Source organism: Carica papaya, chromosome 4 (assembly GCF_054855325.1).
Source record: "Carica papaya isolate Zhongbai chromosome 4, ASM5485532v1, whole genome shotgun sequence".
Classification (NCBI taxonomy): Eukaryota; Viridiplantae; Streptophyta; class Magnoliopsida; order Brassicales; family Caricaceae; genus Carica; species Carica papaya.
Genome location: NC_142312.1, coordinates 11,898,541 through 11,970,629, shown reverse-complemented (window position 1 = coordinate 11,970,629; position 72,089 = coordinate 11,898,541). Strand labels below are relative to the sequence as shown.

At 35.2% G+C, this 72,089-nt stretch overlaps 1 protein-coding gene and 1 long non-coding RNA gene across 3 annotated transcripts; both read right to left on the bottom strand.

The window, feature by feature from the left end:
- Window positions 1–42,669: 42,669 nt before the first annotated feature.
- On the bottom strand, window positions 42,670–44,963 carry LOC110809435 (uncharacterized). 2 transcript variants are annotated; one of them, XR_002538825.2, is made up of 3 exons: window positions 44,531–44,938; window positions 44,159–44,214; window positions 42,670–43,517 (listed from the first exon to the last, which is right to left on the bottom strand). It is a non-coding gene; the product is annotated as an uncharacterized LOC110809435 (long non-coding RNA). The 2 variants fall into 2 exon arrangements; XR_015818418.1 differs by having other exon boundaries at window positions 42,670–44,214; window positions 44,531–44,963.
- Window positions 44,964–70,003: 25,040 nt separating this feature from the next.
- On the bottom strand, window positions 70,004–70,887 carry LOC110809451 (late embryogenesis abundant protein At1g64065-like). The gene has a single exon (XM_022035295.2). It carries the CDS (start codon window positions 70,801–70,803, stop codon window positions 70,177–70,179), a length of 627 nt encoding a protein of 208 aa, XP_021890987.2. The 5' UTR covers window positions 70,804–70,887; the 3' UTR covers window positions 70,004–70,176.
- Window positions 70,888–72,089: the final 1,202 nt, after the last annotated feature.

Sequence of the window (72,089 nt, the reverse complement as noted above, 5' to 3'; positions counted from 1 at the left end):
CATAAAATAAACAACCGTCAGAACATGCTATAAATTCTCCTACAAGAACCAAGTATAACCACAATATAGATAAACTAGTTTTTGAAGATCGGTATACTCGTTCGCTTAGGATATATATCTAATGGTGACAACTAGATAACTAATAGGGAAATTACTAGAATTTACTTCTAGTAACCATTTGTATTCCCTAATTGCTAAAAGGCTTTCACCTTGATATAATTGACATTTAAATATCATATATTTAGATGTAAATACAACAAACTAGATTCAAAATACGATTAATCACATTTAACAGACTCAAATTATCTAAACAAAAATCATCATCAATCCAAATCGATCCAAATTATAAATGAAGTCACCCAAATTATTTTATTAGTCAAGTTCATTACTTGACCTAAACCACCAGTGATTGAAGTGAAAGATAAAAAAATTCTTTATTTTTCTCAATTTTTGTTTCAACTGATCATGACGCAATCCAAATCAAGTGCGAAAGCATAGTGATAAAAGATTAAAAGAGGCTCATCCAAGAGATAATAACCGAGATTATTTTGGTTAATTATTGATTTGACGAAAGGAGTTCATGATGCATGATTGTTCCTTCATCTTCATCGTCGTCGTCATCTTCTTTCTCTAACTGTTTCACAGTAGGTTTCACGACATTCATCTCTTTAGTAAGATTCTAAACAAACTTCTCTCGGTCTATTCCATAGCTCGGAAGAGACTCGCTGGATCCCTCTTGGTTAACGATGAATTTATAAGCCTTTTCTCTGAAAACACAAACAAGATGAATTTATACCTCTTGAAAAGAGCTTCAAAAAGGCCGACTCGTTCGTATCTCTTGTAAAATACCCAGATCCAATTGTTCTTCATTTGGGTTCAGTCCCTTGAACTAATACAAAGAACTGGATCATCAGCTTTTCATTGTAATTAAAGTGTTTGAGAAGTTTGATTTCCACTATTAATGTACAACTCCTTTGTGTTTGAGTATGTTTAAAATTAAATCTCAACAATAAAAAAAGAATTATTAAATAATAGAGCAAGTTTAATGCAAAAATTCTTTGTATTAACATAAAAAGATCTATTGTTATTTAAAAAGTGACTGAGTCTTAAATATCATCCACATTTAACTAAATCATGATTAAATTTGATAATAATTAAACTAAAATTAAAAAAAAAAAATGTAATCACAAAATTTTTTATGACCAATTAAAAAATTATCAACAAAAAAAAATCTTTTATTTATTTCTCTCTATTTATAGTAATTGAGTATTTTTATTACATTAGTTGACAAATCAACAATAAAAAATAAAGAGGGTGCTTAAATATTAAATAATTACCCGTATGAATAACGTCAAAAAAGTAAAAGGATACAAGAAAAAAAGACAATTTAAACATGAGAGTTGCCAAAATTAATACTGATAAATTAAAAATACAAAAATTAAACACTATCAGTTATATTTTCTTTTATATTACAAGATGTTTAATTTTAGTTATTGAACATTTTTTTTATTCTTATCCCAAACAACAACTAGCAATAAAAATTTTAGTCAAGCTAAAAGTTCCTCTTTCACATACCTGGTGATACTAATTCAATTTGCCCCCAAGAGCATAAGTTATTGATTGAAGTTAAAAAGAGAAGTGACGCAAATGTACATATACATATATATATATATATAATTTTACTAGATTTTTTCTATATTTAAACATAATCCTAATTAAGCAATTCTATTCTATTAACTTTATAAGAAATCTTATTCATCCACTATAAAAATAATCAGATCACAAGAAGATGATAAATTTGCATAGTGCAATTAAGAGAGATATGATTTAGATTCAATTCGACTAACATAACCATTGTAAGATTTACTAAAAGTAGAAAATAACAGTAGAAAAGTCCTTCATCAAAGAATCCTTTTAATTCCAGAAATTTTGATAATTTTATTACTCTACATCTAAAAATATTAACACAACAAAAAAAAAAAAAACTACATACATGTCCTTATAAAATGTACATATATATGTTTGATAAAATAACTATGGCTTTCATCAAAAGACTAAACTATTATTCATTCTAAGCTAATTAAGTTAGCTCTTTTTTTATTCTTGATTTTTTTTAAAATGATGTACTAACCTCGTTAATATAAATATCCAAAAATACAATAAAAAGAATTAAGCTGTTGTTTTGTCAATGTCAAACACCAATTATCTTTATTGTATAGACATGAATCGTTCATAGATTTATTGAATTTTCCTAGAACTAGGTAAACTGTAAAGATAAAATCAGTTGAAAATAAAACTGAAAGTTCAAAACTTGGAAAGAAAATATAAAATATAAATTGTGTAAAAAAATAATAGAAAACTAGTATTTTACTCAATTTTTTAGTTTAAAATATAATCAGCTTATTTAGTTCCAATTATTCTCACTTAATCGATTGATTCAATTAGTTAATGAGGTTCGATAAGTTTTATTAGTTTTGAAATTCTTTTAACCAAATTGAGTAAAATTAGTATGTACTTGATTTTTCAGTTTAAAATTAGTATTTTTAACCAATTTTTGAAAATTCTTATTTAATTGATTGATTTGATCAATTAATGAAAATAGGTAAGCTCTTTTGCTTTTGAAATTTTTTCAACCAAACCAACTTTTTCTACACCCATATTTAGAAGGCATCCATTGGCACCCCATGAGCGTAGCTCAAGCAGAATGTTTAGAAGGGCCATCTGAAAAGGAGGAGATTGGAAGGACTATTTGGAAACTGGGCATGGAAGAAGCTCTTAGGTCGGATGGATTTATATGTGCATTTTTCCAATCATGTTGTGATATTATAAGTTTTTGAGAAGTTTCACTTGAATGGGAGAATTTTTAGAAATATAAAATCAACATTGATCACCCTAATATCCAAGAAAAATATATCAAAAAGGGTATTGGATTACTATCCCTCATAGCTAATGATTGGTCCAAAAGGATTTGGATAGGAGGAGATAGATATAAGGTTGTTATCATTAGCCTCTTTTGTAATCATATTGAACAGTGAGTCTCTCAGTGATCTTATGATACTCGAGGTATAAGCCAAGAAGATCCTCTCTCTAATTTTGTTTACCCTTAGTAGACGATTTTAGCCAAATGCTAGACAAAAGTTTAATAAGAGGGACAACAAAAGGTTTTTGTTTCAAAAAAAAGGAGGGGCAATAGAAGGCTTTGTGGTTAACAATGAAAGAGCAGATGTAGTCTCATCTCGAATTTGCCGATGACACAGTTTTGTTCATATCACATGATAATAGATCACTTATTAATGCACTCACGTTGGTGAAGGTGTTTGACCATATTTCAGGACTTCATATTAATATGGCCAAAAATGGATTGGTAGGAACAAATATGCAGAGGGTACAGTAAGCAACCTAGTGCAGGTAATGGGCCATACAAAATTAGCTTGGAAAATCACCTATTTAGGTGTTCCCTTGGGCAGCAACCTAGCTACAAGTCTTTTTGGAATGGGGTAGTTAGTAAAGTTTATAGATGACTAGAACAATAGAAAGGAAGATTGTTTATAGATGACTAGAACGTTAGAAAGGGAGATTGTTTTCTTTGGAGGATAGAATCACACTCATGGAGGGCTGTCGATCTAGCATCTCATTATATTGTTTGTCACTGTTTAAAATAATAGCATGGTTGGCCCAGCGATGGCAATGAGTGATGAGGAAAGTCTTACGGGCAAGAACCATAGAAGAAAGGAGAGATCATTTACTGAGTTGGGAAGTGTGTAGTAAAGCTATTACTTTTGAAGGTTTGGGCAGTGTAATCCCACAATCCATAGAATTGTCATTATTGGTTAAGTATTTATTTCATTTTTCACAGGAACCAAATTCCTGCACAGAATGATTAGAAGTGTTAACAAGAGTCAATTGCAATGGACTATATGTAGTTGGCAAGTGCTCCACATAGCACGAAATCCCATGGAAGGACATCTCTCGTTTACTCCACTTCTTCACACCTCTCACCCATTCTCAAATGAGAGATGCCTTAAAGGTCCTACTTTGGGATGACCATGGGAGAGGTGCCCGCCACTTTGCTACACGATTATCTAGCTCATTTCATATTTTATCACACCACAAGGCATCAAGGGTATTGTGACTTGGAATTTTCACTTTTCTTTACAGCCTAAATGAAAGAGAAACTGATGAACTACTTAGTCTTTTATGATTATTGGAATCTTTCCACCCTCCCAAGAGCCAAATTGCAAGGTAAAGACACTAAAATCCTTGGGTACATACACTTGTAAATTCTTTCAGACATATTATCAAACACCAAGATTGTTACCGTGGCCATTTTATCAAGGCATTATGGAAAGTAAAGGCTCTTCCTAAGGTGAAGGAATTTACGTGGAACACTATTTTGAATATGCTAAAATTACAATCAACTGTTGAAAATTTGCAGGCCTGATCAATTTCGATTTTAAGACATTTGCATGATGTGTCAAAGAGGAGAGGAAAACATGAAATTACCTATTCCTTCATTGCGAGGTAGCTTGAAACTATGGACAAGGTTGTTTGATATATTCAACATTGGATAACACCTTTAGAGTGTTTTCCACTTCTAATATTATAGAGGTGGAGCTACAAAAGAAAGCAAAGCCCTTGTGGCAATGTGCGGTATTCACAAACTTATGGACACTCTGGATAGAAAGAAATCATCAAGATCTTTGATAATCGACACTTACTGAATAATACCCTATGGGAGAAGATGATTTTTTGGCTTCCCTATAGGCAAAGCCACATGGAAAGTTCCCAGATATTTCTCTTACTGTCCGCTACACAGATTGGAAGGGAGTAGTTTCGGTAATCATCTACATTTTCATTTAGTTTTTTTGTTATATTCTCTATTTTCTTTTTTTGGTTTTCCTAGCCCATGTTTCAGAGGGATATTTTATCCTTTGTCATTGTAGCTTTTCATCTTTAACCTCAATAAGATCTCTTTTTTTATCCCCAAAAAAATTAGTATAAATGTTATTACCTCTTTCAGCAACCAACTTTAAAGTGCACGTGCAATACTTGTGGTAATACCTTCTTCATAATCATAGACTTCTTTCCATCATCAGTTTCTGTACGATTTCAAAAAATAGAATACTCAACTTCACTAATGCTTTTGCATTCTCAAGGAAAACCATCACGGAGCAAAGATCAATTTCATGTCCAACAAACATGTTAATGCAAATATATTCCAGAAAATTTGGCATCCCAACAGTCTCAAGGTTTTCTGAACTCTATTCCAAAGTTGACAAATATGAAGGCTGCTCTTGTCCCTAGACATATTAATATAATTCAGAAAAGCAAAATGATAATAATAATAATAATAATAATAATAATTTGTATATGGGCGGTACCCATATAGAATAATAATGATTATATTTTATATATAGGTAGCACCCCCTTGGTGCCGTATATTTTTAATACATTCTTTTTATCTCATAATAATAATAATAATAATAATAATAAAACTACATTTGTAACAATTGAAGACCTACTATTCCCAAACAATAGCGCAAATAAGTACGCATTTAACATGAAGAAAAACTAAGTTTAAGAACTTACAAGCATGAGAAAGTAGGCATATTGTACCTTTGGTATTCTACTGAGGAGGATTATAATCATGTGGATGTGTTTATTGGGTGGCCAGACAAATAGATGGAAATGGATCAGGTTATGAAAAATAATTGCATTTGCATATGTCCATGAATCACTAGCCTTGAAGAGGAGAAATTGCAAAACCCAAAATTTAAGGAAAACTGAAGGAATATGCATTATCCATCAATCAAGAGCAAAAGAAAACTCCTATAAGTTTTTAGCAAAAAAAAAAAGAACAAAAATAAATAAAGAGAAACTAAGAAGTATAAGAAATGGGCAAAGCATATACTTTCTAAAGCAAATTATCCACACCAAGCATAGTAACATTACAGAGTTCACTTAGCAACTTACAAGCAGTGCACGTAAGAACATCTATACTCATCCAGTTTTTGTATGCTTCTCCAACTTGAATAACTTCTTAATGGATAGAAGACCTGTCCCTAATATGATAGTTTCTTCCAAGATAGAAATTCAATGCAAATGAGGTTAACTTTGGCCATGAAGATTGATCTCAATGGTTTTGAGCCCACAATAATAATCTAGACGAAGAAATTTAAGTATGAGAGCATAAATGTTTAGAACCTTTACATAAGAAAGATTGCAATGCCAAAAATGCATAGATTCCAGCACCAGACATGATGAGAATAAATCCTCTGTTGGATCACAATAATTGAAAATGACACCCTTAAGACGCAATTCTTTAAGATTAGAAAGACAAATGGATGTGAGCCATTTGCGAACGTAGCTGCTCATGGAAAAAGTAAATATGTTCAATGTTGTGAAAGAAAAGAAACAAGAGCCAAACCCTCCTAGCTTAATAACACATGCTTCAACCACAAGGTCCTTAACATTATGCTTCACAGCAAAATCAATCCATTTGATTAAAGTGGAGTGCGCTCTTTCTCCCTGTAATTTGAATTGGATGGTTCGTATATCTAAGTTATGATTCAAAAGTGTTTGATATATGAATTCTACAAAATGATCTGGTCTACTTTCAGCATTAGCAAATTGCAAGTAATCAAATACAAGATTGGAAAGAGACTGAAAAGTTTATCTCCATTTTTTTTAACGAACTGCATGTTTTTATTACATATTGCATAGGGAGCATATAGAGAATATGCTTGTTAAGATCTTCAGGTAAGCTGCTTAGTCTATCTTCAGGTTACATATTAACACTTTCATTATGAGGAGATGAGAGCATGACTCATTCCCTCGACATTTTTTAGAGAAATGAAATCTTTTGAAGTCCACTTTTTCTATGATTTAGAAACATGTCAAAAATAAATTTTCATTTGCGGGATAAACTATTCCAATATTATATTGACAAGTAATTTCATATCATACTGAAGTTATAGGATGAACTTTTCATGTCATTAGTAAAAAAATGACTATTTTAAATTAATATATTGATTAGTAAACAGGCGCCTGTTTGACCTTTTCTCCCATATTTCTAAATATTAGATAGAGAGAGGGAGAGAGATAAAGCATTAGACACAAATAATAGTATTCTAGTAAGTTGATTGTCAATTCCGCATCATTTCTTAACCAGCATGCTTATGCAAATAGAAGTAAAGAAAACTCGACACTAAGACATAATAGACTTGGGCTATATTTGGAACAACTGAACTATTTGTGGAATTCATTTGAAAATCCAAATAAAGTTTGACTTCAAGATGATGAAATATCATTGAAAGAAAGTAAAAGTTGACCTCTTGAGAAATTTCGAGAAATGTGAAAACAATGAACTCTAAACTCTATCCATTTTGATTTCTTTACTTCAATTTCGTAATAATTTTCTTGGATGTTAACTTTACCACAAATAAGATTTTGACTCTCTTAATGAAACAACATGTGGATTTCAAGATGAATTCCACAAATGAAGTTCTTTTCTTCAAAACAGTGTCCTAAAGATTACTTTTAACATGATAAAAAAAGTAACAGTGATTGCCAATCAAATAAAGCTTGAAGAAATTCAATTGCATCTCTCACAATGAAAAGGACATCAATTATTTTCCAATAAAGCTTCTAAGAAGAAACAATACTTTAGGTTGGAAGCCATTCAAGAGAAAAGCAATAGTCCTCAAACAAGCCTTATATAGATGAGCCATCAACATAATTTAGCATCAAACCCATGAAATTGAATGCCTAATAAACACCAAGAGAACTTTTGCTTGTATGCTCCTTTTCATTAATTAGGCAAGGAAAGGGCGTGTAAAACATTTTAGAAGAGTATCAAAGCAAAGCAATTCACAAGGCCAAATATAACAAATTTAATTGTCACATTGTGATTTATAAAGCCAACTAGTTAGCAACCCACTAGTTAGCAACAATGCAAGATTCTACTAGAATAATAGACTAAAAAGGTTATAAAATTGATGGTAACAATAGTAGAAAGAATAATATATAAGATCTCACTAAAAGATCTTGTAGAAGAGGGGGAGTCAATTAATTAAAACAATCCATAACACTAACCCTTAACCCGAAACAAAAAGGAGAAATGATACGAAATCTATTAAAAAAAGAAAACAATCATAACAAGAGAACAAAATTACAGCAAAACAACATTTATACCCTACCAGAAAGAAATCCTCAGTATTAAAACTAGCAAGTCCAGAAGTAGTAGATCTTTTTCAATAGAGATCAAATCTTCCAATGAATAAAAAAGTAGATCTTTTCTACCCTTTCTTAGTGATCAAGTTTCAGAACGCAGGAAATTTTTTTGCTGCTGCAAAGAAAAAGGAACAGTGGTTATTACGCATTACTATTTGAAAAGCTGGAAAGCTGCTGAGGATAATTTTTTTTAAATAAAAGTGTGAAGAATTATAAATGAGTATTATAATTTAGTAATTTTAGGATTTTATTCATATGAATATTAGTTTCCTATCTCATTAGAAAGTAGTATATCAAACCTTATATTAGTTTTAATATTTCCAGTTTATCCTATTTAGTAAAAGTTGCGTAGGAAACATTATAGATGCCTTTGAAATTTTACTTCTTCGATAATAATTTAATTATTCAATAAAATACTTCTGGAGTTTCTCAATTTTCTAATTTTATAATGCAATCAAACCTTTAAATGCAATGCTTAAAACTTATTCCTAATGATATTTAAGAAATCTCATATGTAATATCTAGATTTTTATCCCCAAACCTGTAAGTAGGTAAATTACCCTAATTTGTCCCACATTTTCTATAAGAAGAGATGTTGGATTCAAATCTTTTAAAAAATACCAATACTCATGTTAAATTTGTAACACCCAACTAAAATTTTATTTATTTATTTTATTTTTTTATTAATAAATATAATTTTTTTAATTATTTATTTTATTTTATTTTATTTTATAAAAAAATTGGGTAAATTGATGAATAATTAAATTGAAAATAATTTTGAAAAAAAGGGGTAAAAATTTAGATTGTGAGGGTATTTTTAAAAGAAAAATCAGAAACTAGAGGTCAAAATATAATTTAGAAAAATTGTGCCACGTCAAACGTCCGGTCAGCAGCCCCGACCAAGCAGGACGCGCCAAGTGGCAGAGGCGCTGATGCGGGAGGCCACGCGGGCGGGGGGAGCCACGTGGACGATCCACGTGCACGCGATCGAACGGTTGATGTCCATTCCCGCGCGCACGGATGGCCCAGATTGAATCGCACATTGACGGTCCAGATTGAATCGCGATAAACGGCCCAGATTCACTTCCTATTTGATCGCGATCGGATGGTCCAAATTAAAAGTGATGGACGGTCCAGATCAAAAGCGATAGGCGGTCCAGATTCACTCCCTATTTAATCGTGATCGGACGGTCCAAATCAAAAGTGATGGACGGTCCATATCAAAAGCGATAGACGGCCCAGATCAAAAGCGGATGGGTATAAATAACCCCATCCGCACCCAAACCCTAACCCTAGCTGTGAGAACCCCTCGCCAGAGAAGACAACCCAGTCACTGGGGAGCTGACCGCCGCCACTCGTCGCCGTACCAGAACCCTTTCCGATTGCTAAAAAAGGTAAAAAATTTTCTTTTTGCACGAAATCCAATTTTAAACCCACCCATGACAAAATCGAAGTGAAAGAACTAGCCAATTGGCCGAAAAACACCATCGAAGCCTAGCGCCGCCGCCACGGGGAATTTCATAAACCGCCTCTGATGAGCCCCTTCCCGATTCTCCTTTCTTGAAATTTTTTCACCATTGTGATAACCGTTTTCTTCTCTACAGGTTGACCGAAGTGAAACACCCAACTATAACGTGAGCCAGAGGAGCCGTCGCACCGGAGAGCCTCGCCGCCGGTGAGTTTCGATTTTTCATATTTTTTCGACCCACCAGGCCCTTCAACATGTGTGCTCGCAGGAATCAATGTAAAATCGATCAAATTCGGTCGAAAACGACTGACCTGAGGTGGACTGCCGTCGCGGGCGGCAGCACCGTCGCTGGAGCATGGCGGAGCCGTCGTGCCGGATTTTTGGGTTTATTTGGGACATTTGTAGGTACCATAAGTGGTTTTAGTTCTCGAAGAAAAATTCAGGGAACTTAGGGACTTCCCGTAGAGGCAGTAAACCATTTAGTTTTTTGGTGTCAAATCAAGTAAGGACCCCTCACCCTATTTCCTATCATAGAATTGAAGTTTGAATAAATAATAATATGATATTTTATAAAAATTAAATAGATGTGCATAATTAATTACGGATTGCTAATGAAGCCCGAACTGGACATTTTTCTCTGTTGATTTCTGTTGATTTATTTTATAGTCTAAAAGCATGATGGTATCTAGTTTATCTATTCTATGGTTTAAATGCATGTATTACTGCATTACTTGACCACTGTTTAATTTTGGGATTTAAGATATGATTGCATTACCGGATGCATGTTCATTTGTTTATGTGATTATATTTAATTTGGTAACGGGGACTAAGGAAAAACAGAAAAGAGGTGTAATCAAATAAACAGATAAGATGACAGCCTCACTAGATATCCTTGGAGATGGTAGACGGATCGGGTTTATAGGGAACCCTACCGTGAACATTGTCTCATACCGGACGGGGTATAAAGATTTGGTAATTTGGCATTCATACTGGATGGGGTTTAGGGATGGCCCGCTTCATCCTCATACCGGACGGGGTATTGAGGTTTAATGTCTTAGCACTCATTCCGGACGGGGTATGAGGACAGCCCTGTAATTGAGATTATTAAAGAAAATGGTTCACGTGTAGCGAGGACACCCCTATGGATCCCCATGGATACTAGTAGGCTGGCGAAACGAGAAACAGTTATGATTTAGTTTATTGTTAATGAATATGAATTTATGATATATTTTATGTTATTGATTGTGCATGAAATTATGATGTGTATGATATTATTGTCTCTATAGATCATTTTCATAAATTCCACAATGATAAATGAATGGTAAATAATTTTATGATTGATAAATGAATTTGCTAAATTTAGTGCTCCATTAGTTGTTTTAATTTTCTACCAACCTTTGCTTTTATGCTGGTAATATAATATGATATTATTACTGGGCTAATGTAGCTCCTCCCTTATCTAACCATTTTAGATCAAGAGAACCTGGTTACAGAGCTCGATCAGCAGGAAGATTGCGAGTAGATGTTAGATACTTTCTATTTTTTATTATTTTTTGTATTTCTCGTGTTTCTTTCAGGGAATTCATTATGTAATGTTCGTTGAGTACTTTTAAGTAATTGTGTAAGGGATGTAAACCTTAACTTTTTATTTTGCTTCCGCACTTAAATTATTATATATTTCCTTTTGGGTTTCCGAGGTCGTTACAATTGGTATCAGAGCCGCGTTACTCGGACCCGTCCCTTACACAATTATACTTAGAGAAACACCAAACCAATGAATTATCACTTAACCCTTCCTTGTGAAATGCAGGTACAGAGAGATGAGAAGAGGAAGACCCCTACTAAACCGAGCAGCCCGGGATGATTTGCTTAGGAAAGATGTTGACTGGATATTTGAGATGTTAGAGAGATTCATTGCTGCCCAGGAGGGCTGAGAGGAGATGAGGGAGCTACCTGACCCTCCCCTGCTGCTACAGGTTGAGCCACCACTGCAACGAGAGGATCTCGAGTAACCTCGGTACGACCCTGCTCCTCCACAGTACCTCCCAGTACCACCGCAGTACGATCTGGTGCCCCAGCCACAGTACCACCCGGCACCGCCACAGTATAATTCGGTGCCCCTACCGTATCAGTAAGTACCACCACAGGGCCCCATAGTCTATCCTTAGCCTAGCCCAGTCCCTCTTCCACGGGACCCAGTTCCTCCCACGATTGACCCAAGCTATATAGAGAGGTACAAAAAACTAATCCCATCTACTTTTGTAGGGGGATCCTCTTTTGAAGATGTCGAGTACTGGTTGGCAAAAACAGAGAAGACCTTTAAGACCCTAGGGGTGACTTCTGAGCAGAAGGTCACCCTTGCTACCTACGTGCTAGTGGGAGAAGCAGACCACTGGTGGGAACTCAAATAGACCACCCTGCCAGTTCCAGTTACTTGGGAACAATTCCTAGCAGCCTTTCATGCAGAGTACCTCCCATAGTATCTCCGACATCTGAAGGAGATGGAGTTTGTCCAATTGTTCTAAGGGAACATGACTGTATCAGAATATACTCGTAAGTTCTTAGAGTTGCACCAATACTCCCCTGAGACGTTGTTGGATGAAGGGAGGAAGGCTAAGAGGTTTGAGTGGGCCCTCTGCCCAGAGATTAGGCAGCATTTATTTGTGCTGGATCTCAGGACTTATTCGGCCATTCTGGCCAAGGCACAGCTGGTGGAGAGGAGCTTACGCACCTTCTCTCAGACAGCAGGGAACCTCAGACCCTCAGCTCCACCCCGTAGACTAGCACATATTGTGCCTATTCAACAGAATAAGAGGACCAGACCGGTGATCCAAGCTCCCTCTCAGGCTCCAGTGGTAGGACGTGGTAAGATATGTCAGTATTGTAGCAGGGATCATGGGGATCGACCCTGCTACCGCCTCAACGACACCTGTCTCATATGTGGTAGTGCTCAACATTATGCGAGAGAGTGCCCAAAGAACCAGAATCACGGCAGACCTCCTATCCAGTTCAGGGCTTACAATCTCACCCAATAGGATGCTGAAGCCAACCCAGACGTGGTATAGGGTATGTACACTATCTGCAACTATCTTGCTCATGTTTTGATTGACACTGGTGTATTGCATTCATTTGTTTCACCTGTTTTCGCATCAAAATTTAATGTATTACCTGATAAACTTGAGTCTATGTTGTTTGTGTCTACTACTGAGAGTATGACACTATTGGGAGAAGTTGTCTATAGGGCTTGTGTCATAGAGATAGTAGATAGAAAATTGAGTGTGGACATAATAGAATTAAACACGAGAAATTTTGATATAATTTTAAGAATGAATTGGCTAGCGGCATATCACGCCACTGTAGATTATTTTAGTAAGAAGGTTGTATTCAATCCTCATAATGAGGAGCCATTTATCAATTAATAAAGTCATTTAGTACTTATTCCTTGATAGCAAATTTTTTTATTCGTCGAGTACTTTAACTCTATTGTTTTCTCTAACTAAGCAAACCCAAGAAAGAGAATTGTATTCAAGAGATTACGGTATTCCGAGACTTTTCAGATGTGTTTACAGATGAACTACTCGGACTGCCAGTGGACAGGGAAGTCGAATTCACCATAGACTTACAGCGAGGCACCCAGCCTATTTCGGTTGTTCCTTACCGCATGAGCCGCGTTGAGATGGAGGAACTGAGAAAACAGATCACTAAATTGCAGGACAATGGCTTTATCAGACATAGTATGTCCCCTTGGGGTGCCGGAGTCACTTTTGCCAGAAAGGGAGATGGAACATTGAGGTTATGTATTGATTACAGAGGGTTGAACAGAGTCAAAATCAAGAACAAATATCCCCTTCCCAGGATTGATGACCTCTTCGATCAGTTGCAAGGTGCACAGGTCTTCTCTAAAATAGACATGCGTTCAGATTACCATCAAGTGAAAATCAGGACAGAAGACATCCCCAAGACAGCCTTTCGAACCAAGAACAGACACTATGAGTTCCTGGTCATGCCATTTGGGCTAACCAACGCCCCAACCATCTTCATGGATCTGATGAACAGGGTTTTCAGATAATTTTTGGATCAATTTGTTATCGTGTTCATCGATGACATCTTGATTTATTCAAAAAGTAGAGAGGAACATGCTCACCATTTAGCTCAGGTTTTACAGGTTCTTAGAGGAAAGAAGCTCCATGCAAAGTTAAGTAAGTGTAGATTTTGGCATGAGCAGACCACCTTCTTGGGACACATCATATCAAAGGATGGAGTATCAGTGAACCTTGAAAAGGTTGAAGCGGTGCTCGGCTGGGAGAAATTGACATTAGTTAAAAAGATCCGTAGCTTTCTGGGAATGGCGAGCTATTACCACAGTTTTTGAAGGATTTTCTAGTCTAGCTGCTCCCCTGACCTGACTCACAAAGAAGAATGTCAAGTTTGAGTGGAATGAGAATTGTGAAAGAAGTTTTTCAGAACTAAAGACGTGGCTAACTACTGTATCTGTGCTGGCCTTACTGAGCGGATCGGGGGAATATACAGTTTACAGTGATGCCTCCTATCTAGGCTTGGGTTGTGTTTTAATGTAGCATGGGAAGATCATAGCCTATGGGTCTAGACAGTTGAAGAGTCATGAGAAAAACTATCCCACCCATGACTTAGAGCTTGCCGCAATCATACACGCCTTGAAGACTTGGCGCCATTATTTATATGGAGAGACCTTTCAGATCTATACCGACCACAAGAGTTTGAAACACATATTCACTTAAAAGGATCTCAACATGCGTCAGAGAATGTGGATAGAACTTCTTAAGGACTATGATTGTGACATCTTGTATCATCCAGGGAAGGCCAACGTGGTAGCCGATGCACTCAGCAGAAAAAGTACAGGTACATTAGCCCATTTGATGGTTTCAAAATGCAGGCAAATTGGGGCCACACAACATGTTCGACTTCAGGACTTGAGCAGATTCACATGTTTGGGTCATTTGACCGTTCAGCCTGAGTTAATATAGAGAATAAGGGAAGCTCAGTCCGCCGATTCCGCCCTAGTAGCCCTCAAGAAATATGCAGAACTGGGACTTAGCTCAGAATTTCGAGTCTCCGTCAATGGGTTGCTCAGATTCCAGGACATGATGTGTGTTCCAGGTGACAGTAAGTTAAAGAAAGACATCATGACAGAGGCCCATAGCTCAAAGTTTACCATGCATCCTGAAAGCACTAAAATGTACCAAAGTATACGACCCTGATTTTGGTGGAACGAGATGAAAAGAGATATAACTGACTTTGTTTCTAAGTGTTTGGTATGTCAGCAGGTCAAAGCGGAGCATCAACACCCAGGCGGGCTACTTCAGCCATTACCGATCCCAGAATGGAAGTGGTAATATATCACAATGGACTTCATGACAGGGTTACCTAAGGCACGTTCAGGACATAATGCTATCTGGGTAATTATTGACCGACTTACCAAGTCTTCTCACTTCTTGGCCATTAGGATGACCGATCCCTTGGAAAAGTTAGCAAGAATGTATATCCAGAAAATAGTCAGATTGCATGGAGTCCTAGTGACAGTTGTGTCCGACAGGGACCCCAGGTTCACTTCTCGATTTTGAAGTAGCTTTCAGCAAGCCATGGGAATGAAGCTGTCCCTCAGTATTGTATTCCACCATCAGACCGATGGACAGTCAGAAAAGACAATCCGTACACTTGAGGATATGCTCCGAGCTTGTGTACTTGACTCCCAAGGCCATTGGGATGACCATGTACCCCTGATAGAGTTCGCCTACAACAGCAGCTACCAAACGAATATTGGCATGGCTCCATATGAGGCGTTATATGGGCGCCCATGTAGATCGTCGATTTGTTGGGAAGAAGTGGGTGATAGAAAACTATCCGGCCCGAATCTGGTAGAGGAGACTACATCCAAAATAGTTAAGATCAGGAAGAACATTCAGACGGCTCAATGCAAACAGAAGAGTTATGCGGACACCTGAAGGAGAGATTTAGAATTTGACGAAGGTGACCAGGTGTTTCTTAAGGTCACTCATTTCAAGGGAATCAGTAGGTTTAGCAGGAGGTTGAAACTGAACCCCTGATTTATTGGACCATTTGAAGTCTTAGACAGGATTGGTACCGCCGCCTACAGACTAGCACTACCTCCAGAACTTTTCAAGGTCCACAATGTGTTTTATGTGTCCATGTTACGCAAGTATAACCCGGACTCCTCTCATATCTTGGCCCGTGAGCCTCTTCCACTCTAGGAGGATCTATTCTACGAGGAAGTATCGGTCAGCATTATGGATTGAAAGAACAGATTACTCCACAATCGAAAAATTTCTTTTGTAAAAGTCATATGGCAGAACCACACACCGAGGGAGGCTATATGGGAGCTAGAATCAGACTTTAGAACCCAGTATCCTCAACTGTTCGATTGAGAGTGGAGACAAATTTGAGAGACCAAATTTCTTTTAAGGAGGAGAGAGTTGTAACACCCAACTAAAATTTTATTATTTTTATTTTTTATTAATAAATACAAATTTTTTTAATTATTTAATTTATTTTATTTAATAAAAAAATTGGATAAATTGACAAAGGATTAAATTGAAAATAATTTGAAAAAAAGGGGTAAAAATTTGGATTATAAGGGTATTTTTAAAAGAAAAATCGAAAAGTGGAAGGTCAAAACGCAATTTAAAATAATTGCACCACATCAGACGCCTAGTCAGCAGCCCCGATCAATCAGGACGCGCTAAGTGGCAGAGGCACTAATGCAGGAGGCCACGTGGGCGATCCGCGTGCGCTCGATCGAACGACTGAAGTCCGTTCCCGCACGCATGGACGACCCAGATAGAATCGCACATGGACGGCCCAGATTGAATCGCGATTAACGGTCCAGATTCACTCCCTATTTAATCGTGATTGGACGGTCAAGATCAAAAGCGATAGACGGCCCAGATAAAAAGTGGATGGGTATAAATAACCTCATCCGCATCCAAACCCTAACCCTAGCCGCCAGAACCCCTCACCGGAGAAGACAACCCAGCCGCCGGGAGCCGACTGCCGCCACCCGCTGCCGCACTGAAACCCTTTCCGACTGCCAAAAATGGTAAAAAAATTTCCTCTTGCACGAAATCCAATTTTAAACCCACCCATGGCCAAATCAGAGTGAAAGAATCGGTCAATTGGCTGAAAAATACTGACTAACCTGCCACAAAAAATTTCACAAACTGCCTCCGATGAGGCCTTTTCCGATTCCAGTTTTGTGTAATTTTTTCACTATTGTAATCACCGTTTTCTTCTCTACAGGTTGACCGAAGTGAAACACCCAACCGCAACATGAGCTGAAGGAGCCACAACATTGGAGAGCTCTCCGGCCAGTGAGTTTCGATTTTACATATTTTTTCGGTCCACCGAGGCCCTTTATAGTGTGTGCTTGCAGAAATCGATGTAAAATCGACCGAATTCAACCGAAAACGGCCGAACCAAAGCAGACCACTACCGCGGGAGGCGGCACCGTCACCGAAGCACAGCGGAGCCACCGTGCCGGATTTTTAAAATTTACCGAGTAGGCCCTAGAACTGATTTTTGGATTTATTTAGGACATTTGTAGGTACCACAAGCGCGTTTCAGTTCCTGAAGAAAACTTCAGATAACCTAGGGACCGTCCGTAGGGGTAGTAAACTATTTAGCTTTTCGGCATCAAATCAAGTAAGGACTCTTCACCTTATTTTCTATCATAGAATTGAAGTTTGAATAAATAATAATACAGTATTTTGTAAAAATTAAATAGATGTGCATAATTAATTACGGATTGCTAATGGAGTCCAAATCGGACATTGTTCTCTGTTGATTTCTGTCGATTTATTTTACAGTCTAAAAGCGTGATGGTATCTAGTTTATCTATTTTATGGTTTAAATGCATGTATTACTGCCTTACTTGACCACTGTTTGATTTTGGGATTTAAGATATGATTGCATTACCGGATGCATGTTCACTTGTTTATGTGATTATGTTTGATTTACTAACGAGGACTAAGGAAAAACAGGAAGAGGGTGTGATCAAATAAACAAATAAGATGACAGCCTCACTAGATATCCTGGGAGATGGTAGACGGACCGGGTTTATAGAAAACCCTACTGTGAATGTTGTCTCATACCTGACGGGGTATAAAGATTTGGTAATTTGGCGCTCATACCGGACGGGGTATGGGGATGACCCGCTTCACCCTCATACCGGACGGGGTATTGAGGTTTAATATATTGGTGCTCATACCGGACGGGGTATAGGGACGACCCTGTAATTGAGATTGTTAAGGAAAAGGGTTCACATGTAGTGGGGACACCCATATGGATCCCATGGATACTAGTAGGCTAGTGAAATGAGAAACGGTTATAATTTAGTTTATGTTAATGAATATGAATTTATGATATGTTCAATGTTGCTGATTGTGCATGAAGTTATTATCTGTATGATATTATTGTCTCTATAGGTCGTTTTCATAAATTCCATAATAATAAGTGAATGGTAAATGATTTTACGATTGATAAACGAATTTGTTAAATTTAGTGCTCCATTAGCTGTTTTGATTTTTTATAAACCTTTACTTTTGTGCTAATAATATAGTGTGATATCCTTACTGGGCTAGTGTAGCTGATCCCTTATCTAACTATTTCAGATCAAATGGATCTGGTTCTAGAGTCCGATCCGTAGGAAGATTGTGAGTAGATGCTAAATACTTTCTATTTTCTATTATTTTTGTATTTCTTGTGTTTCTTTCAGGAAATTCATTCTGTAATGTTCGTTTTGTATTTTTAAGTTATTGTGTATGAGATGTAAACCTTAATCTTTTATTTCACTTCCGCACTTAAATTATTATATATTTCCCTTTGGGTTCCGGGATCGTTACAAAATTCCTCAACAACTCCTTTTATTTATTACAAGTTTCTAAAGAAGATAGATAATAATATTTCAAGTTCTATAAAGAAAATATTATTTGATGAGCGCTTGTTATTTAGTTGGACACCTACATCATTTATTTTACTCGTAACTAAATCTCAATTTTAAAAAAAAATTTCTTAGAACATAAACTTTTCACTTTTTTCTTCCCATACATTTTTCCTTTTACTATATTTAGAGTCCTACTTACCAACTTGCCCCAATTCTTCTTAATTTAAGATCCCAACTTTTTAAAAAATCCAAATTGAGAACACAATGAATGCAAAAAAATCGATACCAACTAGTTCGAAAAATTCAGTACATAGACCAAGGGGGTTAAGTGATCCTGGTACCTATGCTCAAAACTATGACCTTTATCTTTAATTGCATCTTTTTAGAAAATAACTTTATATGCATCATAAATTAAGAGCTATTAACAAATTTTTTGATAAGACTTACAGGAAAATGCTCTCACAACCTGAAATTAATATTAAAAAATATATATCATCTATGGTTTTCATCCTTATATGACTCTCCCATCTATCTTCTCTCCTTAAAATTATCTCCCAAACCATCATCCATAACAAATCTATGAGGTCAAACATAAACACCAATAGAAAAAAATAGTCAAAATTTCTCATAGAAAATAAATCAAATTATTTGAAACAAAACAGAGATTTAAATATCTAAAAATTAGTCAAATAAGGGTTTCGAGAAAGTTTGCATTCACATCCCATCCTCGCTATCCCAAAAAAAGTGGCTTCAAAACCAGCAACAACCATATTTTTGTTAAGCTATGAGGTCATTTCTATACCAACACCCATATCAACTTGTGTAAAATCCCCCAGTTTCAATAAAGTGGACAAACAAACCCTTTGAGTCCCTTTCAACAATTAAACCACCTTTCTCTTCACTTCGTTATAGGACTCAACAACATAATTTCATTAAAACTCACTAATTTATTCATTGATATTTATCTTTTGATACTCTGTAAGTTTTGTACTTGGGTGGCAGCTGTTTACTACCTGTAAATGCTACTATATTTTATGTTTTTCTCTAAGAAAATAAAACTCATACCCGAAGTGATATGTGCATAATTAATGACAATCCTATGCAAAATTTAAAAATTGCACAGTTTCTATATACATGAATAGAATATATCAAGAAGTGTAGAATAAACTACTCATCAAAGGTTCACCATGAAGTTATGGTCTATCGTGAAGGATCTGTAAAGGGTGATTAGTTAGGTAGTGGGGACAGAATAACAAAAGAAGTAGAGAAGATAAATAATTTGCTAGAGAGAAAGTTAATTTTTCTATTAGAGAATATATGATACGGAACCCAATATCAACTAATGTGATCAAAAACTCACACAATTTTATTTAAAGGCATCAAAGGAATTGATCTTATAAAAACTTTCCCTATTTAACCTGCTATAAAAAATGATAGGAACTAAGGTCATTAGAAATACAAGAAATAGAATGGAAAAACGTCATAAGGTCGTCCCTTGATAAGTAAATCAACTCTTTGCTCAACAAGAAGGTAGAAGAACTTCTTTTGAAAAAAATACTCTTAATATTATTGAGTTAATTTTTAAGTACTTAAAATAAGACTTGATGACCTATTTATAGGATAGGTCACGTGAATAAAAAAGGAAATAAAAATTTCCTAATTTAAAATTGCAATTATGTATGAAATGAATTAAAACTAAATTATAAATCCTTAACTAGGTGTAATTATATAAAAAAATTAATCAAAATTAAAGTTTAAATTTTTAATTAGAATATATATGGTCTTCCCCCTTTTCTTGGCTGATTGCTTCATTTTCTTACCCTTCTCCATCATGTGCTTGAAGCAAGTTGATGAGATCATTATTCCCCTGGGTTAATTGGTTGGGCTTATTTTCCTCTTCCTTTGGATGAAGCCTTCTTTTTATGGCCCATGTCCATGCTCAAATCATCCCCTCCCCCCTCAAAAGTGATTCGTCCTCGAATCGAACACTTTTTATGTAAGAGTTTTATCAATCCTATTTTTTTTGAAAAAAAATATATTATGCAAAACAACACCATTAAAAAAAGAAGGTTTGAGGTGAGTTAATATTTTTTTTCTTGAAAGGGGCCTCCTTAGCTACTTCTTTCCCATATAGTAACATTCTCTCTTTATCTTGCTTAATCTTTCATTTTCTTTGGACTTTATGGAGTTTTAAGCTGCTACTGATCTTTGAATACCTTCTCACGTGATACCGGTGCAAGTATAAAATTTTAATTGTTCATGTTAAAGGAATAATGATTCCTATTGCCATCATAAGTTACATGTTTATCATATTGTCAAGGTCTTCTCAGTAGAATATGACTAGCATGCATGGGCACAACATCACAATGTACTTTATCAGTGTATCACCCAATAGAGAAGGAAACTAATACCTACTTAGTCACCTTCATCTCTCCACAATTAGTCAACTATTGCAACTTGTAAGGGTGAGGATGGTGCGTGCATCTTAACCTAAGTTTATCAATTAAGATCGTACTAGCAACATTAGTATAGCTACCCCTATCTATAATGAGACTACATACTTTCTCATTTATAAGGCAACAAATGTCAAAGATATTCTCTATCTGGTTACTTTTTTCCAGCTTGACTTGAACATTAAGAACTCTCTTGATAAACAAAGCTTCTCCCTGAGCTAGATATTCAACATTTTTCTCAACATTCTCTAATTGTGGCATACTATCATTATCTTCGCTCTTGCAATCACTAGCACTATCAATTCCACCATCATCTCTCAATAGCATAATCTTCTTGTTTGGGCATTGAGATGCGATATGTCTAGTTCCGAGATATCTAAAATATTTAATTGTATTATGCTTTTGAGATGACTTAGGTGTCATACGTTTTGTATCAAGTGGTGCAAACTTTTCTTTCTTATCATATGCTCCCTTATTTTCTTCTTTCTTGGGACATTCCGAGTTGTAGGTAGGAGTGACATATGAAGTGCCTCTCCTTTTGTGCTTGAGTTGTCTCTCGATGTTCATGACCATGTGCACCATGCCTTCCATCTCTATATAATGTTGTTATTCTACTATGTTGGCGATGTCTCTGTTGAGACCTCCGAGGAATCTAGCCATGGTTGCTTCGGGATCTTCTTCTATATTAACTATAATCATGGTCATTTCCATCTCTTTATGATAGTCCTCAACGGACTTTTTTCGCATGATAGCTTTCATCTCTCTCCAAGTGGAGACTGGTCATTCCCCATCACGTCATTTAGTGAGGATTAATTGATCCCACCACACTATGGCATAATCAGTGAATTCTATAACTGCCAACTTTATCTTTTTTTATTTGTTATAGTTATGGCAGTCGAAGATCAGCTCTACCTTTTTTTTCCACTCAAGGTAGGCTTCCGCATCATTTCTACCCTTGAAGGATGATATCGTCATTTTGATGGAGCTGATATTATTGTCCCTCCTATCTTCTCTCCTTCTAACCCGGTATTCCTCCTTATCATTACAGGACCTGACCTCATTTTCAAGGTGTTGAGTTCTAGATCACCTATGTATTAAGGGTCCCGTTTCACTTTGATCACTACTCAAGTTATCCACCTTATAACTAAGACGTACCAATTTTGTATGCATAGCTTCCATAAGGAGTATTATGCTGACGGGCATTTGATGCACACTTAACATTTTAAGAAGATTTCTTGCAAAAAAGTTAGTAAAAAAAAAAATTTCCTCACAAGTTCTTTCACATTTCACTCACTTGACTTTAATCCTCTAATAATCTTACACACTCATGTCTTTTACCTTTCTATCTCCCACCTTTGAGTTGAGTGTTAGATAGATCCTCTTGAATAAATATTCTCAAGTATTGTTTTAAAACACCGCAAGGAGTCCTATAGAATAAATACCGTACGAATACTAGAAGTAAGAGTGTAACACACGAATATGTAGGGATTCAATATTGCCCCAAGGGGAAATCCAAAAAATATTCCCACAAATCCATTATTGATATACATTGCGTTCTATATAAAAAACATATAGCCTTTAATGAACTATAAAAGTGTGAATGCACGTGGTTGTAAAAAAATTGTAGAATAAAAGGGACTTTTGCTTTATGAAGAGGTGGTTTTTGCATCGTTTCAAAGAATGATGGTTGAGTACTAAAAAGGTAAGTACTTTCCTGATGAGATTTCTTTCCTTTGTTTGCTTTTTTTTCAAAAAAAAATTGGAAAAAAAGTATATTAAAAAAATTGGTACTCAAAAATGATTTTATCAAGTTAAAAAAGTGTCAATGGATGTTATGTCTTGCTTAGATCGATGTAAGAGATATTTTTTTTTGAATAAATGAACAAATAAATAAAGAAATAAACAATGCAAGAATTTAAATGTGCAAAAGTAAAAGATAGTAGATTTAGATGGAACCAAAGTTCTCATACCGAATGATGCGGAATCCAAGATCAACCAGCGTTATCAAGAACTCACACATTTTCATTTAAAGGCATTAAAGGAATTGATCTTATAAAACCCTCCCTACTTAACCCCCTATAAAAAATAATAGGAATTAAGGTAACTGAAAATAAAAGAAATAGAATAGAAAAACGTTACATGGTCGTACTTTGATAAGTAGATCCACTCTTTACTCAATAAGAAAGTAGAAGAACCTCTCTTGAAAAGAATACTCTTAATATTATTGAGGTAATTTTTGAATGCTTACAATGAGACTTAATGACCTATTTATAGAGTAGGTCACGTGAATAAAAAAGGAAATAAATTTTTTTTAATATAAAATTATAATTACATAAAAAATTAATTAAAATTAAATTATAAATTTCTAACTAGATGCAATTATACACAAAATTAATTAAAATTAACTAGGTGCAATTACATAGAAAATTAATTAAAATTAAAATCTAAATTCCTAACTAAAATAGATATGGTCTTTCTCTTTTTCTTGGTTGATTGCTTCCTTTTCTTACCCCCTTTCCATCATGCACTTGAAGTAACTTGATAAGACCATTATGCCATTAGGTTAATTGGTTGTGCTTATTTTCCTATTCATTTTGATGGGGCCTTCTCTTTATGGTCTATGTCAATGCTCACATCAATATAAGTCAGATTAAGGAAGTGGATGGGGCTGGCATGGGAGAAAACAATAGAATAATGTTAAAGATATGATTTTTTGATTAAAATTGGTTTTGCATTGGGGTGGGTTTAGAGATAGTAGGAGTGGAGACATGATTTTTTGGGGCAATATTGAAGGTATGATTTGAGAGAAAAAAAAAAGTGTGTCAACTGTAGATGAGAGCACGAAATAATGAAACAAAGAGTTTGATTTTGTCGTTGACATTAATTTGACATTTTTAAAGCATGTGGAAGTATTTTCTAGTGAATTACACCTAATATTAAGTGGCATTCTACTTTTAGGTAATTAAAAGGTGTAGGATCTAAAAGATACATTGAAAATATCAGTTTAAGTTTGAGAAACATATTAAAGTACACGATTTTCTATGTAATAGATCTATCTTTATTAAATTCATTATTATTCTCAATAAAACTCCATTAATTTACTTTATAGTAAACTCATCCTATAAAGTACATGGTATTTAAGTAACTCATCCTCCACCATAGCAATTAATACTAAGAAAGTGGAATTTAGAGTTTTCACAAAAGTCACCACATCATGCAGTTCTTTAAAAAGTTCATCATGCCAAGCTCGTTTTCTTGTACAACAAACTGTTCTACAAAAATTATTTCTTAAAATTAAGAGTCTTAACAATTGTGATGTTTTTAAAATTGTTCTTAGACATTTTCATACAATCTTTAAAAAAATATAGTGGCCCACAAATAAAACAACAGCTAGGTATAAATCAGACATGAGTAAAATTGAAGTTCTAAAACTTACGAGCATGAGAAAGTATTCAACATATTTTGGTACTTCAAACTTCAATCTCCTGGATATATTTGTTGGTTGAGTTTTGTCCAAACAGATAGGCAGAGACACCTATTGTGGTGTAAAATATAATTCAATTTGCATTTGTCAAATGATTGTTATATTTATAGAAGAGAAACTACACCACAAGAGCATAATATGATAATATATAATTCCATAATGCAAAAAGAAAAAAAAAATATAGAGAATTTTATATGGAATGGGCAAAGATTATACTATCACAAACCATTGTCTACAGATAATTTAATGACATAAAAGATTCCCTAAGCAACATGATTATATGCTTCTCCAACTTGAACAACTGCATGATACACAGAGGTCAAGTTTCTAAACTTGTAGTAACCTGAAATTTTTTCCTAAAGACAAGTATTTAGGACTTGCAGTATGAAGATTGTTCTTAATTACTTAGCTAGTGATAATGATAAAAATAAAATTTTATTTTGAAGGTTGAAATATTTAGAGTTGTTGTTAAAGAAGATCATTTTTTCATACTGTTGTTTATTCAATGTCAACTGCTAATTTTCTTCATTCTGATGGACAGAAACTCTTCAGAGATTTATTGAATTTTTTTGCAAATAGGTAAACAGCAGAGATAAATCAGTTGACCATGAACCATTTTTTTTTTGGGGCAAAAATATTCCTTCCTCTTATCGAACCTTGAAATCAGAAGGGACCATGAAATAATTTGATGCATATCACAATTTAACTTGTTAAGTGCTAAGTGGAATTGCACCTAAACATTCCACGATGACAATAATAAAAAACATTAACAATATTACTAACCAATATCCAATACTAAGGAATTGATTGAAATACTGAAAATATATCCAACCATGTATTTTATTTTTCTTCCATAAACCACCAGCAGGAACCAAAAGTTGGCTGAAGACCATAATAATCAGATACTTTTTTTTTTTTAATATTTTAAGGCACGAATCAGTTAATGTTGCCTACAAAAACATGAGTATTTCAGTACTGAAACTCCCAAATTTTGGGATGATCATTCCCAACAATAAGCAGAAACTTTTACTTAATAGCTTTTACCCCAAAAAATATTTGTTTGCTTTATACGTTACCAAGAAAAGAATTTAACCTAACCATCTCTCAACCTAATAAGGGCAAGGGCATCTCATTAACCAAAACACAAACATAAGAAATTCAAGTACAAATATGGGAACTCCTTGGTTCTGTTGAAAATAAGTAGCACAAATGTTATTACCTCCTCCTAACAATGGAATTTAAATTAAAAGAGAAGTGCTTTCGTTGAAACTTTTGGAAATGCTAATAACTTCTCAATAATCTCAGAATTTTTTCCATCATCATCTTCAATATCATTCTAAAAGATAGAGATGGTCAACTTCACCAATGTTTTTGCATTCTCAAGGAAAACTTTCACCAGGCAGAGATTAAGCTCAGGCCCAACAAACTTGTTAATGTAAATATAGTCCAAAAGATTTGGCTTCCCAATAGTCTCAAGGTTTTCCACATTCCATTCCAAAGTGAATGCAGAAGAAGGTTGTCCTTGTGTCTACAAATTTTAACATAGTTCAGAAAAACAAACCATTAATAATAATAATAATAATAACAATAACAAGCTTCCATTGAAAACAATTAAAACCCGTTGTCCCCAAATGAGAATGGCTAATAAATATGTATTGAATACCAAGAGAATTGAAGTTTACAAACTAACAAGCATGAGAAAATGGGTTCTATTTCCATTCTGCATTCCACTAAAAAGGATTATAATCATCTAAATATGTTTATTGGATGGCCAGATAGACATTGCTCAGATTGCAAAAACTAATTACATGAGCATATGTCCATGAATTATTAGTTCACTTAGGATAAATAACTGAAAATGATAACCAAAAAACTGCTCGAGAACTTACTATAATCTAGTTTCAGTATTCACCCATTTCCCTTAATTACTAAAAAGTTTTTAACATGATATAATCAATAATTTCATCCACATATATTCATATTTAAACACAGAAAACTAGATTCAAAATCCAAACAATTAAATTTAAAAAAACTCAAAAGTATTTAAAAAAAATCACCACTAATCCAAATTGCCCCAGATTATAAATAAAGTCACACATATCATTTTTTAAGCAAGCTCATGGCTTAACCTAAACAACCATGAATGAAGTGAAAAATCAAAACTTTTCTTTGTTTTTCTAGATTTTCGTTTCAAACATTCACAACGCAATCCAAATGCAGCGCAGAAGTATAATGATAATATATATATATATATTACAAGGAGACTCACCCAACATACATGCTAAACAAGCAAGATTATTTTGGTTAATTACTAACTCGGCGGAAGGACTGCATCTTACTGTCTTCATTGTGCATGATGCTTCCTTCATCTTCTTCATTGTCGTCATTATCTTCTTTCTCTAGCTGTTTCGCAATAGGTTTTATAGCATCCATCTATCTAACAAGATTATATCCAACCACAGCTATATGTAAACTTCTCTCAGTGTACTCCATAGCTCGAAAGCGGCTCATTGGATCTCTCGTAGTTAACGATGAATTTAAAAACCCTTCCTCTCAAAACACAAACAAGATGAAGATATACCTTCTGATAGCTTCAAACATGCTAGCTTTGTCTCTCTGCAAGATTGTGTTTTCATTCGGGTTTGGCCCTTGAAGACTTGTTTATTGTTTTGAATATCTATCAAAGATCTTATAATTATTAAATCTTTTACTAATTTTTTTTAAAATATATTCTAACATTTACTATTTTTTTATAAATTATATTATCTTTTACGCAATAAATAAAGAATTATAAATATATTCTATTGAAGTAAATAAGTTAAAATAATTTTAAGCACATCATAAATAGGATGAAATTTGATTTTCATTTTTGTGTTGAAGTTAAGTTGATATTTTGGCATTTGTTGTACATTCAATATATTATTACCACTTTATTTATTTATTTTTTAGATATATTAAATCTCAATAACTCAATAAACATAATCATAAAACAATAGAACAAATTCACTGCAAAATTTCTTTAAATTATTGTAACAAAACCAAATTACACTTAGAGAAAAATATAGATAATATGCAATTTCTCAAGTCATTTATAAACCAAAATCTTTAATAAGATATTTTTCTTCAATGAAAGGGTGTAGTGCAATATAATCAAAAATAACCATTATTCATTGGAATCAATTAGATTTGATTGATTAACTGAAAATTCAAAAGCTAAACATTGTCGAACATATAACTTATTTTCCAAGATGTTCTACTTTAGAAATTAAACACTTCTTATTCTTGTCACAACGATCAACAATTAGCAATAAAAATTTTCCTTCTGGATGTCTTCCCAAACCAAAAGATCTCTCAGACCAGGTCATCACTCAATTTCTCCCTCAATAGATCAAATCCAATAAAAGAAGGGTCAAGGAAAATATATGTTCTCCAAACTAGCAAAAAAAATTCCTTCGAAAACAAATTCTTAAATTCTAAAATTTTTTACAATTACATTATTTTACATCTAAAAGGATTAACATAAAAAGACAAATAAGCCACACATATCTTTGTTTAACAGAGCACCCATCTGCTTTCATCAAGAAACTAAACTATTATTAGCCTATTAAGTTAGCACCTTTTTTCTTTATTTTCTTCAAAGGGATCTCATAACCTCACTATTGTAAATCTCTTAAAAATAAAGAGTTAACTTTGGTCCTCTCAATTTCAAACAACATTCTTCATTCTCCAGTTAAAAACCCTTACGGGATATATTGAATTTTTCCTGCAACCAAATAAACAATACAAACAAAATCATTGAGAATGAGTCATTTCTTTTTTCTTATTTTTTTCATTTGGAAAATCTTAAAATAATTAAAAGAAACCTTGGAACACTCTGATACTCACCAAAATTTAATTTGTTAAAGGTTTCTCTTTGGATAAAACATTTACTGCGGTTATACGTGAAATGCTTGAAAATAATAAAAGTCCCTAAAAATATAGCTAACCAACATATGACTATCCACTCCCCAGGAAAATGATACAAACACTAAAAATTTAGCCACCTATACATTGCATTTTCCAGTTTCACAAACCAATAGCAGGAAAAAAAAAAAAAAAAAAAACCGAAGGCAATAATAATTAGAATTTTCTTTTGAGGCAATATTGACAAAAGAATGAGCATTTTGGTACCTGAGTCCCATATTCCCAATGGATAAATTCCCAGCAATAAGAAGTAATGTTTACTTTATAGCATGGCTAAGAAAAGAATTTAACTCAGCCACTTCTCAACCGAATATTAGTAAGGACATATCATCAAATACAAACATAAGAAACTCAAGTACAAACATGAGAACACCTTGATTGTGTTAAAAATAAGTAGAAAAACATTATTACCTCTTTTCAGCAACAAAAAATTAAGTTACAAGAGAAGTACTTCTACTTTTATTGAAGCTCTTGGAAATACTGATAACTTCTCAATAATTTTAGACTTCTTTCCATCATCAACTTTAGTACCATTACAACAGGTACATATGATCAACTTCACCAATGATTTTGCATTCTCTAAGAAAATTTTCACCAGGTACAAATCAATTTCATGTCCAACAAATTTGTCAACATAAATATATTCCAGAGGATTTTGCATCACAACGGTCTCAAGGTTTTTTACATTCCATTCCAAAGTGGACACATATGAAGGGTGCCCTTGTGCCTACACATTTTAATATAGTTAAGAAAAGTATATCATTAATAATAATAAGCTTCCATTTAGAACACTTGAGACCGTGCTGTCCCTAAATGAGAGTGACTAATAAATATGCATTTAGTACAAAGAGAACTCAAGTTTATGAACTAACAAACATGAGAAAGTGGGCACTATGGACATTCGGCATTCTATTGAGGAGGATTACAATCATCTGAATATGCTTCTTGGATGGCCTTGCAGACATATAGACATTACTCAGGTTTTGAAAAGTTATATTTACGTGTGTCCATGAGTTACTAGCCTTGTAGAAGAGAAGCTGCAACACCAAGGAATATCATGAGGGTAGTCGTATTCTTTAAAAGGAAAACTAAGAAAATCCATTATCCAATAATCAAGAGTTATTAACCAAAATAAAGGAAAATCAAGAAGCATAAGAAATGGACAGAGCAAATATCTCCCAGAACAAATTATCCACAGCTAGTACAGTAACATTACAGAGTTTATTAAGCAACTTAAAAGTAGTGTGATTGAGAACATCTATACTCATTTAGTTTCTATAAACTTCAACTTGAATATCTGATAATGAATAAATGGGCCATCCCTTATATGATAGCTTCGTGCAAGAGTTCCCTTCCATATAAGTGATATAAGACTTAGGGTATGAAGATTCATCTCAACTGTTTGGAGATAATGTAAACGAAAATACTTGAGTCTGATAGCAGAAATAGTTAGAACGTTTAGACAAGACATATTGCAATTTACCAAATGCATATATTCCAGCACCGGACATGATGAGAATAATTCCCCTGTCAGATCATCATTAGTGAAAATGAGACACCCAAGTCACAATTCTTTAAAATTGAGAAGATAAATAGATGTGAGCCATCTGAGAATATAGATGTCGATGGAGAAAGTAAATCTTTTTAATGCTCTCGAGGAAAAGATATAGGGGCTAAACCCTCTTGGTTTAGCAACACGAGCTTCAATAACAAGATCTTCAACATTATACTTCAAAGCAAAATCAATCCATTTCGTCTTTGAAACGAAGCATGCTCTTTCTGTCCATAATTTGAATTTAATGACTGGTATATCTGAGTCATCATGATGCAAGAGTGCCTGGTCTATGAATTCTACAAAATGGTCAAATCTACTTTCAGCATTAGCAAATTGTGAGGAATCAAATACAAGATTCGGAAGAGACTGATAAATGTATCTCCACTTTTTGGACAAAATGCATGTTCTAATTGCATCTTGAATGGGCAGCATATAGATAATATGCTTGCAAAGATCTTCAGGTAAGCCGCTTAGTCTGTCTTCACGTTCTTCTTTTACACTTTCCTCTTGAATAGATGAGTGCCTAATTTGCTCTCTTGACATGTCAAAAATCAAACACTCATTAGCAGGATAAACTATTCCAGTATTATAATGGCAAGTAATTTTCACATGACACTAAAACTAAAGGATGAATCTTTCATGTCTTTAGTAAAAAATAAATGTGCACCATGGAACGATAATGTGAAATCCTTTTATTTGAAATCAATACATTTATGTGTAAACATGTGCTTATTAATCCTCTCTTCTAGATTCCTATAGGATTAGATAAAGAGAGAGGGAGACAGAGTAAAACATTAGAGACAAATAATACTATACTAGTAAGTTGATTCTCAAATTTGTATCATTTCTTAAGTAGGATGTTATAAGGATACAATCAAGAAAACTCTTCACTAAGAAGAATATAACATACTTAGACTGTATTTGGCACAAAAAAATTATTGGTGAAATTTATTTGAAAATCTGAGTTCGACAACAAAATGATGAAAATATTATTTAAGATGGTAAAAGTTGAACTCTAAGGAAATTCCAAATAATATTAAAACAATGAATTCTAAATTTTACGAATTATTCACCCAAAATTCTCTAGGTTGTCAATTTTTTATCATGTAAATATGATTTTCACTATTATTTGGTGAGAAAAAGAGTGAATTACCAAATGAGTTCCACAAATGAAGTTCTTTTATTCCAGATATAGTCCTAGTAATTACTTTTTATATGACACTCTTATCACCATTTGTCTCAACAAAAAAATGTCACAGACTGCCAACAAAGAAGCAATAAAGCTTTAACAAAATTCAATGGCATCTCTCATAACAAAAAGGACATTCATTATTTGGCAAAGAAGCTTCAGAGAAGAAATTGGTGAGATGAAATCAATACTTCAGATTCCAATCCATTCTGGAGCAAAATCAATTTTATCGAAAAGAAGCCTTTTATAAATGAACCACCAACATAATTGAGCATCAAACCCATGAAATTGGTTCTTATATAAAACTCTTACTTGTATGCTTCTTTCACTCATTAATTAGGCAAGGGAGGATCTAGAACATTTTGAAAGAAAATATCAAAGCAATTCACAACTCCCAGTACAATAAATTAATTGGTCAAGCTGTTATTTGTAAAGCCTACTAGTAAGTAACAAAATAAAATTCTACCAGAGCAATAGACAAGATATAATATAAAATTATGATAACGATATTATGAAGCATAAGATAAAATATCTCATTAAAAGAGGGACAAGTCAATGAATGAAAACGTTCCACAACCCTAACCCTGTCAACCCAAATCAAGATGGATAAAAGCTATAAAATTTACAAAGAAAAAATGAAGACAATCATACAACAGAATGAAATTAAAGAAAAAAATATATGATTACGAAATTAAAAAAAAAAAAAATCTTCAGTATTTATATTAGAGAAGTAAATAAACCATAAATTTTTGTGTTGTATATTGATATTTGAATGTATACTATTTATATACAAAGTAAAGGACAGAACAAGGAAATTTACATGTGGTTTGTTATAACAGAAATGATAATAGAAAAACAAACAATTAATTCTAATACTCCCCCTCAAGATGGAGAGTACATATTGATTGTACCCATCTTGCTTAAAAGTGTATGGAACTGTGTAGAAGGAAAAGCTTTAGTCATCAAGTCCGCGAGTTGGTTGTTGGAAGAGACATGCATGGTTTTGAGTGTTCCGACTTGGATCTTTTCTTTAACAAAATGACAATCCAACTCGATGTTTTTTATTTTTTCATGATAAACCGGATTGGCAGCTATATGAAGAGCAGCCTGATTGTCACAATATAATAATACTGTCCCTATGTGCTTGACATTCAAATCTTTCATTAAATTCAAGATCCATACTATTTCACATATTGTATTTGCCATAGAGCAATATTCAGCTTCTGCAGAAGATCGAGACACAGTTTGTTGCTTCTTGGATTTCCATGATATAAGTGATGATCCGACAAAAATACAAAATCCTGTTAGAGATCTCCGTGTGTCAGGACAGGTGCCCCAGTCAACATTAGAGAAGGCTTTTACTTGAATATGAGAATTTGTAGGGAAGGGAATCCCTTGTCCTGGTGTTCCTTTAATATACTGTAGAATCTTTAGAGCAACTTAAAGGTGACTTGTTTGTGGAGCAGCTGAGAACTGACTCAGATGATTAATAGAGTAACAAATGTCCGGCTGAGTGATAGTCAAATATAACAGCTTCCCAATTAACTGTCTATAACTGGTGACATCGCCAAGGGGTTCTCTATCTTCCTTGGAAATCTTGAGATTGGGTTCCATAGGAATAGGGGATGACTTGCAACCTAAGTATCCGGCCTCAAAGAGCATATCAAGAGCATATTTTCTTTGACATAGAGTTATTCCATCATTGTTTCTAGCAACTTCAAGCCCAAGGAAATATCTGAGTGGTCCCAAGTCTTTCATTTTAAATTTCTGATTCAAACTGTATGTGAGATCTTTGACAGCATTATCATTATTACTTGCAATTACTATATCATCAATATAAACCAAGAGGGCAATGAAAATATCTCTATGATTTTTGATAAACAGTGAGTGGTCACATTGTGACTGAGAAAAACCTTCTTGAGTCAGGGGTGTGAAAAATTTATGGAACCATTGTCATGAAGCTTGCTTCAATCCATAAATAGACTTGTGTAATCGACAGACAGTATTCGATGGAAACGTCTCCCCCTCTCGAGGAGAATAGCCTGAAGGAAAAGTCATGTATACTTCTTCATGATGATCTCCATGAAGAAAAGCATTAGTAACATCTAATTTTGTGAGACTCTAGTGGAAGATAGCAGCCAGAGATAATAAGGTCCTGACAGTGACCATTTTTGCTACCGGTGATAAAGTGTCAAAGAAATCAATTCCGAACTGTTAAGTATACCCTTTTGCGACCAGTCGTGTCTTATGTCTTTCAATCTGTCCATCAGTTTGATACTTGATTTTATAAACCCACTTACGATCAACAGGTTTCTTTTTTGGTGGTAAAGACACAATTGTCCAGCTATGATTATTGTCCAAAGCACGCAACTCTGTATACATGGCATCTTGCAAAACTGGCATCTGGATTGCCTCAAAAAAACTCTAGGGTTTAGTGTGTGAAGAAATGGAACATATATAGGAGTGATATTATGGTGTAAGCTTGTCATATGTAAGAAAATTAGAAATGGGATGGTGTGTGCAAGAGGTGTGGTAACAATGATAGTCAGACAAGTAGGAAGGAGGTTTATTCTGATGCTGAGGACGAGAAGTGGTGGAGGAATGAGATGGGGTGGCTAGAAAAGAAATATGAAGAGAGTGATTAGTATCTTGTGGAAGAGGTATGACACAATCATGAAAAAAATTAGATGAAATATTATCTAGCTGATGATGAAAAAAAGGAAAAATGGTCTCATGGAAAACTACATGATGGGTAATGTGGATCTGATTACTTTCGAGATCAAGAAGTTTGTAGTCTTTGTATCCAAATGGGTATTCAAGGAAGACACAAGAACGTGCTCAAGGTGAAAATTTATGTCACTGGTGTGTAAGTGTGGAGCTATAACACAAATATCCAAAAGAGCGCAAATGATTATAAAAGGGCTTCTGCTTGTTTAAAAGCTCAAAAGGAGTCTTATTAGAAAGTAAGGGAGAAGAGAGGCGATTAATGATATAAACAGTAGTTAAGATACAATCACCTCAAAAAACAAGTGGAATATTGGATTGAAAAAGAAGAGCACGTGCAACATTCAAAATGTGTTGGTGTTTACGTTCCACAACAGAATTTTGTTGTGGATTTTCAACACAAGAATGATAAGGAAGAATGCCTTTAGACTTAAAAAAGGAGTGAAAACTTAACTAGTGCGCATTGTCGGACCTTACTGACTTTATAGGTTTTTTGTATTGAGTTAAGATAAATGTATAAAAGTCAGGAAAAATAGTAATAACATCATATTTTTGGCGAAGGAGGTAAACCCAAGTGGCTCTAGTGCAATCATCAACAATGGTGAGGAAATATTTATATCTCTCAACAGTGTTGACAGTAAAAGGGCCCCATATGTTAATGTGAATTAGATCAAAGGGGTTCGGAGACAAATTATTATGTGATATGAAAGATAATTTTCTTTGTTTAGCAAGAGGACAAATAGGGCAATGAAAAGAAGCATTCATATGAACAACCGGAATATGTAAATATTTATTTAAATGTTGAAGCTTTACAAAAAACGGATGATCCAATCTAAAGTGCCATAGGCTACATTTAAAATCAACAGATTTGGAAACAATAGAATTACAAAGAAATTTATTTGTAAGAAAATGATAAAATTTCCCAACTCGTTTACCCCTCCCAATCAACAAGCCCTGAGTAAGGTCCTGAATGACACACAAATCAAGTGAGAAATTAACTGTGCAATTGTGAGTGGAAGTGAGCATGCTAACACTTATGATATTAAAAGTAAATGTGAGAATAAATAGGAGATCAACCAATGTAAGGGAAGCTGTCAAAATAATATTTCCTACTTGATTGACTATCATTGAGCTACCGTTCGGCAAATTAACAGGGAAATGATCAACATGCTTAAGTTTTGTGAATAAATGGTGGTGGCAACAAGTGTGGTCGGTTGCTCCAGTGTCAAGGATCCATATGTGGCTGTTGGGTAAGTGTGTAAATAGGGATAAACAGAAGGAAGAGGTAAGTATACTTGAGTTGGTGGAAACAGACGGTGTAGCCAAGTTAAAGTCAGAGGCAAAATCCGAAGGCATGGAGACGCATGCTTAAATGAGCAATAATGTCCTGGATTTGATATGTGGTGAGAGCCATAATAGAGGCGGCGAAGCTGGAGGTTGCGGACGGTACGCCGGTGAAACTAGTGGAAGCAACAATGGAGTAGACATGCGGGGAAGAAGAAGATTGTAACCCGACAGGCTTTGGTGAAGACTTGGTTTGTGAAGGCCCAGTTTGTGAAGATCCGGTTTGTGAAGATGCACACTGTTGGGCTTTAGTGATAGCAAATAGGTCAGATGTGCCTTTGGATTTGAGCCAATAGCTAGGTGGGTACCCATGTAATTTATAACATCGGTCCACTACATGGCCCAAAAGCCCACAATGGGTACATGTAGGCCTTTTTCTTCCTCGTGCTAGGGCAATATTTGCAGATTCCATCGCTCCCTGAATACCTCTGTTCCAATGGCGTTTTCGAAAACCCGATGTCTCTCCTCTTGAATCACGAGACTGAAGACTTTCGAGATGGAATGAGGTGTTTCCATCATGAGGATTTGGCTTTGTATGGACGTGTAGGAATCGTTGAGCCCCATTAAGAAGAGCATGACGAATTCCTACTTTATATAATCATTCCTGGTTTTCATTCCTCCACAACAACATACCAGAGCGGGCTGGTAGGTTTTAAGTTCGTCCCACAATGTTTTCATTTTCGTATAGTAGTTATTGACACTGAGGGCCCCTTGCACTGAGCTGTTCATCATTTGTTTCAGCTGAAAAATGTGAGGGGCATTGCTTTGTTGGAACCGATCATGGAGGTCGACCCACACTGCTCGCCCACTATCAAGATAGAGGAGACTGTCTGCTATATCTTTTTCCATGGTGTTGAGAAGTCAGGAGAGAACCATGTTGTTGTAGTGGAACCACACCCCTGCCATAGGATCTGTTTCAGCCGATTGAGCAATGGATCCATCCACAAAGCTAAATTTGTTTTTGGCATTCAAAGCAATGCGCATCACGTGCGACCAAGTGTTATAATTATTCCCATTCAATGTGTGAGAAGCCAGCATAAGCCCAGGATGATCAGAGCTGTGAAGAAAAAAAGGGTTGTGGGTTTCATCTGAATGGGTGTTTTGTGAGATTTGGGTTGAATGCGCCGCCAACGGCTGAAATTGATTCTGTGATGAGGAGCCTCCACCACCTCTAGCCATAATAGCTTAATGAGGTGCAGCGAAAATGGTAGGAGCTCAAAGCTCTGATACCATATTAGAGAAGCAAATAAACCATAAATTTTTGTGTTGTCTATTAATATTTGAATGTATACTATCTATATACAAAATAAATATGGCAGAAAAAGAAAATTTACATGTGGTTTGTTATAACAGAAATGATAACAAAATTGATAACAGAAAAACAAACAATTAATTTTAATAATTTAGAACTGCCAAGTACAGAAGCACTATCTTATCTACTTCAATGGAAACCAAATCTTCCAACGAATAGAGGTAGACATTTTTTTTTTTTTTTACTTTTTACCGGTGAGAAAAGTTTTCAGGGAACAGAGAAAATTTCTTTGTTGTTGGAGAGAAAAAAAACGGCAGCAATAAGGAAAAGAGGTTTTGGGTTGGCTTAAAAATTATTTTTAGGTCACCATATGTAGTAGGCTTAGACATTGATGGCATTATCTTAAATGCTAAAGTTTTACTAAACTTGTTTGTCATCATTTTATTTTCCTTTCAAATATTTTATCAATTAGCCAGTAAAATAAAGTCTGTGATAAGAAAAGAATATGTTGGATTTGCTTATACATTATTTTGTTATTTTATTAGTTTATTTAGGCTCCGTTTGAAGCAGCTGCTGTTTGTACCGTGAGCCAAAAAAGTACCTAAAAATTAGCTTCCAGAAAAAGCAGCTTTAAGGAGAAAAAGAGTATAGTTTTTAATAAAACTTATTATAGAAAGTATCTATGACATAAAAATAGTATATTATTTAGTTAATTATGATATAAAATAACAAATGTTGACATAACAAAAAATAGATAACAACAAAAAATTAATCACTTTAATTATTTAAATAACATCATTTTTTCTAAAAATTATTCAATAGTCTAAATTATTTTAAAATATTTATTTTAATTTAACTTTTTATAAAAATAAATTTGAAGTCATTATCATTTAATTTGAAATAAATATTATTTAGATAACTATAATAAATATAAAATTATCAATAATGTATCAATATTATATTTTTATTTTAAATTGCTTATTAACTTATGAAATATAAAATTAATAAATATTATTTATTTAAAATATTATTTGTCTCCTACAACACAAACTATTTATCAAAACTATTTATTTTCAACTTCTACTTTCATCTTTATCAAAGGCAAAAACAGCTAATGCTTTAGCTAAAAAAAATACTTATGTTCTTCAGCATTTGGCAAGACTTTTGCTGTTAACAGCAGAAGCAGAGGCCAGACCAAGCTAGCACTTGGACATTTATGATATTTAACTTAAAATTCTAAAACTGTACTTGATTACTTGTCATCATCCTTTTTTTTTCTTTCAAATGTTTTGTCAATTACATAAAAATAATAATATTTTCAGAAATGTAACAACCCGACCCGAGAGAAACAAACCCAACCCATCTGCTTCTTAGAAATAGGAAAAGCCAAAACGACATCATTTTAGGAAACTCCGAAAACGACGTCGTTTTGATATGGAAGAAAAATAGAAGTAGGTAAAACGACGTCGTTTTAAGAGCATCAAAACGATGTAGTTTTGGTGATAGAAAAAGAAAAAAAAAATTAGGGCAACCAGAGGCGTGTACACCTCTGGTTGCCGAAGAAGACGAAGAGGAGGTTGGAACCTGCATGCCGAAGAAGGAAGAAGAGGCGTGCAGGGCTCTCCGTCCTCCCGTCTATTAAAGGAGAAAGGAAGAAATTGGAAAGGAGAGAGAGAGAGTAAATCATGAAAAGAGAGAAAGCAACTCAGAAGAGAGAGATAAAGCGGGTCTGGTGCGTGCGACGACTGGATTTGCGTGGCCGATAGTCGTGTGAATCCAAAAAAATGAAGGGACCCAGTGTGCGACCAAGAAAGAAGGAGACTTGCTACAACTTGCAGCCAGAGAAGAAGGAGATCTGCAACGGTTGGCCGCACGATCCCGCATATTCTTGGCTCCAGCGCAATTTCACCATATATGTGCCGGATCTGCATACAAGTATGGTGGCATGTGGCGATTCCGGTGATCGGGATCGCACTATGGTAAAACTCGATCCTCTTTTTGTATTCTAATTATTTTTATAAGTGTTTGTCATTAACCTACATATTTTCTATTTGTAAACGAGAGAATTATCTGAATAATACTGGATTTAGAGGAGAGCATAGACCCAAGCCAATGAGGATGCCGACACCTTTCGATTCGATTATAGGTAAAAGATTGGATTAGTCTCATTTAGATGCCCTCATGTTTTTATGAAACCTTATTTTTCGTTGAAATGACTTGTTTACAAACTTTACTAACCCTTCACGTTTTCTACTACGAGTTCTGCAAACTCATCATATGTGTGTGTGTGTGCAATTGTGTATGATTGGAGACCTACATGATATTGTGTATGACATATAATTATATATTCATATTGTTACTTGTATGTATATGTAGATTTTATGCATGTTAGTTATCGAGTTATAGGTGTGTGACGCATATATATATGTGTGTAATTGTAGGTTGTGCAACGTATGTACGTATGAGTGAATAACTTGTATGTATCTGCATATAGAATGCGCATATGCCTTGTGTAAATGTACAAACATATTCATATTGTATGTGTTGCGTGCGCATATATATTTATTTGAGTTGAAAACTGTGCATATAAAGTGTATATATTGTGCTTATTGTGTAAGCATATTGATATATAATATATATGATATATAAGAAGGTGCAAGCCTGAATAGGTCATTTAGTGATGGACCTGATTAGTAAAAGAATAACATAAGAATCTTTAAAAGACGAGAAAATCTATTTAACCAGTAACACCGATGGGTGGGTGTATAGCTTTTTGGCATGTGACTGTGGTAAACCCTACCCGTGGATACAACTTTAGTCAGACGTAACGAAATGATAAAAACTGTAAACTATATACTGTGTACTAAAAATTGTGAACTGTGAACTGAACTATCATGTATTCACGTGGTAGAGGGGATCCTTACTGCATTGGTTGATGTCGACAGAAACGGCATCGCACGGTAAGACTATTTTTAATAAGATATAAACTGATATGAATTGATAGGAAGGCATGAGTAAAGTTTACAATACAGAAATGCTGAATTAATATCTACTGAACTACTTACTACTTAATTTGTGATACTGAATACTGAACTATATTATTTATGGAACTGTTATGCCCCGAGTTATGATACTTAATAAGGAATTCTAAATATTTACTTAATGAACTGATTTAGAAAATTTGGTGATTGAGTGTGTGCATGTCACTGTTGTGAGTATTGTCCATTTTCTTTACTGAGTCTGTGAAACTCACCCCAATTCACACCCCCCAATGCATATTAGTTCAAATCACGAGCAAGTTCAAGGTCGAATGAAGACTTTGAAAAACCTTTAGTGATAGTAAGAGTTCGTCTTATAAAGTCAGTTTAATTATATCACAGTGATGTAATATAAAGAATTTTATAAGTCTCGTGATTTGTAATTCCGTATAGGGGATGATTGAATCTTAAGTTTTCGTTTAGTACTGCGTAAATTTATCAGGTTATGTGTGAGTAATAGCGTTCATTTCTCAACAAAAAAAATGGGTCGTTACAAAAAAAATGTTTTTCTTGAGCCGAATACAAGACAAATGTATCTTTGTGACCTATATATAAGGATTAAAAACAATTTTCAGCCCTAATACAAGGATATGATGTGGTCATAGGTACTAAAACCGTGAGATAACATGTTTCTATTTATATTATATCAAGAATTGACATACTTATTTTATATGTTACTCGGAAAAAAAATAAATTATTTCACTATCATATTTCCGTATTGGTATATTAAATATATTTTTACTATCATTGTTTAAACATAACTGAAATCTAAATTATGTCTAGACTTGACATGTTTATCTTAAATGTTACTGAAAAATTTTAAAATTATTTTATACTATGTTTCTTTTGTGGTTTGCTTACTAAAACTATTCTCTTTATCATTGTTTATACTTGTTTAATTTAACTAATTTGAGTTTTTAATTATTCACTAAATATGAGCTCACTCATTTTTTCTTTACAGATTTTAAAGAATAAACTATACATATAAAACTTAATGTTTTGGTGGCTCAGGAACTCCATCAAGCACCGGGGGAAAGAGATGGAGAGAAAGGCTGTTTGGAAGGTAGTAATACCATATGGGAGGGGCTTATGGAGAAGAATAGGAGCTGGGAGACAACATTTTTCATAATGTGTTAAATGGGAGATTGGTAGGGGCAATAAAGTTCTCTTTTGGGAGGACATGTGGCTTGGGGAACAAAGTCTCAAAAACTTATTTCCAAGAGTTTATATCATTACACAAAGGAAGAAGGTGATGGTGGAGGATGTCTTTAGAGAGAGGGAAGGTAGGGGTGTGTGGGATTTGTTTCTGACCAAAAATCTTAGTGATTGGGAGATTGATGACATGGCACTTCTTCAACTTTTGTCTAGCATGCATTTGAATGATACATAGGATAGGTTGGTATGGAGGCTTAAGAACAATGGAATGCTCAGGTCAACTCCTATTATAACCATCTTGTTAGACATAATGGAGAGAATGTTATATTTCCTGTTGAACGCACATGGAAAAACGACCGCACCTCCTAAAATGGCGTTCTTTACTTGGGAAGCGAGTCGGGAATGTATTTTAACTATCAATATTCTAATGAGAAGGGGCAATATCATGGCTAATGCTTGTTATATGTGCATGAAGAATGTTGAATCTTGCAACTATTTACTCCTATGGTTTCTGGTGGATATAATATTTGGACAGTAGTTTGTAGTCTTCTTGGGTAATGGCGGAGTCAATTAGGGAGGAACTTGTTGCTTGGGGTGGGATATGCAAGAAATCAAAACTTATAAATCTTATACCTCTAACCATTTTTTGGATTATGTGAAAAGAAAGGAACAATAGAGCATTTGATGAGTGTGTGGGGGATTTGTCCAAAATTAGAAATAGTTAGATACATACTTTTGGGGTTCTAACGCTGGTCACGATCTCTAGGGGTGGGATGATTTTCGACAAGTTATTAATATACTAACTGATCTATAAATAGTTTTGTATATGAGTTGCACCCCCTTGGTGTTATATACATAATATTCACGTTATTTTTATCTTTAAAAAAAAAAGAACTCTATCAAGCACTTATTAACTTTATCTTTGATTTAGATTTTAGAGATTGTTTTTCTTTCAAAAGCTTAATTCTTGAAGTTTTGAGGTGTATAACCTATTTGAATGAGTTTTTTAACATTTAATTATATGTATATTTGTCTAATTTATTGTCTATGCTTTATCTTAAGGTTTTCCATGCTTTTGAGGTTTCCTACAAATGCGTGTCACTATGACGTGCCTAGTACTGAGAATCAATTTTTTTTTTCCCTCCAAATATGTGCCATAACACAATAGTTTCTTGTCTGTAAAGTCTCTTTATCACCATATTGCCACTCTTTTCAAGCTCCATTTATCTCTTCTTTAGAAGAACTTTTGGAAGAAGAAAGCCTCCAACCCCCCCTGCGTGGTTGCTGCCCCTTTTGCATAGGAAGCAGGGAATTAGAGAATTTGAAACCACAGACCATATTCTTTTGTGGTGTTATTTTGTTAGCATTTATGGTGTTCGGTTATTGACTTGAGATGGTGCAATATGAGCCTTGGGCTTGGCATGACAATCAAGGTGATAAGAGTAGTAAAAGCTTATCTCTCTCATTCCATTGGTTCCCATTTGGGTTATTTGGAGGGAGAAAAATAAGAGGCCGTTTGAGGATGTGTATAAGAAAAGTTACGAGAAGAAACCTTCTTTTTTCATTTAAGGGTCATTCATTAGTAGAAAATTTTGGGGATCTAACTGATAGTTTAACTACTTTGTAACTTTTCCTTTTGTATATGGGTTTCACAAACTCCATGCCTCTTCATTTGTACACACCTATTTTCCTCTAAACAAAATTAATGTTATAACAAGGTAAAAGATGGCAGATAGAGAAGGATTTGTAACACAAGGAATAATAAGATTACGATCAGTTTTTGCCATTAGTATTATTTATCACTCTTCCTTCTATAACTTTCTCCTTGGAAAATTTAGTTATTTTATAAGGTAGGAAAATAAAGCACCACAAAGATGACAATGCAAGGCAAAAAAGAAAAGGTCTTTCTTGCACTTTGTTATTTTAGAAATATGAATTTAGCATTTATTTTGGTCGTCTCTCCATCATCAGTTTGAACATGCTTCTATGGGCTAGATTTGCTCGCCATCTATTGGAGAATAAAAGGTCCTCAAGGAACAAAGCCAAGCTCACTTTCCTGTAAAACAAATACTTCTTTTTATAAAAAATATTCCTTATAATTCTGGATCCCAGCAAGCTTGATGTCTTCCAAATTGTGCTGAAACATTTTTACACAAATCTTAAAAAATCAGCTAGCATATATATTCAGTACATGGTGGCCCAACAAACAATATAGCAGGTAGATGTGCATAAGTATGAGTAAAATTGAAGTTCTGGAAGTTAGAAGCATGAGAAAGTATTCAATAAATTTTGACACTTTGGGACTACAATCGCGTGGGTGTATTTCTTGGTTGACCACTGACCAAACAGACAGGTGGAGACATCTGTTATGTCGTAAAATGTCATTCAGTTTACATATGTCTAATGATTGTTGGTTGAGAGAAGAGAAACTGCAGGTGGCAGAGCATAACATGATAATACATTATTCTGTACTGCAAAGACAAGGAAAATAGAGATTTATATTGATGGGCAGAGATTCATTTACAGATAGATGGATGAGATCAGAGATTCTCCAAGCTAAAGACTGAGTATACCTTCTCCAACTTTAATAACTGCATGATATATAAAGGACAAGTTCCTAAACTTATAGTACTGTGAAATTTTCCCCAGAGACAAAAGTGGTTGACTTGCTGGATGTAGTCTGGTCCCAATCATTTAGCTAATGATAATGATAGGATGAAATTTCCTGTTGAGGATTGAAATATTTAGAAACTTAGCTGGGGAAAGATCACATTACCATACATGCATATTTTTCAGCACTGGACAGGATCACAACAAATTCTTGTCCAATCAGTATTAGACAAAATGATATGTATAACACAAAATTCCTTTGAGATTTTGAAGAGTAACGGATTCGAGAAATTTGATGAATCATTCATAACTAAAGACTTCACATCCCACCAGTGCAGAGTCAGACCAACGGTGCATGGTCATGGTTAAGGTATAGCACTTTTAAATTATAATCTATTTTTTCATAAATGACTGAATTCGCTCGATGTATATTGGTCCATGCAAAATGTGACTAAACCTAACCCTAAATTTTGACCAGTGGAAATCTCCAGCCGCTTGTCACAGCCAATGTCAACAAATCAAGAGAGATTGCAAGAACTGCATTAAGTAATATATAAACCTAAAAGCTGTTAATCGATAAATACTATGTCAAAAATAAGATTATTGCACTTACAATAAATAAATATCAGAATCTGCCAAGATTCTCCTACACAAGCCAATTATAACCACAATATAGATAAATTAGTTTTAAAATCGGTTTACTAGTTCACTTAGGTATATAACTGAAAATGATAACCAGATAACAAGGAAACTTACTAGAATTTAATTCCAGTATCCATCTGTATTCCACTCACTACTCAGGAGCTATGAACCTAATAAAATCGACAATATAATTCAAATATATTTAGATGTAAATACAAGAAAAGAGGTTCAAAAGCCAATCAATCAATTTAACAAAACCAAATTATTTAAGCAAAAATCATCAGTAATCTAAATTGACCCAGATTATAAATAAAGTCACCCAGATCATTTTTCGGGTCAAGTTCATGGCTTGACCTAAACAACCAATGATTGAATTGAAAGATAAAAACTTTTCCCTTTGTTTTCCCAAATCTCCGCTTCATCGACCATGACGTAATCCAAATCCAATGCAACAGCGTAGTTATTAAAGATTAAAAGGAGGCTCACCCAAGAGACATGTTAAACAACCCATATTAATTTGGTTAATTACTGACTCGACTGAGACACTGCATCTTAATGTCTTCTATGATGCTTCCTTCATCTTCTTCGTCTTCGTCGTCGTCGCCTTCATCTTCTTTCTCTGGCTATTTGCCAGCATCCATCTCTCTGGTAAGCTTCTATGAAAACCACAGCTTGCGGACTTCTCTCAATCTATTTGGCGGCTTGGAAGCGTCTCGTTGATCCCTTGTGGTCAGCGATGAATATATAGACTCTTTCTCTCACCCTAAGAAACAGACAAGATGAATATATATATATATATAAATAACCATTGACAGGCCGAACAGGCTCATTCCTCTCCCTGCAAATGAGCCTGACCCGATTGTGTTTCGTTCGAGGACCGCCCCAGAAACTGACCTAAATATAGTGCGCGTTAAATTCCTTTTTCTAATAATTAAATGTTGTCAGTTTCTTTTGAAGTAAATGTAACATTAAATTCATACTATGTACTATACATAAAATCTAGTTTTATAATAACTTTTAACTGTATAAAAATAATAGATATTATTTTATATAAATAAAAAATTATATAAAAATAAAAAGTTATAATGAAAATTTAAATATATCTTAATTTTATATAAAAAAATTTATATAATGAATGAGCTGTTGAAAAAAAAAATAAGTGGCTAAAATTTTAGATAATACATAAGATGTAGTTGAATAAAAATTAATTGAATAAAATATTAGTACTAATTTTATTTTATATTTAAAATTATTCATTACATAATTTGTACTTAGTAAAAATTTTACTTTATTTTATATTTAAATTTTAAAAATATAATTTTTACATAATATCATATTAAATAGATAAAAAAAATCATTATTTTATGCATTATTATGTTGAAAATAAATGAAAAAAAAGTAAAATAAATACTAATTGTCTTACTATCAATTTTTGAGTGTCAACTGTAATAATCAAAATAAAATTAAAAAACCAAACACGACATCAAGCTCATTTTCATTTTTATTAAGAAAAATAAAGCATAAATCTCAATGCTCGTGCAATATTTATGAAAAATATAATAAAAGAGTAATTTCGGATAATATAAATGTCACGCTCCGATACTCGATATGAGACGTAATTCTTGCTCAAGCAATTTCATACAGTGGACTTATAAAATATATATGTGCGTGAATAAAAAATATAATACAACCTAACATTCTATGTAATATGTACAGTAATTATATATATACAAAACATGATGTCAGTATTTAGAGTTTAACGGAATAAAATAAAAATTTTCGAATATGCACAAAATATACAAAAATAAGAACCCTTTTATAGGTTCTACTCGTTTGGTAATGGTGTTGGCTCTTAATTCTCATCTGAAAAATATCAGAGTGAAATTTAATGAGATTCACTAACTCAATAAATTTTTTCATTCTCTCAACCCAGATAAAATTCCATACAAAACACACAGTAAGAAGCAAAAGCAATAAAATATTTTAGTGCAAAATTCATATTCTTATTTTTTATTATTTTACATGTTCCTGATTAATCTTATGAATTCTCTCGAATATTACATACAAACTTTAACTGTATATTCTAATACTCTCGAAAGTCATAAATGCACTCAAATATCAGTCATCATTTTGAAACATAATCATACACACAAAAGATCACAAATACGCTCGAATCTCGTTTATAATCTCGAAACATAATCACATATACACAAGAGATCACTTATACACTCGAAATGTCATTTCTAAAGTTTCATTGCGCAATGCCATTTATGCTATCATCGAGAAAAGGTGAAATGGATTCCATCATCACATGGATAACACGCACACAAATCAAATAATGGCCACAATAGGTATGTTTGCTAAACGACCCACACTCACACGAATACATATCTACATCTGGATTAGGTTTCAAACTTTATTCATTTGTAGGTTCACCATGCCCGCTGAACTTTAGCCACACACACACATTCTCCTCCTCGATTCAGACTAAATGAGAAGGTATTCAAGGTCCCTACCCTATTCACTCCTACCCTCTCATTCCAAAATTATTAGTTTGTTTAAATAATCATTTCTTAACATCAATTATTTCTTTTCCTTTCTATTTTTATATTTTTATTTTATTTCTTTTTCTCTTTCAATTTTTCCTTAATTGGGGATTTATTTTTTAATTTCAGATTTTATCAATCCAAATAATTCTCAGTCCATTGGGTCAGTTTTTTGATTTCGTCTCCTCATAGGGCTCCAATTACTTAGGTTTACTGATCATAATTTAGATTCTGTTCTTTATCAAAAATTGGGTCAACGTGCGTTCCGTTCAAATTTCAAAATTCATAATTTAATAAAATGAATGCACCGTTTGAAATTCGTACCAAGTTGAGATTTAAAAATACTTGCTCTCCTACACGTTTTTTCGGATAGCACTGAATGTCCAAATTCTCCTATACACACGACATAATTAATTAAAATACTTCAAAATACTAAAAATCAATTAAATCAATTTACAGGTTCCAACAACCATCTAACGCAGTACTCGAATCTATCGGGATTCGTACCCGAAAAACCTTTCGGCTCCCCGTTCGATGAATCAGATTCATATTTTTTGGGAAAGATGTTTTGGATTCCCGGACAATAAATCGGATTCCAGTTTCTCGAGAAAGACTTTTTAGCTTCCCGGACAGCAAACTGAAACCCAAAATGGCAAATCAGGTTCCCACACTCGGGGAAGACTTGTCGGCTTCCCGAATGGGTCGATTTTCTCCATTACTGAGGAGACCTCCTCGGTTCCCGCAGGGGTGGGTGGCCTGGCCGAGCCCGTGCGACCAGCTCAACACCATCCCCACTCCACCACCGCTCAACAACCACCAAAAAATACGAAAAAGCTTTACTTTTCTGGCGTGGGGCGATTCTGCCTCAGCTTGGCTCCCGGTGGTCTCCTCTTAGCCACCTTGCGGCTCCTTAGCTCCCAAACCTGCACACACACACACACATGAACACCCGTTTGGTTAAAAACACAAACCAAAAGAAGAAAAAGTGCGAACCAAGCTCGGGTGCGGTGCTCGAAAACCCGAACAGCCTCGGTCTCTGTCATCACACGGTGCCTCGGCAGTTTCCTCTTCCTCCTTCTTCCTTTCGGCTTGGCTTCCACAGTTCTCCCACCTTTGCCTCTCTCTTCTTCCTTTTTTCTTCCCTTGCGGTGGCTATTTGCGGCTCCTCTTCTCTTTCCCGTTCGGCCCCTTCTCTTTTTTCTTCTTCTTCTTTTTTTTCTCCTTCTTTTTTCTTTTCCTTTCCCTTCCTCTTTTCGGCTTCCCTCTTCCTTTTCTCTCCCTCTCAGCTTCCCATCACGACCTCTCTTCTCTTCCCTCTTCCACTCGACCACTCTCTTTTTTCTGCTTCCTTTTCTCTTTCTTCAGCCTCTCTCTTCCTTTCCTCTCATTCTTCTTCTCTCTCGGTTTCCCCGCGTGACCTTCTTTTCTTTCTTCTCCCCGATCACTCATCTCTCTTCTCCCTCTCTCTTTTTCAGCTGCCCTCATAATGAGAAAAAACACTAAACTTTTCCTTTTTATACCCATTCGTCCTAATCATCAAATCTGTTTGACTTGATCTGGGCCATCTGTTCTCTTTTTAAATCTAAGCCATTCGATCTTCTCAGACGGTTTGATCAGGACTGTCCATTTCCTTATTTCCTTTGCCCCCTTCCACTTCCCCTTATTTATACTTTTATCCCTTTTTGTATTTGTTTTATTTAAGTCCTTATTCTAATTTCATTTTTATTTTCTTAGGTGGTTATTACATTTCTCCCCTCTTTATAAAAATTTAGTTTTCCAAATTTGATATGTCTCTATAGTAGGTGAGGAAATCAAATTCGTATCGAATCTCCAGTCTCCCAAGTAGATTCTGCTGGCGAATGATGTCGCCAGAGTACCTTGACCATCGAAATAATCTTATTCCTCAATACCCATTCCTATTTGTCTAATATTTTTATGAACATTTCCTGATAGGACATATCTCTTTCAATATGAATCTCTTCATACTGAATTATATGTGATGGATCAGGATGGTATTTACGTAACATGGACAAATGAAATACATCATGAATGTTAGCAAATTGTGGTGGCAATGCCAATCGATAAGTAGTAGATTCAATTCTCTCCAGTATTTCGAATGGTCCAATAAAGCGATGGCTCAATTTACCTTTCTTCCCAAATCTCATAAGGCCCTTCATTGGTGTCACTTTCAAGAACACATGATCCCTTGTTTTAAATTCCAAACTCTTTCTACGATTATCTACATAACTCTTCTGTCTACTTTGGGCGATTTAAAGGTTTTTCTTAATTAGGACAATCTTGAACGTAGTTTCTTCAATTAATTCGGGTCCAATTGTCCCCAATTTCTTCCAAACACACAGGAGATCTACAGGGTTTACCATAAAGTGCTTCATATGGAGCTGCACTAATACTAGACTGATAGCTATTGTTATAGGCGAATTCAATCAATGGTAGATGGTCATCCCAATTTCCTCCCATCTCTAGTACACAAGCCCTAAGCATATCTTCTAATATCTGGATGGTTCTTTTCGTTTGGCCATTCGTTTGTGGGTGAAATGTTGTGCTAAATGATAAGGTGGTGCCTAGGGCCTGTTGAAGGCTTGTCCAAAATCTAGAGGTAAAACGAGCATTTTGGTATGAAACTACTAATACTGGGATTCCATGAAGTTTAATAATTTTCTTAATATATAATCTGGAAAGTTTATCTAGAGGATTTGTGGTTTTTATTGGTAGGAAATGGACTGACTTCATTAATCGATCCACTTTCACCCAAATAATATTATGGTTCAATCTAGTGCTAGGCAAACCCATCATAAAGTCCATAGTTAAGGGTTTCTCTTTTTTACTCTAGAATTAATAGAGGTCGAAGTAATCCCCTAAGTTTTGGTGTTCGACTTTAATCCTCTAATATGTGAGACATTTATCAACAAATACAGAGATATTTTTCTTTATTCCAATCCACCAATACCGAGGTCGTAAACTCCCATACATTTTGGTGATGCCTGGGTATATGGTAAACGTAGAATTATGTGCTTCCTCCAATATGAGTCTCTTCAAGTTAGGGTCATCAGGAACACATAATCTTCCTCTGAATCGAAGCAAACCATCATCGTGAACTCTGAAGTCAGACCTTAAACCCTGTTCAGTTTCTTTCTTCAAGGTTCTTATAGTAGTGTCAGTTTCTTGAGCATCTTTAATTTTCTGAACTAATACTAGCTCAATTCTTAAGATGGCTATATACATTCCCCATCTGTGATACCCAATTGTAATTCTTGTAAGGTCTTTAGAGTCTTGCATTCAGAAGCTACTAGCTTTGCAATCATTTCGTAGGTACTGTAACTCAATGTATCAGCCACTATGTTTCCTTTTCCTAGATGGTAGGATATATTGCAATCATAGTCCTTAAGAAAATACATCCATCTACGCTGGCACATGCTCAGTTCCCTCTGCATGAAGAGATATTTAAGACTCTTGTGATCAGTATAGATCTCAAACATCTCTCTATACAAATAATTATGCCAGATCTTAAGGGTATGAACAATTATAACTAATTTCAAGTCATGGGTCAGGTAATTTCGTTCATGATTCTTCAATTATCTCGACCTATAGGCGATCATTCTACTATTTTGCATTAACACACACCCTAAACCTTGGCCTGACGCATCAGTATATATTGCATAAACCCCTGATCCACTAGGTAGTGTTAGTATTAGAGCCGTCACGAGTCCGTTTTTGAGTTCTCTGAAGTTATTTTCATAGTCTGGGGTCCATTCAAATTTAACATCCTTTTTAGTAAGCCGGGTAGGAAGGGTTGTAATCTTAAAGAATTCTTTCACAAATCGGCGGTAGTACCCAGCCATATCAAAAAATCTTCGGACACCCTTCACCATAGTGGGATGTTTCAATCTCATAATAGGCTCAACTTTTACTACAGATACTCCGTCTTTAGAAACTACATGACAAAAAAAATGATCTATTCGAGTCAGAATATACACTTACTCCATTTTATATACAACTTTTCTTTTCTAAGAGTTTTCGGAACTTGCCTTAAGTTTAATCTTCACTTGATCGTAATCAGATCATAAATCAATATTGGAAAAGATCTGCACTCTTTGCAATTGGTCAAATAGGTCATCAATTCTGGGTAAAGGGTATTTATTCTTAATGGTGACTCGATTTAGTTGTCTATAATCAATGCACATTCGTTTGATTCCATCTTTCTTATTGGCAAATGTTACAGGAGCACCCCAAGGAGAAATACTAGGGGAAATGAATATTTTCTCTCGGAGTTCTGTTAATTGCTTCTTTAATTCTTCCATTTCAACTCTCATTAGTTTGTAATGAGCAATAGAGATTGGTTGGGTTCCTAGTTGTAGATCAATGAAAAATTCTATTTCACGTTTGTCAGGGAATACATCTAGATACTCACGAACCACCAACACATCATAAAAATCAATCTTATTATATTTATCACCTACTACATCACCCTTTACATGTTAGACTCAATAAATTATATAACTTAAATAACCATACTATGTGGTAAATAACACCATTCAATTACGAAGTAAAAGTTTCTTCATTAGGAATATTAAATATAACTTTCTTGTTACGGTAATCTAAAGTCGCGTAATGAGTCGTTAGCCATACCATTTCTAATATTACATCAAAATCCCCCACATCTAAAAATACCAAATATATTTTTAATTCCCTACCAAGTTATCTCTATTATATAATTTTTATAGATAACATCATAAAGTAATACCTCCGTACTTGGTGTGGATATCATCAAGATATACCCCAAATAAACAGGTGTAACACCCAATCGTTGTGCAAAAGTGTGTGACACAAATGAGTGTGTAGAATTAGGATCTACTAATACCTTAACTAGGTTCTTTGAGACAAGATATATACCTTAAACCACGTCTGGGTTTACTTCAGCATCTACTGCAGTAAGTGTGTACACTTGTCCCCATCTTTGAGCTTCTGGCTGTTCCTTCATAAGTGGGCAGTTACAGATCAGATGTTGTTGGCTACCACACTTGAAACAGGATCAAGTGACACAATGACATGGCTAATTACCATGATTCTTTCCACAAGTACCGCAGGTTGGTGCCCTACCAGAAGTTGATGGTGGTCTATGAGATACCTCTGTTATCATTCTGAGCCTCTTATCTTGTGAACTAAACCCTGGAATCTATCTTCTCGGAGATACTAGGGTCTAGAACTACCTGCTCCGGAGGATAAACCCCTCACTATAGTTTCTACTATTTCTACTTTTGCTAAAACCTCATCATATGTCTTTAATTCTAGAACTACAAGAGCATCCTGGATCTCTTAGCGTAACCCCCATTAAAATTTTCTTGCCCTCTCTCCTTCATCAATCAAAATGGTTATAGCAAAATAGGTCAAATCAGTAAATCTTCAAGCATATTCAACCACTGATAGGTTCCCCTGAGTGAGTTGTATGAACTCTAACTCTTTCTGGTGTCGGAGTCGTGTTGAAAGTACTCAGCATTGAACGCCCCCAGAAATCTCTCCTAGGTGATGGGAACATGCAAGGTGGTCCGTCTGAATTCCCACCAATAGTCAGCTTCACCCACAAACAGGTATGTAGCCAAAATCACTTTTTGTTCATAAGTCACCCCTAAAATTAGAATGCCTTTTCAATTTCTTTGAACCATCTTTCAGCTTCAATAAAATTCTTGATACTAGCAAATGTAGGAGGATGGAGTCTCATGAACTTTCTATGATAGTCTGGATCCATAACGACTAGTTCTGGATTATATAGAGCCGGTACTTGAAGAGGGCCAAGTATCCCTTCTTTAGACTAGTTAACAAGCTCCTCTACCATGTGGTATAATCGATCAATTTGCTCTTATAAGGACATATAATTAGGAGGTTGCTCCGATGGAGTATGTCCACGTCTCATCTTACAACCTTTCATTTAGAAAAGAATGAACTAGAACATTTTAAAATAATATTTTCTACTTCTCAACACTCAAATAGTTGCAAAATATCATATTTAAACTCTAAAACCTCATGCACAAGGGATGTTTCTAGGAATATGGGCTCTGATACCACCTGTCACGCCCTGATACTCGATATGAGGAGCAATTCCTGCTCAAACCATTTCATGCAGTGGGCCCATAAAATATAGACATGCATGGATAAAAAATATAATACAACCTAGCATCTCATGTGATATGTACAGTAACATATATATACAAAACATGAGCTCAGAATTAGAGTTTAACAAAACAAAATAAAACTTTTCGAATATACACAAAATATATAAAAATAAGAACCCTCTTACAGGTTCTACTTATTTGGCAGCGGTACTAGCTCTTCATTCTCCTTTGAAAAAAATCAGAGTAAAATTTAATGAGCTTCACCAACTCAATAGGTTTTTCCATTCTCTAAATCCAAATATGTAACACCCTAAAATAATATTTTAATATAATTTAAAATTAATAAATATAATTTTTTAAATTTTCTAATTTAATTTAGAGTAAAAATGAAGTAAAAATTGAAAGAGGATGAAATTGAAAATAATTTTAGGAAAAAGGGGTAGAAATTTGGGTTCTGATGGTATTTTTGAAAGAAAGATTGAAAATTGGAGGTCAAACTGCAATTTAAGAAAGTTTGGCCATATCATATGCCCGATCAGCAGGCCCGATGAATCAGGACACGCCGCATGGCAGCGGACGCTGATGCGGTGCCATGCGGGTAATCTATGTGCTCGCGATCGAACGACCCAGATCCATTCCCGCACGCACGGATGGCCCAGATGTGTTCCCTCCCAAACACAATCGGACGATCAGATTTGAACGCGATCGAATCGTTCAGATTAGATCGCGATGGACGTCCCAGATTGGATCGTGATGAACGACCCAAATTCACTCCTTATTTAATTGTGATCGAACGGTCCAGATCAAATGCGATGGATGACCCAGATAAAAAGCAAACGGATATAAATAATTCCATCCACACCAAACCCTAACCCTAGCTGCCAGTCTCCCCTCACAGGAGAAGAAGACCCGGCCGCTGGGAAGGAGACTGCAGCCACCTAGTGCTGTACTGGAGCCTTTTCTGACCGCCAAAAAAGATAAAAATTTTTCCTTTTACTCGGAATTCAATTCTAAAACACACCCATGGCCAAATCAGAGCAAAAGAACCAGCCAGTTGGCCGAAAAATACAGGCGAAGCTCAGTGGCACCGCCGTGAAAAATTTCACAAAATGCCTCCGATGAGACCTTTTTCGATTCCCGTTCTGCATAATTTTTCTACCGTTGTGATCACCGTGTCCTTCTCTATAGGTTGATCACCCAACCGCAGCGTGAGTTGGAGGACTCGTGGCACTGGAGCGCCCTCCTGCCGGTAAGTTTCAATTTTTTAGATTTTTTTGGCCAACTGAGGTCCCTTAACATATTTTCTCATAGGGATTGATGCAAAGTCAGCCAAAAATTGTCAAAAATGGCCAAAAATAGCCGACTCAAGGTGGACTGCCACCGCCTGCGGTGGCACTATCGCTGGAGCACGGCGGAGCCGCCGTGCTGGAATTTTCGAAATTGGCCAAGTGGGCCTTGGGACTGATTTTGGGTTTGTTTGGGACATTTGTAGCTACTATTAGTGCATTTTAATTTTTGAAAAAAAATTTAGGGAACAGAAGAACCGTCTGTAGGCGTAGTCGAACAGTGTAGCTTTTCAGACATCGAATTGAGTAAGGATCCCTCACCCTATTCTCTATCATAGAATTGAAGTCTAAATAAATAATAATACGATATTTTTTGTGAATTTAGAAAATGTACATAATTAATGACGGATTGCTAATGAAGTTAGAACCGAAAATTCTCTACTGTTGCTTTATTGATTGTTTTACAGTTTAAATGCATGATAGTACCTTATTAATTGATTTTATGACTTTGAATGCATGTATGGTTTATTCTATGTGTTTACTACTAAATCGAGAAAAATGAAGGTTAAACGGTAAAAACTGTGTGATGAAATGAATAGATGAAACGATAGCCTTACTGGATATCTTGGGAGATGGTGGACAGATTGGGCACATAGGGAATCCTATCGTGAACATTGTCTCATACTGGACGAGGTATAGAGATTTAATAATTTGGCGCTTATATTGGACAGGATGCCCGCTTCACTCTCATACCGGACGGGGTATGGGGACGGCCCGTAATTGAGAATATTAAATGAAAGGGTTCACGTGTAGCGGAGACATCCCTATAAATCTCCATGGATACCAGCAGGCTGGTAAAAAGAGTGATAGTTATTATGGATTTATTGATTATACATGAAATCATGTTTTGTGTAATATTATTGTCTGTATAAATTATATATTTTTTTAATGAATCCTAATTTGGTAAGTGAACGGTAAATGATTTTTATGATTGATAAATGAATTTGTCAAATTTAGTGCTCAATTAGTGTTTTGTTTTTATTTTATATTACTTCTGTGTCGGTGATATAGTGTGATATCCTTACTGAGCTAGTGTAACTCATCCCTTATTTAACCATTTCAAATTAAGAGGACTAGGTTCCAGAGCCCGATCCGCAAGAGAATTGCGAGTAAATGCTAGTTTTCTTTATTTTCCTTTCATTTTCTTATTTCTTATATTTCTTTCAAAAGAGTGAATTACGTAACACTGTTTGGTACTTTAAGTTATTATGTAAGGAATGTAAACCTTGAACTCTTATTATGTTTCCGCACTTAATTTATAACTTATTTCCTTTGATATTTCTGGGGTCTCTACAGTTGGTATAAGAACCGCGTTCCTCGTATCCATTCCTTACATAAAATTCTTAGGGAACACCAAAATAATGGATTATTACTCAACCGTTCTTTGTGAAATGCAGGTACAGATAGATGAGGAGAGGAAGACCCCCATTAAACTAAGTAGCCTGGGATGGTTCACTTAGAGAAGATATTGACCAGATATTTGAGATGCTGGAGAGACTCATTGCTGCTCAGCAGGGCTAGGAGAAAAGGAAGGAGCTACCTAACCCTCCCCCGCTGCCACAGGCTGAGCCACCCCTGTAGCAAGAGGATCCCATGCCACTACGGTACGACCCTGCTCCTCCACAGTACCACCCGACACCACCACAATACAATTCGGTGCTCCCACCGTATCAGCAAGTACCACCGCAGGGCCGTCCAGTCCATCCTTAGCATGGCCCAATCCCTCTTCCACGGGCCCATCTCCTCCCATGATGAACCCGAGCTACATAGAGAGATATAAAAGATTAAACCCATCTACTTTTACAGGGGGATCCTCTTTTGAAGATGCTAAATACTAGTTGGCAGAGACAGAGAAGGCCTTCAAGACCCTGAGAGTGACTCCCGAACAGAAAGTCACCCTAGCTACCTACATGCTAATGGGAGAAGTAAACCGCTGGTGGGAACTCAAACAGACCACCCTGCCAATTCTAGTTACTTGGGAACAGTTCCTTGCATCTCCGACATTTGAAGGAGATGAAGTTTGTACAGTTCGTCCAAGGGAACATAACTGTGTCAGAATATGCTCGCAAGTTTCTAGAGTTGGGCTGATATTCCCCTTAGATATTGTTGGATGAAGGCAGGAAGGGTAGAAGGTTCGAGTGTGGTCTCCATCCAGAGATCATACAGCTGTTGTTTGTGCTGGAGGTTACATAACCCATTGTCCCCCTAGGGGGGAGGTAGAGGGAGGGAAGACCACGTTGAATAACGAGGGCTGCCTTCTCTTTGTCCACCATCAGTATCCCTATGGAACCACGAATTTTGACTTTATTTTACTTAGTAAGGACCCGAGCGTACTTATTCGACTGTTCTGACCAAGGCACAGTTAGTGGAGAGGAGCCTCCACACCTTTTCTAAAGTAGTAGGGAACCTCAGACCCTCAGTTCTACCCCGTAGATCAGTGCCTACTGCACCTGTTCAACAGAACAAGAGGCTCAGGCCGATGATCCAGGGTCCCCCTCAGACTCTAATGGCAGGACATGGTAAGATCTTTCAACATTGTGGCAGGGATCATGGGGACCGACCCTACTATCGCCTCAACAATACCTATTACATATGTGGTAATGCCCAACATTATGTGAGGGAGCGCCCGAGGAACCAGAATCAGACCAAACCTTCTATCTAGGGCAGAGCTTATAATCTCACCCATCAGGATGCAAAAGTTAACTCGAACGTGGTACAGGGTATGTACACTATCTGTAACCATCTTGCTCATATTTTGATTGATACTGGTGCATCACATTCATTTGTTTAACTTATTTTTGCATCAAAATTTAATGTATTACTTGATAAAATTGATTCTATGTTGTTTGTGTCTACTGTTGGGAGTATGACACTATTGTGAGAAGTTGTATACAGAGCCTGTGTCATAGATATAGCAGATAGGAAATTAAGTGTGGATATAAAGAATTAGACACAGGGGACTTTGATGTAATTTTAGGAATGAACTGGCTAATGATGTATCACGCCACCGTAGATTATTTTAGCAAGAAGGTTGTATTTAATCCTTCTAATGAGGAGCCATTTATAAATTAATAAAATTGTTTAGCATTTATTCCCTCACGGTAAATTTTCTTATTATCAAGTACTTTAACCCTACTATTTTCTCTAACTAGAAAAACTCAAGAAAGAGATTGGTATTCAAGAGATTCCGGTAGTCCGAGACTTTCTAGATGTGTTTTCGAATAAATTATCTGGACTGTCAGTGGATAGAGAAGTCGAATTCACCATAGACCTTCAGACAGGCACCCAGCCCATTTCAGTTGCTCTTTACTGCATGAGCCATGTTGAGATGGAGAAACTGAGAAAACAGATCACTGAATTGCAAGACAGTAGGTTTATCTGACATAGTGTCCCCTTGGGTACCGGAGTCACCTTTGCCAGAAAGAGAGATGGGATATTGAGGTTATGTATTGATTACAGATGTCTGAATAGAGTCACAATCAAGAATAAGTATCCCCTCCCCATGATTGATGACCTCTTCGATCAGTTGTAGGGTGCCCAGGTCTTATCCAAAATAGACCTACGTTTAGGTTAACATCAGGTAAAAATCAAGGCAAAAGACATCCCCAAGACAACTCTTCGAATCAGGTACAGACACTATGAGTTCCTGGTCATGCCATTTGGACTAACTAACGCTCCAACGATCTTCATGGACTTGATGAACAGGGTCTTCAGACAATTTCTGGATCAGTTTGTTATTGTATTCATCGATGACATCTTGGTTTATTCAAAAAGCAGAGAGGAACACACCCACCATCTAACTCAAGTTTTACAGGTACTTAGAGAAAAAAAGCTATATGCAAGGTTGAGTAAGTGTAAACAGATTATCTTCCTAGGACACATCATATCAAATGATAGAATGTCAGTGAACCTCAAAAAGGTTGAAGCAGTGCTCGGTTGGAAAAAATTGATATTAGTTAAGGAGATCATAGTTTTCTAGAGATTGCGGGTTATTCCCGCAAGTTTGTGGAAGGGTTTTCTAGTCTAGCTGCTCCTCTGATTCGGCTCACAAAGAAGGATGTCAAGTTTGAGTGGAACGAGGACTGTGAAAGAAGTTTTTCAGAACTAAAGAAGCGGCTGACTACTGCACTTGTGTTGGCCTTGCCGAGCAGATCGGGTGGATATACAGTTTATAGCGATGCCCCCTACCTAGGTCTAGGTTGTGTTTTGATGCAGCATGGGAAGATGATAGCCTATGGGTTCAGATAGTTGAAGAGTCATGAGAAAAACTATCCCACCCATGATATACGTCTTGAAGACTTGGCGCCATTATTTGTATGGGGAGACCTTTTATATCTATACCAATCACAAGAGTTTGAAACACATATTCACTCAAAAAGATCTCAACATGCGTAAGAGAATGTGGATAGAACTTCTCAAGGACTATGATTGCAACGTCTTGTATCATCCGAATAAAGATAACGTGGTAACCGATGCACTCAGCAGAAAAAGTGTAAGTACATTAGCCAATTTGATGGTTTCAGAATGCAGGCAGATAGGGGCCACACAACAGGTACGACTTTAGGACCTGAGGAGAGTCTCATGTTTGGGTCACCTGACCGTTCAGTCTGAGTTAATCTAGAGAATAAGGAAAGCTCAGTTCGCCGATTCCATCCTAGCAACCCTCAAGAAAGATGCAGAATAGGAAGTTAGCTCAGAATTTCGAGTCTCTGTCGATGGGATACTCAGATTCAAGGATAGGGTGTGTGTTCCAAGTGACAGTGAGTTAAAGAGGGACATTATGACAGAGGCCCATAGCTCAAAGTTCGCCATGCATCCCGGAAGCACTAAGATATACTAAAGTATGCGATCCCGATTTTGGTGGAACATGATGAAAAGAGATATAGCTGACTTTGTTTCTAAGTGTTTGGTATGTCAGCAGGTCAATGTAGAGCATCAACGCCCAGGTGGGCTACTTTAGCCATTACCAATCCTGGAGTGGAAGTGGGAACATATCACCATGGACTTCGTGATAAGATTACCTAAGACACACTCAGGACATTATGTTATCTGGGTAATTGTTGACTGGCTCACCAAGTCTTCCCACTTCTTGACCATCAGGATGACCGATCCTTTGAACAAATTAGCAAGAATGTATATTCGAAAAATAATAAGATTACAGGGAGTGCTAGTGATAGTAGTGTCCGACAGGGACCCTAGGTTCACTTCTCAGTTTTGGTCTAGCTTTCAGTAAGCCATGGGAACAAAGCTGTCCCTCAGTACTACATTCCATCCTCAGACAGATGGACAGTTGAAAGGACAATCTGCACATTTGAGGATATGCTGTGAGCTTGTGTTCTTGACTTTGAGGGCCATTGGGATGATCATCTACCCCTAATAGAGTTCGCCTACAACAACAGCTACCAAGTGAGTATTAGCATGGCTCCGTATGAGGCGTTATATGGGCGCCCATGCATATCGCCGATTTGTTGGGAAGAAGTGGGTGATAGAAAACTGTTCGGCCCAGATATGGTAAAGGAAACTACATTCAAATTAGTTAAGATCAGGAAGAACATCTAGACGACTCAGAGCAGGCAGAAGAGTTATACGAACACCCGGAGGAGGGATTTGGAATTTGAGAAAAGCGATCAGGTGTTTCTTAAGGTCACTCTTTTCAAGGGAATCAGTAGGTTCAGCAAGAGGGAAAAACTGAAACCCCAATTTATTGGACCATTTAAAATCTTAGATAGAATTGGTATCGTCGCTTACAGACTAGCACTGCCTCCAGAACTTTCTAAGGTCCATGATGTGTTTCATGTGTCCATGCTACGCAAGTACAACCCGGACCCCTCTCATGTCTTAGCCCACGAGCCTCTTTCACTCAAGGAAGATCTGTCATATGAGGAAGTACCAGTTGGAATTGTGGATCGAAAGAGCATATTACTCTGCAACCGGAAAATTCCCTTTGTAAAGGTCATATGGCAGAACCACATATCGAGAGAGGCTACATGGGAGCTAGAATCAGACTTCGGTGTCCAATATCCCCAACTGTTTGATTGAGAGTGGGAGAGACAAATTTGAGGGACCAAATTTCTTTTAAGGAGGGGAGAGTTGCAACACTCCAAAATAGGATTTTAATGTAATTTAAAATTAATAAATATAGTCTTTTTAAATTTTCTAATTTAATTTAGAGTAAAAATTGAAAGAGGATGAAATTGAAAATAATTTTGAGAAAAATGGGTGGAAATTTAGGTTCTGGAGGTATTTTTGAAAGAAAAATAAAAAATTGAGGGTCAAACTGCAATTTAAAAAAGTTTGGACACTTCATTTGCCTGGTTACCAGGCCCAATGAATCAGGACACGCCGCGTAGCAGTGGACGCTAACACGGTGTCACACAGGATGTCACGCAGGCGATCCACGTGTCCGTGATCGAACGGCCCAGATTTGTTCCTGCACGCGTGGACGGCCCAAATGCGTTCCCTCCCTAAACGTGATCAGACGGTCAGCTTTGAATACGATCAGACGGCTCAGATTAGATCGCGATGGACGGCCCAGATTGAATCGCGATGAACGGTTCAGATTCACTCCCTATTTAATCACGATCGGACGGTCCAGATCAAACGTGATGGACAACCCAGATCAAAAGCAAACGGATATAAATAATTTCTATCCACACCAAACCCTAACCCTAGCCGCAAAACTCCCTCGTCGGAGAAGAAGACCCGGCCGCTGGGAAAGAGACCGCAGCCACCCGCCGCCACACCGGAGCCCTTTCCAACTGCCAAAAAAGGTTAAAATTTTCTCTTTTTCTTAGAATTCAATTCTAAACACACTCATGGCCAAATCAAAGTAAAAAGACCGGCCAATTGGTCGAAAAATACAGGCAAAATCCGGCAGCACCGCTGCAGAGAATTTCATAAAACACCTCTGATGAGGCCCTTCCTGATTCCCATTCTATATAATTTTTTGACCGTTGTGATCACCGTGTCCTTCTCTATAGGTTGACCGGAGCAAAACACCTAATCGTAGTGTGAGCCAGAGGAGCAACCGCACCAGAGCACTCCACTGCTGGTAAGTTTTGATTTTTTGGATTTTTTCGGCTAACCGAGGCCCCTTAATGTATTTTATCATAGGGATTGATGCAAAGTCGGCTAAAAACGGCCGAAAACAACCGACCCAATGCGGACTGCTGCCGTGGGCGGCGACACTGTCGCCGGAGCACGGTAGAACTGCCGTGCCAGAATTTCTAAAATTGGCCAAGTGGGCCCTAGGTCTGATTTTGGATTTTTTTGGGACATTTCTAGGTACTATTAATGAATTTTAATTCCCAAAGAATAATTCAGGGAACCCGGGAACCGTTCGTAAATGCAGTCGAACAGTGTAGCTTTTCAGACATCGAATTGAGTAAGGATCCCTCACCCTATTCCCTATTATAGAATTAAAGTCTAAATAAATAATAATATGATATTTTTGTGAATTTAAAAAATGTGCATAATTAATTACGGATTGCTAATGGAGCCAGAACTGGAAATTCTCTACTGTTGCTTTGTGTATTGTTTTATAGTTTAAATATATGATAATACCTTATTAATTGATTTTATGGCTTTGAATGCATGTATGACTTATTCTATATTTTTACTGCTGAATCGAGAAAAATGAAGATTAAACGGTAAAAATTGTGTGATGAAATGAATAGATGAAACGACAGCCTTACTGGATATCCTGGGAGATGGTGGACGGACTGGGTACATAGGGAATCCTACCGTGAATGTTGTCTCACAATGGACGAGGTATGGAGACTTGATAATTTGGTGCTCATGTTAGACGGGGTATAGGGACGGTTCGCTTTACCCTCATACCAGACGGGGTATTGAGGTTTGGTAAATTGACACTCATACCGGACGGGGTATGGGGACAGCCTGTAATTGAAAATGTTAAATGAAAGGGTTCATGTGTAGCGAGGACATCCCTATGAACCCCCATGGATACCAACAGACTGGTAAAAAAAGTGATAATTATTGTGGATTTATTGATGATGGACATAGATTTATAATGTATGTTATGATTACTGATTATACATGGACTCATGATTTGTATAATATTATTGTCTATATAAATTATTTTTTTTTATGAATCCCACTACGGTAAGTGAACGGTAAATGATTTTTATGATTGATAAATGAATTTGTCAAATTTAGTGCTCCATTGATATTTTTTTTTATACCAAACTTTACTTATGTGCCGGTGATATAATGTGATATTCTTACTGGGCTAATGTAGCTCATCCCTTATTTAACCATTTCAGATCAAGAGGACCAGGTTCCAGAGCTCGATCCGCAAGAGCATTGCGAGTATATGCTAGTTTTTTTTTATTTTCCGTTCATTTCTTTATTTCTTGTATTTCTTTTAAAAGAGTGAATTCCGTAACACTGTTTGGTACTTTAAGTTATTGTGTAAGGAATGTAAACCCTTGAACTCTTATTACAATTTCACATTTAATTTATAACTTATTTCCTTTGATATTTCTGTGGTCTCTACAAAATAAAATATTATGCAAAACACATGGTAAAAAACAAAATCAATAAAATATTTTAGTGCAAAATTCATGTTCTTATTTTTATTATTTCACATGTTCCTAATTGATTTGATGAATTCTCTCGAATATCATATACGAACCTCAAATGTATATTCCCATACTCTCAAAAGTCAAAAATGTAGTCGAATATCAATCGTCATTTCGAAACATTATCATACACACAAAAGATCATAGATACACTCGAATCTCCTTCATAATCTCGAAACATAATCAGATACGCATGAAAGATCACATATACGCTTGAAAGACCATTTCTAAAGTTTTATCGCGCGATGCTGTTTATGTCATCATCAAAGAAACACAAAATGGATCCCCCATCACATGGGTAGCACACATACAAATCACATAATGGCCACAACAGGTATGTTTGCAAGGTGGCCCACACTCACACGAATACTTATCCACGTTTGGATTAGATTTCAGACTCTATCCATGTGCAAGTTTACCATACCCGCTGAACTTCAGCCACACACACACACACTCCTCTCCTCGATTCAGACTAAACAAGAAGGTATTCAGGGTCCCTACCCTATTCACTCCTACCCTCTCATTCCAAAATTATCAGTTTGTTTAAATGATTATTTCTTAACCTCAATTATTTCTTTTCCTTCCTATTTTTACATTTTTATTTTATTTCTTTTTCTTTTTCAATTTTTCTTTAATTGGGGATTTTCCTTTTCAATTTCATATTTCATCAGTTCAAATAATTCAGTCCAAATAATTTTCAATCCATTGGATCCGTTTTCTAGTTTTATCTCCTCATAGGGTTCTAATTGCTTAGGTTTACTAATCATAATTCAGATTCTATTTTTTTATTGAAAATTGGGTCAATATCCATTCAAATTTCAAATTTTATAATTTAATGAAATGAATGCACCTTTTGAAATTCGAACCAGGTTGAGATTTAGAAATACCTACTCTCCTACACGTCTTTTTAGATACACCTGAATGTCCAAATTCTCCTGCACACACGACATAATTAATTAAAATACTTCAAAATACTAAAAATTAATTAAATCAATTTACGAGTTCCAACAACCACTCAACAGAATACCCGAATCTATCGGGATCTGTACCCGAAAAACCTTTCGGCTCCCCGTTCGGCAAATTGGATTCACGTTTCTTAGAAAACACTTTTCAGCTTTGTAGACGACAAATCGTATTCCCATTTTTTGAGGAAGACTTTTCAGTTTCTCAAACACCAAATCAGAACCCAAAATGGCGGATTGGATACCCATGCTCGGGAACGACCCTTCAACTTCTCGAAGGGTCAACTTTCCCTATTCTCGAGGAGACCTCCTTGGTTCCCGCGCGACCAGCCTGACACCGTCCTTGCTCCACTATCGTTCAACAACAACCAAAAAACACGAAAAAGTTTTACCTTTCCGGCTGGGCAATTCGGCCTCGGCTTGGCTCCTGATGGTCTTCTCTCGGCCACCCCGCGGCTCCCTAGCTCCCAAACCTACACACACACACACATATGAACACCCGTTTGGTTAAAAACACAAACCAAAAGAAGAAAAAGAATGCACCAAGCTCGGGTGCAGTGCTCGAAAACCCAAACAGCCTCGGTCTCTACCGTCACACGACACCTCGACTGTTTCCTCTTCCTCCTTCTTCCTTTTGACTTGGCTTCCACCGTTCTCCCACCTTTGCCTCTCTCTTCTTCCCTTCTTTTCCCTTGCGGTGGCCGTTAGCAGCTCCCTTCTCTTTTCCGTTCGGTCCCTTCTCTTTTTTTTTCTCCTTCCTCCTTTTTTTCTCATTTTCCTTCCTCTTTCTAGCTTCCCTCTTCCTTCTCTCTCCCTCTCAGCTTCCCCGCGAGACCCTCTCCTCTCTTCCCTCTTTTGCTCGGCCACTCTCTTTTTTCTCCTTCTTTTTCTCTTTTTTCGACCTTCCTCTTCCTTTCATCTCCTTCCTCTTCTCTCTCGGTTTCCTCCTGCGATCCCCTCTTCTTCCTTCTCCCTGATTGCTCCTCTCTCTTCTCCCTCTCTCTTTTTCGGCTACCCTCACAATGAGGAAAAATCCTAAATTTTTCATTTTTATACCCATTCATCCCAACCATCGAATCTCTCTGACTCGATCTGGGCCATTTGTTCTCTTCTTAAAATCTCAGTCATTCGATCTTCTTAGACGGTTCAATCAAGACCATCCATTTCCTGATTTCCTTTGCCCCTTTCCACTTCCCTTTATTTATACTTTTACCCCCCTTTTTTCTCATTTATTTCATTTAAGTCCTTATTCAAATTTCATTTTTATTTTATTAGGTGGATATTACAATAAAAATATTAAACTGATATAAAAATCAAATAAGTCAAAATTTAATAGCAAAATATTTTAAAACAAACTCTAATTCCTACTCACTTGGTTTTCTTGAGACCTTGTTAAATAATTTATCATGTGATTAAATTTATAATTGAATGTTACTTATTCGAAGAAATATTATTGTACACAATCTATGTTAATTTTGCAAAAAACTCAACCATAAAGAAGGTAATCAAAGATTTTCAGTTATAAATTCAGGTATTAGCACTTACATTAACACATATTATCTTCATAATTTCTAATATGTATTTAAAGTTAAAAATTATGTTTATAGTTGATATTAATAATCATAAAGTTATGTCATGATTATGGAAGATCATAACTTCGACAATGATAACATTATGGATAGATATATCATATCACTTATTAGTGATTAAATATTTTAACTAAATTTTTATATGATTAGTTATCTAATGAGATTTGATTGATTGGATTGTTATATATTTTTTTGTTATTTCTGTATAAACATTGTGTTTTGTCGCTATGTGTCATGTCACGTTTTTTATATATTGTCAAATTTAATGTCACGTATACTTTTAGATACTACAGCTAAAATTATAACATACATATTTTAGTCTACCCATATCAACTAATATGTTTTTTGTTGTCATAAAAAAAAAAAATTTGTGTTATACATGTTAATAAGAAGACAAACCAATGACAAATTGGCTATGAATGAGTTCAACTTCTAAAAGATCAACTTGTCTCCCTCCACCTTATTGTTAAATATTTGTATTTTACACTATTTAAATATATATATATATATACATACAAATAAAACTACTTGTTTTTTCACCTTGGTGGCACTTATGTACTGCCACTTAGCATAGTTTTTATGCCACCACCCAAGATTTGTTCTCTTTTCACTAATCATGCTCTATTGCTTCAATTTTAGACTCTAATTTCATGGATTTGTTCTTAGTTTGTGAATCTTGGTTTTTTTCTTTACTTCCATAAGCTTATTTCATGATCTCTCTACAGTTATACCAATCGAAAATCTCTTCAATATATTTTCATGACCTTTATAAAAGGGAAAACTTCTCTAAAAGGAAGGAGTTGGTGGTATAGGTTCATGGGTTATATAAATGGAAAATTTCGTTTGTAAAGGTCTTGTAAATTTATTCTGATGGTTGTAATAGTCTTTTGCATAAACTTCACAAATACAAGAAAAGAATATAGTTCTATGATTAGTTATATTGACATAAAACTAACTAGAAACTATTATTATAAGGTTTTTTTTGTAGTTGTAGTAAATTTTAAATATTATCCAATTAAATGAAATTTAAAATGCATTCATTGATTTTGTAAAGTCCCAGAACTTAAATAAAAATGAATTCATAATTTAAATGCGTAAGCAAATAATAAAGTTCGGGTTTATATTTCTTACACAATAATTTGAATTTTTCAATAGGGCTACGAGAATGCCCCTTCTAAAAGACAAACGGTAATTAAAGAAAAAAAGAATAAATAAGTATTTTAGGATAACCTCCACTAGCACTTGAAAAGAGTCTAAGAGATGAACTACTCACAACTCTCTTACTAATCAAGATCTAAATCTTGGTTTTCTTGATTTAAAATGGTTAATGAAATGGTGAGTTATACTAGTGCAGTTAGAATATCACACTAACCACAAATACGAAAAATCAAAAGTTGGTAAAAATCATAAAAAAAACTAATGGAGCCATTGCTTTAAGTAAATACATTTGATTTTAAAACATTTTATTCGATACTTACCATTATGGTTTTTCCAAAATCAACTTATGAAGATAAATAATTAAATGATATTTTAATTTCATTCATAGGATCACAATTCTTCATTTTTTGAATTACTTACTAGGAACCCTGAGGGTCTACAGGGATATCCCTTCCCTCGTAGACCTAGTATTAAGAATTGACAATTAACTCGGCTGTTCTCATACCTCGTCCGGTAATAGGCGCTAAAAACACCATCGCCTCGATATCCCGTCTGGTATGAAGGTGAACCAAATCTTCCAAAATCCTTAGTGTATGGGACTTCTCAGCCCCGTCTGACTGAGGTAATGTCCACGGTAAGTTTCCTATATACCGAATCTATCCACATTTTTTCAGGATGCCCAGTAAACTTTTCTTTATTTAGATTCTCCAAATAACAACCAAAACATACGAACATCTCATGTCCTATTCACTGATTAATTTAAATGACATTTAAGCAAGCGATTTAATTTATCATAACTAATAACTAGGTAATCAGATAACTAGATAAATCATGCAAAAAAAGACCGAATAACCCAGATAATCAAGAAAACTATAAAAACTATCAATGTAAACATGCACAGTATAATAATAAGTAATTTAAGCAGTACAGAAAAATAAACAGGGAATTAGAACAAATGTGAACTAACCAGTTCCAGCTCTACTAATGACCTGTAATATTTTTAGGATTTTTTTAATTTTTCACAAAATACATAATTATCAATTATTAATCTTCAATTTACCACAATCGAGAATATGGTGAGAGATCCTTATCTAAATCAGTATTTCAAAATATTGAACTATCCACTACACCTCTCAATGGGTTTCGGATTTCCTGAATTTTTTCTTGCAGAAACCCAAAATACTCGTCATGTATCTAAAAATATCAAAAAAATCTAAAATTAGTGTTAAAAACTCTTTACGGCTAATTTTAGGGTTTCGGCACAGCGCCGCTGCCCATGACGGTGGTTTGCCTCAGCTTAGTAGATTTTGGCTGGTTTTGGTCAGTTTTGACCGATTTTTATACGCATCCTTGTAAAAAACACATTAAGAAGCGTCGATTGGCCAGAAAAACTAAAAAATAGAACATATCAAAGGGAGGGGTCTCTGGGTGCGGCGGCTCCGCCGGTTCTCCTTCGCAGCTGGGCATTCTTCTTTGGCTAACCTGCATAAAAAGGAATGGCGAACACAATGGTCAAAGAATCGCGTGAAACGGAAAATGGAAAGGGGCTCATCGGAGGGATTCTTAGGTTTTGGCTGTGGCGGCTCTGTCGGGCTTTACCTGTCGTCCCTCTTGCTTCGATATTACCACAGGGAGGCTCGGAATTGAATTCCGAACAGGTAGGAAAAATTTTACTTTTTTTCGCGGTCGGTGGTGGTGACGGTCAGCTGTCGACCTTTTTCTCCGACATCTGGTTCTTTTTTTCTGGTGGGGTCTAGCGGCTAGGGTTTGGGTTCCCTTGTGAGGGGAGTTTAAATACTCCTCTCATCTTCGATTCGTGTAGTTCGTTTATGTTGACGTGGAGTGAAGAGAATCGTTCAATCGTTTCCCGTTTAGGCTGATGGCGTAGCCGAATCTCATCCGTTCATCGCATTTGATCTCGTTCATCCAATCAAACCTAAAGGAAGAATGCATCTGGGCCGTCCACGTGCGTGGGATCAATCTTGGGTCGTCGGATTGCTGGGCACGCAGATTGCCTGCGTGGTCCTCCCGCGTGACGCCAACGTTAGCGTGTTTTGCCACAGGTGCGTCCTGATTCATCGTGGCTGCTAACTGGATTGTCTCACGTGGCCGAATTTTTTCTATTTATATTTTGACCCCATATTTCTAATTTTTCTTTCAGAAACACCATCCGAATTCAAATTTTCACCAATTTTCTCTAAAATTATTTTTAATTCCATCCATAATTTATTTTTTCTCAAAAATTCAATGAAGTAAAATATAATAAATTAAATAATTATTTTATAAATAAATTAATAAAAAAATTATCCCGAACTGATTTTCAGTCTCGAATATTATAGATTTCCTTTAAATTCAATACAAGTTTACCTTTTCTTTTTGTTTAGGATAGATTTTTTTTTTTTAATTTTCAGTTGAACTAAAAGTTGATTTGGAAATGAGTTCCACGAAAATTTTGAATTTATTCTAAGTCTACTTAATCTTAATATGAATAACGTAAAACATAATTTGTTGTGTTTGAATTACCGAAACTCTGTTGTAACATGAGCATTAGAGATTAATATAAGAATTAGAACTAGAAATTCCTTAAACCTCCCAAATTTCAAATAATTTCAAGAGATAAACTGAAATGATATCTTATTGTTTGAATTTGTGTTTAAGAATATTGGGAACGTGTGAAAAGGAATTATCCGATTTGACCATTTGACTTAAAGCAGAAGATGTATTCCTAAATTTTATTGAAAAAGATTTATATGGTGAGAAAATTAAAATATAAGGATAGTTGAAAGGAAATCTCCGGACCCTTCAATTTCCAAATGGTTGACGAAGGATGTGACAATGGCAAGTTGAAATTGTCCACATATATCGGGGCATCAACGACAAGCAAAGTTGCTACTAGCAATTTCCTCAATTTCTAATGACTTCGTTTCTATCTCCACCCATTTTATTATTATAAATATTCAAAAGTATAGGCTTACCAAGAAAGAAAAATGAATATTTAGGAGTGGAGAAGACTTATTCATTTATAATGAAATTTATTTATTTGCGAAGATCATATAAAAACTCATAACTATATTTAAAAGGATCTTTTTATACTTAGATTTAAATTTTTATTTATTTTAACTATAAAATATTCCATTTTTTTTTAAGAAAATAATAGAACTTGAATTTATTTAAAATTTTGTATGGAATTATCATAAATTTCATTAACTTTACAAAATAATTTTTTTATTTACTCCAACCACACATAACTTGAGAATTATTTTAGCCATATGTACTATCCTACTTTTGTAGCATTTATGTATTCAAGCAAATCTCTTTCTTACCCACGTCATTAGAACTACGTAAAACCCTTTGAAAAATAAGCTAACTACGTTTTTTTCCTTCCACATAATTAAAGCAAAAAATGTCAATCGTGATTATTTTATTTTTATTCATGAATTACTTTAACAATGAACAAGAACATGTTTTACATCTTGATTTGAATGACCCAAGTTTTAGAACCATCTAGAAATTTTATGTTCTCTTCTCTGCTCGTACAACGAAATAAGCTTAATTTTACTTTTGAAATTAAAATTTATATATGCATGGATATGAATATTTATAATGATATGAAATTGAAGACATCAATTCTTTGAATATGTAATAGATCTTTATTACTATTTATATAAAAAGATTGCATTTCCAATCTATCTACAACAAAATCAAAACTATTATAAAACATATATGCATAAAGAAAAACAGACAAATTATGTAGTTGCTTAAGCAACTAAAAAAAAAAAAAAAAAGATGATGAATTAATCCTATATCATAACATTTTGCCCGCACCTCTCCTCTTGAAATGCCTTTGTTAAAACATCAAATCTCATGCTGCAATTCATCTTTGCCACTACAGATTTCTTTATCACCCCCATTATTTTCACTCTTCCGTCAATCCTTGTATTGATTCCCATCTTCATCATTCCCCCAGTCCTTCTCACACTCACATCTATGCTAACATTTAAAAGAACCTTTGATTTTGCTTTAATCTTTCCCGAAGGATTCCGGGCTTCCCCGACCACAGTCCCCTCTTGGTACACCCTTGTCACAGCATCGCTATATTTAAAGGATGCTACATTAGGATTCTTCACTGAAATGTCAACCACAAGTGACATTTTTATGTCCGAATCTCGTAGAGTTTGGTTTTCGTCCTGGTGAAGTTGTTGAACAGTTATAGAGTTCATGGTGATCTGGGGATGATGAATATGAAAGGCTGTGAAGCTGAGAATGAGAAGCACGACCGCCGGAATTAGTAAGAGGGTGGTGAAGCAACCGCAACACTTGAGATAATTTCGTTGGTGAAAGTTGAATTGCATAGATAACTCTTCTTCATTTAGATCGCTGCGGAAAGGCGCTGAGGCTAATGGCTTCACCTGCTCCTTCTCCGCCATGGGCAAATTTGTGTGACTGGCTTTGGATTAGAGAAGGGTTAATTTGAAGATAATATATCACATCATAATTATCTATCATATATGAAGACCAATAAACAAATAAATAGAAAGAGAGAGAGAAAGAAGTGAATATTTTTGTACTCCACGCGTTTGCAAGACCTCTACGTTTTGACTGTTGACTTAGAAAAATTTTGATAGAATTTTTTTGCTTTGAAAATCACCTAGTGTATATGCATGGGCCTTGAAAATTGCAGGCTACTTTAAGAAGGCTCTCACATGTAATTCTTTGTCCTACATATTATATATGATTATTAGTAAGGGAAGAATATTATATTTCTCAGCTCATTTTATACGTTTATCTGGATGGTCTAGATGTATCTATCCACCACAGTTTACAAGTTTGGATGTTCGTTATTTTTATCTGATCATTTCATTGTGTTAATTAATTATTTTCATATATATATATATATATATATATACATATAGATATCTAACTTATCTCTTGTTTTTTATGATTAATTTTGTCTCTTTATATATGGGTATTTGCGACAGATCTTAATCTATGTGTGTATATATATATATATTATTACATTATTTATGTATATATTACCAATTATATATTAAGAAATTAGTGTTGAAAAGTTCAGTTTAAGATATATGTTTATAGATGATATGAAAAATATAGATAATTAAGTTGCCGTCCGAGGTCATGCAAAGGGTGGACCAGCATAAAGAAGGGAGTTAAGCACCATTAGGATCAAATCCTTTAATCTTTAATCTTTAATCTTTAATTTGATTAATATTAATTCTCCTGTCAAAATAAACATTAAAATTTAGCGAACTTTTACTAAATTTCGGTCTTAATTTTCATAATTATCTTCTTATTAGCCATAGCCAAATTATACAAATTCCATGACCTCTCATATAAGATATAAAATACATCCCACTTTTTCAACTAAATAAAAAAACTTCATAATAATTTTAGTTAAAGATAAGTGTTAAATTGACGTAAATAATTAAATAATTTCCTTTAATATTATTATATTTCTATTGGAGCACTTATGCTATATTTTTTTTTGTTTATTTTGATCTTTTTTATAAAAAAAAATTTCAGCATCAATCCTTAATGCTAACATCATTAAAACTTGGTTAAATTGGTGACTAATTATGATATGGCAGCACGAATCTTTTTTTTTTTTTTTTTAATCTATGTCCACGTGATCCCCACCTAAATGACTTATGGCCACATGTGTCACATATATTTTATTTTCTTTATATATTAAAAA

Coding starts and splice junctions, on each gene's coding strand:
- LOC110809451 (XM_022035295.2), bottom strand. CDS start 70,803: ATGGCGGAGAAGGAGCAGGTGAAGCCATTAGCCTCAGCGCCTTTCCGC.